A 71158-nucleotide genomic window follows, 5' to 3' on the forward strand; every position below is an offset into this window, starting at 1 on the left:
TGAAAAATCACTGTAATACAAGATTCGAAATTTCATTCTCCCCCACCCCTTTTTTTTCCAGGGTGGTCGCCTTGTATTCCAGGGAACTAAAATCCAAATTCAAGTCTACGATTATGATTTGAAATGAAAAGCTAAATTGGAAAGAACACCCTGGGAGATGATTTACACCTTTATCATCCATCACCGTTTTCAGTTCCAACACAATGTCGCAATGTCTCCAAGGTGACCCAAAAAGTTATAGAAGAATGACGATTCAGGGGATCATCAATGATGCCTAATTAACTCCTATCGCTATCACAAAGAGTGACATTCCTCTCATTTCTTTTTGTTCGCCAATCGTCGTTCTCCTTTCGTCATTTTCTAGGAAGTCTACTGCCCTTCGGATTCGACCGATAACAGTCCATAAAGTCGAATTAAAAAATGCGACTGCTGCGTAAAATGAAAAATGAAATCGAAGAGAACACTTTTAAACGAAATTTACAATTTTATCCTCAATCGTTTTCGATTCCGAGGCAATCGCAATATCTGCCGGGGGCCCGCTAATTAATACGCCCTGAAATAAAAAAAAAAGAAAATTGAAAAGGACATTTCTAGGAGGAATTTAAATATATGTATCTACTATTGACACTTTCCTATATTTCGTCGATCTCGCAGCCTGGTGTGATTGCTTATCGTAAGTCAAATATGTGTGTATGCCTCGAAGCTGGAGTATACGAATAAGAGCCAATTGCTCGATTCTGTGGTCCAAGACTAACAAGGAAGGTATCCCAGGTCGATCTCTCCGATTTGATTTCTTTTATAATATGTTACAGTAGACTAAAAACTAAGCGACAGGTATTTTTTTTATCTGCCATTAAACACTTTAAAGGGGTGAAACCACCATCCAAAGTAAGGCCTGTGAGGGGTGGCTTACCCCTTAATATTTTTTTTTAATTGAGAAATTTATATTTTTCATTTCTCGTTATGAGAAAGCTTTTCCCGGTGGATTGGTTAAAAAATATTATGTTCTTGTGGGTGAAACTGCCAAATCACCCTTTGACATGCCTTACTTTGGATAATGGTTTCACCTCCTTAAAGTGTTTAATGGCACATAAAAAAAGTACGTGTCGCTTAGTTTTTAGTCTACAATCCTTCCTTGTAAGTGCCCTTTCTGTCCCTTCCTCATAAGGACAGCCTTAATTCAGCCTTATCGGTTGTTTAGGCAACAATGACATCTTCTCGCCCGTGATCCCTGGATCCATGGATCCATTTTGCCTTTGACCCAGTGTGAATATTCCCTTCGAATCTTCCTATGAAATTTCGATTTCTTAGATCGAACAAAACCAAAGTTAAATACTTATGTTGTCGGTCACGTCCACGCGCTTCGAAAGTCCGCCGCCACTCCGAGGAGAAGCGTGGTTTACTATGAAATTTCGATTTTTTAGATCGAACAAAATAAAAGTTAAATAATTATGCTGTCGGTCGCGTCCACGCGCTTCGAAAGTCCGCCGCCACTCCGAGGAGGAGCGTGATTTACTATGAAATTTCGATTTCTTAGATCGAACAAAACCAAAATTAAATAATTATGCTGTCGGTCGCGTCCACGCGCTTCGAAAGTCCGCCGCCACTCCGAAGAGGAGCGTGGCGAGTGTCTCCCTCTCGGAGCGAAGTGGCGTCGGCAGCGAGCGAAGACTCCGCGAGCGGAGCGCGGCTTCCCTCGTGGGCATCGCGCGGGAATTCCGCGCGAGCCAGTCGCCGAGACCGCGGCGAGCCGACACGAGCACTCGCCGCTCAGAAATCGGCGCGGACGCGAGGCGTCCCGGCGCTGCCCACCGCGCTTTGGGCTCCCTGGAGTTTCCCACGCGCGAGGACGTCGACGGATCCCGGAGACGGTGAGTCCTCAAATCCTGGTCGGTCTATTTGGGAATCCCCTGCAAGGGAATCTCTAACAGGGAATCCCCCAGCTAGGGAATATCTAACAGGGGATCCTCCTGCAGGTGAATCCCCAACGGAATTTTTAACTGCAAGAGAACCCCCGACAGACGATTCTCTTGCAAGGAATCCCCAAAAGGGAATCCACAACGAGGAGTTCTTTTGCAAGAAAATTCTCCTGCGATGGAATTCCCGACAAGGAACTTTTTTTCTATGGGAATCCCCGACAGAAAATTCTCCTGCGAAGGAATCGTCGACAAGGTTTTTTTCTGCAAGGGAATTTCTGATATGGAATTTTTCTGTAAGGGAGTTCCCGGCAGAGAATTTTCCTGCAAAGGAATCCTCGACAAAGTTTTTTTTTTCTTCGAGGGAATTCCCGACAAGGTTTTTTTCTGTATGGAAATTCTCGACAGAGAATTCTCCTGCGAAGGAATCCTCAACAAGGCAATCCCCCTGCAAGGGAATCTTTATCAGGGAATTCCCGACAGAGAAACCTCAACAAGGAATCCTCGTCAGAGAATCCTTAATAGGGAATTCCTCTGCAAGGGAATCTTGAACAAAGAATTCCCGACAGAGAATCGTCAACAAGAAATCCCCCTGCATGGGATCCCTTACTCACCCAGTCTGAGCTCGACCTTCTATCTTTAAGGTTGCTCTTTCCTAGTTTTCGACAAAGTCACTTCTCTAATCCTGATTAATTGCGATTTGGGAGGTGGGAGGCGACATCATAGATGAGCAAACTAGCGATCAAGCGATACTAGGTGTGTCTTTGAACGCATTTCCTGCAGACATCCGCGCCGTTTAAACAGGGATTCTGAGAAGAAAGATGCTCACCGCCCACGCAGCATCTTTCGTCTTGGAGCATCCTAGAAGGGAAAGGAATTTACTCAGGGTGTCGTGATGAAATATGTCCGGGGAAGGGAATCGAAGATATAAAATGAGAGATAAATTGGCGACACTCGTGGCGAGGCCGTCGGTCTGGGAACTATAAATTATTGTTATTCCGCTCTTTGGCCTTGGGTATTGTTCCCTTTAAGCCCCGGTTTAGCTACGTTAAATATTTTGATTAATTGTTAATCACCTCATAGCGTATTTAACGGAGTTTATTCACGAGAATTTCACATTTCCGCCGCTATATGTCGAAGTCCGTGGTCTCTCTTGCAAATCCAAATTAAAAATGGAGGAAAATTCAGAAATGCCGGGATTACTTGGAGGTTTTGTCATGTTCGATATTTTGATCAATTATTAATTAAATGATATCTTATTTAACGAAGTTTATTCACGAGAATTTCACATTTCCGCCGCTATATGTCGAAGTCCGAGGTCTCTCTTGCAAATCAAAATTAAAAATCGAGGAAAATTCGGAAATGCCGGGATTACTTGGAGGTTTTGTCATGTTCGATATTTTGATCAATTATTAATTAAATGATATCTAATTTAACGCAGTTTATTCACGAGAATTTCACATTTCCGCCGCTATATGTCGAAGTCCGTGGTCGCTCCCGTAAATCTAAATTAAAAATGGAGGAAAATTCGGAAATGCCGGGATTACTCGGAGGTTTCAAAGCACCTAGTCTAATCGTTTCATTCGAACCGCCGCTGGCACGGTAAGTGGCGAAATTACAGACGGTGACGAAATTACCTACACCTACCTTAGGTCGAGGCGGATGAGTTCATTAAACGGAGCGTGCAGAGGATCGCAGAAAGCGAATCAAGAGCTCGTACCCATTTCGCGTCAGCGTTATTCGCGAGGTAATCGACACTAGAAATTTCACCTTATAAACAATCCCCAACGAAGCTGGACAAGCATTTCACCTGTCGTCATTCATCCCGTTGTTCTGTTCGCGCTCAACTTACTCGAAAACCTTAAATTGTTCATTAATGCTTTCGCCGGGGAAGTTGAGTACATTTGTGGAGGGCCATTTTTGCAGGGCACTCTCCATTGACAAAATCGATTTTGCATATTTTGCCATCCGTACTAAATGACTTTCAAATATCAAATTTATAATTTTTCTCCGCAATTTCACAAAATTACAACACGGTATCATAAAATTGTAAATTTATTTAGAATTTTGTAATAAATATATACTAATTCACTACGTTAAGACATCAGATTAAAAATTTTACTGCAACCTTTTGTACTAAAAGTGCATGAATTTTATGCATTTTTTTAACAGTTTACATTACGTGTTGAAAACGCCATTACTTATGCATCAACCCAATAGATCCTCCCGTTAAGGCGATATCGCACCGTTGTCTCTTCGGCTTCAAGTCAATCGCGGGATCGTCGTTAATATTGAAGGAGAACGATCGGCTACACCTGTCCGAGCAGACATTTTTGAAAAATTCACCGGGAAAATGTTTTCCGCCGACGCTGGACAAACATGACGTCCGCCGTTCTGTTTGCACTCAACTTCCGCTTCTTAAAAATACCTCCGCTTTTTATTCATTCTTTTGCCGGGAATGGCGACTACATTTGCGGAGGAGCATTTTTGCAGGACACTTTCTATCGATAAAATCGACTTTGTAGAATCTCCCGGTAAGCCGATAACAAGACGTTGCCTCTTCGGCTTCAAGTCTGTCACGGATCGTTGTTCATATTGAAGGAGAGCGATCGGCTACTCCTGTTCGACCCAACATTTCAGAAAAATTACTGCATGAACGTTTTCCATGAAGCTAGACAAACATGTTATCTATTCCACCGTGTTCGCGCTCGATTTCCGATTCTTGAAGACCGGCAAACTTTTTTTATTCATACTTTCGCTGAGAAAGTCAACTACCCTGGAGTACAGTTTTTGCAGGATACTTTCATCGACCTGACAGTATAGCCCCTCGGGGATTCTCCTCGAGAAAAAATTGTGTTAAACATTCTACGAACTGTAAAATAGGCACCAACCAATTTATAAAGATATTTATAAAAACATATAATATAATTATTTATAAAAATATTTGTAGTTATTCTTTCTTTCTGGAGTTGAATATCATATATCTCGTTGTGTCTCTTGCGCAACTCGTTGTAGTAATGCTTAACGCTATTTTTTATTAATGCTCATGGATCCTTTCGGTAAGGGGATGTGAAAGTGCCATCTGAGGAGTTAATCATCCATGAAAATTTTCTCTGAACTGGGTATACGGAATCGTTTCAGATTTCACGACATGAATATGGAGATCCTAATGTAGGTCCCGTAACTCATGAAATTCCATTTTTTATCAAACATTGTTAAAATATCCATAAACAAATTTTCTTCAAATTGAAATTTCATGGGTGTGAAGACCTTCTTTATAGCCTCCATATTCACATGGTAAAGTTTGAAATGACTCGATACTCCCAATTCGGAGAAAAGTTTCATAAACGAGACCTCTTTCATATCACCTTAAATCGACGACGTACCGTTTTCGGAAATTTCACTGCACAAACGATCCTCAACTAGCCAAAGAAATTTCTTTACAAAAGTCAAATACACTCGTGGATCATTTTTTTATCGCAAAATCAACCTCTCGGTGGTATGCTTGAGGATCCTCGTGGATCCTCATGGATCCTTCCGTTAAGCCGACGTCGCCTCTTCTACATAAATGATCCCCAACGAAGCCAAAGAAATTGCGTTAGAAAAGTCGAATACCCTCGTGGATCATTTTTTCAACGGTAAAATCGACCTCTCGATGGGATGCTTGGGGATCCTCCTACATCCTCATGGATCCTTCCCTTAAGCCGACGTCGCCTCGTCGGCTTCTCCGGCCGTCACGGGGCCGTCGTTAATATTGAAGGAGGAGAACGATCGGTAATTCTTGTCCGACCTGGAGCCCCAGGACCTGGTCCAGGGCACGTGGAAACGATCTCCTATCGACAGCCGGCATTACGGTGACGCGCGATGCCGTCGCGTGTTAATAGAGCGCGTTAAGCCGGTCTCGTTTTCACGTCGAAAACATCATTACCGTAGCGCCACTTCGCCGATATCGGGTCGTGATCGATAATTCATTTGTCGCGCGTCCATCGCGGCCGGATAATCCGCACTTCCGACCAGCCTTACACTTTTTCGGGGTTTTCGCGAGGAAGGAAGCGTTTTCGAGCGACCTCGTCGCCGAGCAGCTGATCGATCTATCGAAACCTCATCAGATGCCCTTCATAGACGCTCCTTCGATTCCTGCCCCTTTTGGTCGCCTCGACCGAGACATTTTAGTCGTCGCCGGACGTTATCACGATAAGAAGGCTTATCACGGAAGACGCGATATCGTGGAATAACTTCGCTCCGAGATATCCGCTGCTATCAGTCCCATTTCGGTGGATCGGTGCTCGATCCTTTATCGATTTACCTATTTCCTAACGCGGATTACTTATTTCCATGTCTCTTGAAATAGGGTCTGGAGGAAATTCTGTCTCAGGGGGCATTTTTCGGCGCACGTTGCATGGAAGTTTTTAAAGACCGGTCGCCGATCCCTCGAGGAAGAAGCCGATCGATCTCGTTCGCATAGTCACGGTCGGCTTGCGACAATAATTCAAGCTTTCCAGCCGGAAACAGCGGATCCCACTTACAATGCCGACGCGGCCGAAGGCTCGCCCGCTAATGGATATCCACGGCAAAGCGCTTTCGAGACTCTTTTCCTTCAAAGTCGTAAACCCGGGAGCATTTACCGCGAAACTCGTGCTGGGAACCGAAGACCACGGAAAAATATTCGATCCCAGGATCGCGATCGAGAGGCTTTCCGCCAAGAATTCGCCCGTCTTCGCGATTTCCCGCCGCGCTCTTCGCGAAAATTCTCACCGACTTGCGGCTTATCCAATCGAGATAAGTCGTTCTCTTCTGCGTACATCTAAGTACCCTATTAATATACATTCCGTGCAGGTTTACGTATATTAACGCGTTCGCTCTCGGCGTCACATATGCGTGACGACGCGATTTTCCGTGAGAACTCGGCGTCGCATAATTGTAAATGTTTTGACCGTTTAAGGCGATATGAAAGTACTCCGAGGGATCGCATTTATGAAACCTTTCTCTGAACCGAGTGTACCGAATCGCTTGAATTTTACCATGCGAAGGTCGAGACCTTAAGAAAGGTCCCGAGAAATTATATGTCTTGTAGAAATTAACAAAACGGGTATATAAATGAATTTTTTATGGCCTCCATATTCGCAGGGAAAAATTGCTAACGATTCGATACACTTGGTTCGACGGAAAATTTCATAAACGAGACGCCCTCAGATGACGCTTTCATATCGCCTTAAGGTTTGGAATTTTACCACTTGCACTGAGATGAACGTTTCATTGAACCAAAGAAATATTTCTCTGAGTGGTATCAAAGAAATAGTTCGTTAATTCAAGGAATAATCATTTCACTTAAGTAAGCTCGAATTATGACAATTTATTAGAGTAAAATAATCATACTTGGAATTAAATAAATATTTCTGAGGTTCGATGAAATTTTTTTCTCGCCGTGAATATGGAGGCCCTAAGGACGTTCCTGGCACCCATGAAATTTCATACTTTCATATTTCTTCCTAAACACCGTTCTCTCTTTTCATAAGAATTTAAATTTCCTGGTTGAAACCTTCCTTAGAACCTCCATATTTACGTGGGAGAATTTCAAACGATTCGGTACACCTTAGCTCTGGGAAAAGTTTTATAAAAAATTACCCACTCAACTACCGCTTTCCTCAGACTTTAAACAAAAACTTTTCCAATTAGATCGCGGTAGCGAACGTGTTAATTTATGTTCATAGATTTTTCCGGCAATAGCGATTCGCTCGTTCTTTGCGCGCATCGAAGTCTCCGCGCTCGGGTCGCTCGCGATTCGTAGTCGCGGAGACAAAATTGGGGAAATTTGGGAATCTGGGAACTAAAAGGTTCTCCGGTTGCGGATTCTCAAGTGACGATCGGTATAATTTACCTTTTACACGCCTACGGTCACTCGCAGTCAACGGCGAGATACTATTATGCTACTCGCTCGCGATTCGCAGCTGCAGAAACAAAATTGGGCAAATCTGGAAATCTAGGATTCAAAAGGATCTCCGGTTGCGAATTCTCAGGTGACAATGAGCATTATTTACCTTTTACGCGCTTGTGATCACTCGCGATCAACGGTGGTATACTGTTGCGACACTCGCTCGCGATTCGCAGCTGCGGAAACAAAATTGGGCGAATCTGGGAATCAAAAGGATCTCCGGTTGCAGATTCTCAGGTGGCGATCAGCATTATTTACCTTTTACACGCCTACGGTCACTCGCAGTCAACGGCGAGATACTATTATGCCACTCGCTCGCGATTCGCAGCTGCAGAAACAAAATAGGGCAAATCTGAAAATTTAGGAATCAAAAGGATCTCCGGTTGCGAATTCTCAGGTGACGATGGGCATTATTTACCTTCCACGCGCTTGTGATCACTCGCGGTCAACGGTGGGATACTGTTGCGACACTCGCTCGCGATTCGCAGTCGCGGAAACAAAATTGGGCGAATCTGGGAATCTGGGAATCAAAAGGATCTCTGGTTGCAGATTCTCAGGTGGCAATCGGCATTATTTACCTTTTACGCGCCTACGGTCACTCGCGGTCAACGGCGGGATACCGTTGCGCCGCTCGCTCGCGCGAGTGCCCGAGCGTGTAGCCGCGCGAGTGCGCGCGCATACCGCTCACCACGGCGATGCACCGTTCGCGTAATCGGCCGCAAGCGAGGAATGCCGAGCCGAGTCGAGGACTCGCATTCCGGATCCTCGAAAGGAAAGGGGACTGCCGGAAATCGGCGCCATAGAGTCGCCGGAGAAAATCGGAGATCAAAGTTCGTCGAGGACGGTCGCTGGAATAAAACGCGACAGACGTGAGAAAAATCGGCGAGTAGAATTCGTCGAAGACAATCGTCGGAATAAAACGCGAAAAACGGAGGAAAATGTATAAAAACGACGCCAGCAAGAATCGAGCGATTTTTCGTTCAGCATTCGATTTTGCGTTTCAGCATTCACACGGTTTGCATAAACACTTTCGTTACCGTTAGCTCTTTATTACCTCAGCAAATTATTGACATTTAAAGTGAGATGCAAATAGTGCGATTATGAAATAGAAGTAACTACGCCGGAACAACCGGTAGAACACGTAAGAGCTGTGGTAGGAGGTATTTGAAATACACATGTCTACTATTGACAATTTTCCTACATTTCGTATATCTCGCATCCTGGTATCATGGCTTATTATATGTGCCCATAATTATGAAAGTGGTCTAAGTCATATATTTATGGTTTCAAAATTACATTGAATTAATTTCGTTTGAAATAATATGGCGTGAAATAACTGATAAACTCATTTTTTTTTTTTTAATTTTGACTTAGACCACTTTTATAATTATGGGCACATATGACAAATATGCGCGTATGCCTCAAAACTAGAGTATTCCGAATAAGAGCCAATTGCTCGATTCTGTGGTCCAAGACTGAGGGTTCTTTCTGTCCACCGTTCCTAGGGACAGTCTTGGTTTAGCCATATCAGTTGTTTAGGCAATAATCACGTTTTCTAGGCAATGTTACGTCTTCTCGCCCACGATCTCTGAAACAGGGCCGCCCATGGACCTCCTATGATTTTGCCTTTGTCCCTTTCTGAATATTTCCTTCGGAGCATTCCACGAATGATTAAGGATGATTAAGGATGTCTAGTTAAACGTGTTCGAGTTAAACGTTTCGGTTCCATCGCTCACGGCAAGCACGTATCGAATTTTTCTTTCAAATCGCGTCCTTTCGCCCGGATATGGCGAAACGCAAAATGGCCGCCCACTCCGGCGCGATTTCCGATCGGGCCGTTTGGAATCCGCGACCGCGGGCCGATATCGATGCCGAGTACCGAGGAATCAAGGTTTACGGTTCTTACTCGGCGAAGTGCTCTCCGACTCTCGGCGCCGCTCGGTCGGAAAGAGCGGAGGAGTTTCTTCTCAGAGCTGCCGGTCCAGAGAGAGGAGGCTGCGGCGATATTGGCTTTACTTTTGGGACGCGGGCCACGTCGGCAAGAACGCGCCTTCTCGTTATACCGAGTCGGGCTGGGCTTTCTCCGGCTTTGTCGTCCGTGTAACGGAGGGGCCCGTTAAGACGAGGGAAGACTCCTCGAAAGGTGTCACGACGCGCCCACATTCCTACGACTGAAGGCACTTTAAGGTGATATGAAAGTGCGATATATACGTACCAAATAGTCCAAATATTTGTCAAACTTTTCCCCAAACTGTGGAGGGTATATTCACAAAGGGACAAAGCCAAAATGATCGGAGGTCCATGGATGGCCCTATTCCAGGGATCACGGGCGAGAAGACATGAGCACTGTTTATAAGACGTGATCATTGTCTGAACCATTGATAAGCCATCATCCCAGACTGCGAGATATACGAAATATAGGCAAATTGTCAGTAGTAGACCCGTGTATTTCAAATACCTCCTGCAACTGGATGCACGACATTGTCTAAAACTTTGCCACGTGATTTTGGAGGCTCTAAGGAAGAACGCGCGGCCCGTGAAATTTCATTTTTCGAAAAAAAAATATCTTCTTTGGTCTTCTTCGAGATAAGTACAAAATTTTGGTCGAAAAAAGAAATTTCATGAGCAGCGCGTTATTCCTTAGGGCCTCCACAATCACGTATTAAAGCTTCAGATAATTCGGTGCAGTTTGGAGATAAGTTTTATAAATATTTTGACTTTTTGTTACGTATACATCACACTTTCATGTCACCTTAAGGAGGTCTCGGCGCCTCTCAAAAACGCCGGCCATTGTACATCGAAGGTTCTTCCCTTGGCCGCAAAATGGATTTTCACGTCCGCCTCGGCGGAAACTCGGGAAATAACCTACGGTTACTTTTTTGCGTCTCTTGTATAAGGCCGCACTTGTGAAAGTCGGGGCGAAGGCCCTTTAAGGCGGCCTTGAGGAATATAATTTACTGCCGCTCGAATATTTTGGGACACTGTCTTTTGCACAAGATGGCGATGACGCGTAATATGCCTGTTTTTAATTAGATGTTTATGCATTAGCTTGTATGCTAGGCAATAAACCTCGGTGGCAATGATTTACGCTATTTATCAATGCTATGATTACGGTACAATTTCGCATTAACAATTTCTTTTGGTCCCTTGTATAAGGCCGCACTTGTGAAAGTCGATGCGAAGGCCCCTTAAGGCGGCCTTGAGGAATATAATTTACTGTCGCTCGTATATTTTGGGACGATACCTCTTGAATGCACAAAATGGCGACGACACGTTCTATCATTGTTTTTAATTAGATATTTATGCATTAGCTCGAATGCTAGGCAATAAATCTCCGTGACAATAATTTACGCTATTTATCAATTCCATGATTGCGGCATAATTTCGTATTAACAATTTTTTTTTCGCCTATTTCGGGATTAAAGAAATGTTCATAGAACATTGTTATTACCCGCTCAACATTCGGTTGACGTGGCAAAATTTCTCGATAAATAATTTGGGATCGATTACGTCAAATATCGTTATAAATCACTTCAAGTATTATTTAGGTGCGTTTAACCAAGATATTTAAATGATTGACTATTTCTAAGGTGAGAAAAAACACTTAACTAAACACTGCAGTTGAGCGAAGGAAACATGATTGGTCAGGTGAACTAAAATTCGGTTCGCCTGACTTATAAAACTTTTCTGAAATTAACGAATGTAGACGATCATGGATTTTGTTCGATGAACAAATTTTTGTATTATACATAAAGGAGCTGGGCATATTTTTTTGCAATCGGTAATTGTACTTCGATCATCCCCGAGGGGGTATTCATTCAGGAGATGATGGATTTTAACGCTTAAAATCATGTGGAAATCAGCTGGAAACCCTAACCAGAAATCATTAGAAATCGTTGGAAATCATTGAACACTGTCACAACTTAAAGGTCGAAATTGGTACCACTGTTGTTCATCGTATGGAATTGAAGGCAATCGGCTCTCAATGAAAGAAATCGTTTCCACTGATTTCCGTGTGAATAGCTTTAAATCCGATTTAAGCCATCAAAGTGAATAACGCGGCCAGGACATTTGTCATTAAAAATGCGACACAGTGTCTCGTTAAAATGCCGAGGACGTTCCAGAGATCGGAATTGCGATCTCTCTCGTCCTTCTACACCCTGCCGACGAGGTCCGAGGAATAATCGAGTTACATTACGTCCCGCGTCGCGGCTCGCCGTTTCGTTAAACGATTCGATCCGGCCGAAATTAATTGAATAAATTAAATCGATGCGATCCTCCCCAATCGCGCGAGCGCCGATCGCATTATGTCATTAAACGCTCGCGATTATCACTCCTCGCGGTGCAGTTTACCTCTCGTACTCTTCCCGTTTAGTTTTATCACACGTCGCCTCTCCTCTTTCCGAGATAAACAAGGGTGTCGAAATCCTCGCGCACGACTGCAGGGTTTCGAGCATCTCTTTTCTCTCTTTTCTCGATTTTTCCAAAACTCCCTCGTGATCCTCAAATCCCGCCTCGAAATCGCACTCGGGATCCCTCGAAATTCGGATTTCCGGGATTTGTCGTATCAGGGGGATAACGCGTCCTTAGAGACGGAAGGGGTGGAGAGATAACTCTGTTACGATGGACTTAGGGTGATGATAATTAATAACATGTAATTATGGATGCAGGACATATGAACCCCGTAAATGTGATTACGGAGATAACAGAATCGAAGGGGAGAGGATCGAGGGGTCGTATTTCGCTTTTTTCTCTCCTTTTACGGGAAAAGGTACAGAGTTTTGAAATTGTGCAGCGCAAAATGGCGACGGTGTATCTGAAAGAGAGAGATATAGAAAAACAGCCCCTGTGTTGGATTTCTCTCCTTCTCCCTACCCTCTCAAATGTACCCCACTTAAAACAATATCGCAACTTTATAATGTCATATTTACATATTTAATGAACATATCATATAAAGTACATCAATTTCCCTTCAGAGTTTCACGAAATCACAGCGTGACGTTATGAAATTATTAAAGAATGTACCAATTACTTGTGTACAACCTGACATGCTAAAGTATGAATTTTATGAATAATTTTAATAGTGCCTCAAGGAAACGGTCATGTTTGCTGGATCCATGCTAATTGTCAAAACGCAAAGATAAGTCGCTCGAGGGGAAAAGAAAACGTATGCGGTTACATATTTTCCGGAGGCATTTTAAAAAAGAGACAATCGGACAATCTCGGCAGTTTAAAAAAAAGCGGCCTCTGATTTCTTTGCAAGAATGATTTACGTTTACCGATCGGTTCGATTTCTTTCTGTGTCAATGCATTCCGGAGAAAGTCGGCGATCACGATCCGACACACGTTTCTCACGGAGTTCGAGCACGTCCGTGTCCTCGGTGTGCTCACGCGTGCCTGGCCATATTTACGAACACGCTTGCGATCGGCCATCGGGCCTTTGAGGAGAAACAAATTAATTTCGATAACCCGATTCCCGAGGAGCTTAATTACGAAACGGTGATTCGTTACTCGACACCAGAGCGAGCGGCCAATTTCGGCGGGCTTCGAAATCGCCCGATTTTCGCAATTTTACGCCCCGGGTCTCGACTGCAATACGCATCTGGGAGCTGCATCGTCCAATTATTTCGAATATGTTTTGGTTATTGTAACACCTGCCATCCGGGCTCGATAATGATCCTCGTTTCGTTTTATCAAATTCGGGAATGCAAATTCGCCAGGTTTTTTCGCCGGGAATTCCTGCATACCGGATTTTTGCGGTCCTTGCGAATAGGTCTCCTTCCTAAGCATTCCTGGGGCACGTTACGCACCCGAACGATCGTTGCCCTGACATAGTTTGCGGCTCTGAGGTAATAACGCTAATAAATCCTGCGTGTATTCGTGGTATGCGTGAGACCGGCTCTGGCCACTACAGGGAAATAATTCGCAGTTGTAGGGAAAAATTTCACTTGCTTTGCGAATGGAAATGGAGATGGACTAATCAAATTAGTTTGAGGAAATGTTTTTGTTGTGGCTGTGGAAAAATGGTACTATGTTGGGGCAAGACAAATTATATCCCTGGTTCATATTCGCTCATTTTACGAGAGTTTTGTCTAATGGAACTTCTGTGATTTGATAGAATTGTAAATACTTTATTCTGTTAGTGCATTTAAGTAATAACGCTAATAAATCCTGTATATATTCGTGGTATGCGTGAGACCGGTTCTGGCCATTACAGGGAAATAATTCCCAGTGTAGGGAAAAATTTCACTTGCCTTTGCGAATGGAAATGGAGGTGCACTAACCAAATTAGTTTGAAGAAATGTTTTTGTTGTGGCTGTGGAAAAATGGTATTTTGTTGGGACAAGACAAATTATATCCCTGGTTCAAATGAACTTTACTAGCGAGGACAAATTGTATATCGTTCGTTTCATCGAGTAGTGACATTATTTAGCCGCTGTTATTAATTTATTCGCTCATTTTACGAGAGTTTTGTCTAATGGACCTTCTGTGGTTTGATCGAATTTTTAGGTTTGATTGGATTGTAAATATTTTTTCTCCATTTCACGTTCCTCGATTTTCCCTGAACGTTTATAATGAACATTTCTCGACTATACTTCACTGATTGGTCAATGAAAAAATGAAAAAAAAAAAATGTCCTTTCGAGTCTACGGATTTTTCTTTTTGCCAGATTTCTTCGCTGTATTCGCAGCCCCGAACTTTTGCCTTTGTAAATTGCATGGCAGGTTTTCTTCGCTCGCATTCCAGGTGCACATTACGCACCTGAAGGATCATTGCCCTGACACAGTTTCTAACCGTGAGGTAATAACGCCAATAAATTCTGCGTGTATTTATGGAATGCGTGAGACCTGCTGCGGCGCTTTTGATTGGACGTTTTCAGGGAAACGTGTTGACCATATCCCAATATTTGGTCAACGATAAAACGAGCATTCGCCGTTTCGAGGAAAGAAAGACCAGTCGAGGGGTTCGGCCTTTTGATCTTTTCGCTATATTTCTTGTCCATTTCTCTCCCGACCGAACGCCTCCGCTTACGTAAATCGGATTTCAAGTTGCCAATGTCACGATTTCTTGCAGAATCCGGTGACAGTGAAAGTGACAGTCGATCGATAGAGTCGGTACGACGTGACAGACATCGGCGACATTTTCCTAATGGCAGAACTCGAAATCGAAATTCTGCGAAACTCGCAAGCTCGATTTTCGATATCGGGATCCAGCCTCTGTCGCGGTTCCCCAATTTTCTCCGTTTTACTTTTTCCCCCCGTGATTGGAAATAGAAAAAAAGAAAAAGAAGAAAATCAATCCGTCCTTAATAAAAGCGCCGCCGTGGAAATAAAATAAAAATTGGCAAACAAACAAACGTACAGTCGAAAAAACCGCGGATCGGCCACGCCAAACTGATTTCCATTTTCCCTCAACGTTTCATTAAACGTATCAAAAGCCCTTTCGCGGGATCGCGATGGTCTCGACATGATTATTTTCGCCAGAAAGCCTCCCCGGGGGTTACCGCGTTTCGAAAATATCGCAAATTCAAAGCTTCATTGAAATATCCGTCACGGGATACCGCTCGCCAGCCCGGATGAACAATCCGCATGTCGAATCGAAGTCGTTCCAACAATTCGATTAGTGCAACGCACGCAGTCCACTTTTTCCCATCCCTGAAATGTTTTCCACCCGCCACGGTTCCCATACGTCAAATATATTTTCCGACTTGTCAGAACGCCGGCGAGAAGAATCGCCGATTTTCCGGGAGTTTTCCTCGCAGCCGATTTAAAGCCGAATTTTATCGGATCAATTTCACGGAGAGCTTAAAAGCGTCTTCTAACCTAGAGGTATGGAGAAATTAGTTTTTACTGTACTCTCTGATAGTTTCATTTTCCAGAAATTTACCTGCAATGGGATTTACTTAAACTCCACGTCATATCGGAAGAAATTAACCCAACATTTTCGTCTACCTTCAGAAAATGTACATCTCCAGCAGATATAAGAACCGAGTCGAAATATTTTGTTATTAAATTTCTGCGACCGTTTGAATGCTAATAAAGACGAAAAATCGAAAGGAAAATTTCATAAGTCTCGTCATTTCGTAAGTTTCCATTTTTATAAAGTAATCTCCTATCTGCTATAGTCACTTGTATCCTCCATCATTGTCATTATTCCAAGCTGCACATCTTTTTGGAGGATATCAAATCATTAAAAAATATGTATACGAATCATGTCGAGGGTGAAAAAAAAGGTTGCATTTTTTTGTTGCAATTTTCCTCTAAAATGGAGCGGAAAAATAGCCCATCACACTTGGAGTCCCCGTTAAAGTCCGATCGGGCCCAGTCGGCATCTCGGAATTCTGGTTTAGAAAGGCAAGTGATCCTTTTTTCGGTCCCGTTTATGGGGATAAAAAAAGGAAACCTCCATCTGGCCCAAGCCGTTCACTTTTCACGAGAAAACGCATTCTTCCTTCCTTTCTTGGCTCTGAATGTGTGCGAAGAAATGGCCGGCGGTCTCGGGAGAGGCCACGAGTGGCCATTAAGAGTTTCACGATAATTATATGTTCCCGTTCTATGCACAACCGCTTAGGAAGGTCTTGTGGAAATCAAATAAGTGGAAACGGCGTTACGTCCCGAGGATATACGGCGGAGGATCGTTAAAATTCATTATCCGCGACTGCGGCCGTAATTGCGCTTTGCATCCGGCCTGAAATTCACTTGCTCTATCCGGAACGTCTTCGAGGAGGGATTTATTCGCGATTTCGGACAATTAAAAAATTACCCCGAGTCGAATCCCCTCGATAATTCCACACTTTGCAAAAACGGTATTTTATCCGCTATTAAGAATATCTACTCGAAACATAATACATACACGGTCGGAATTTTCCCAAGATGCAATGTTTCGAAATTTCATATATGTACATATTTCGTGATTCTTCGAGAGTTTAGTACAAATATACGAATTTCAGATGGTACACGAGGATACTAAATCTCGAAATCTTTTGTCCACGTGTACATAATTACACGGGTTTTAATAAAATCACGTTGCAGCACATTAATTAACACGTGTACCGATTTCTTTTCCCCTCTCCCAGTATCGATGAAAATTTGAAATACCTTTTCGAGAATTCTCGCAAAGAAATGGCGTCCTTCAAAATGCGGCACTCATTTGTGCGATCTTCATTTCCCGTGTCGCAATTTCTTTTTTCTTTTTCCAGTGGACATTTGTATTCGAAAGTGTTCGAGATATCGAATGCTTGTAACGACCGTTCCTTTGGAAACGAGGCCGTTAGAAATTCAGTGCACATTTGTTGGGTTTTCATTTTTAGTACCGCCGTTTCTTGTGTCGGTAGGGACCTGTGGTCGAAAGAGTTCGAAATATGGAAGCACTTTTAACAGTGCAGCTCATTCATCAGAGAATCGAGGTCGACCTCGTTCCCTTGAACGTTTATTACCGCGACAAGTGCGGGACCACCTACGGATTTATCGTGCGATTCCTTGAGCCTTCGTCCAGAGGTACACCTTGAAGAGGCATTCCTTCCCGGCGTTCAAGTCCCATTAAAATGATTTCCTTGAACCGCGTGTGCTGACGCATCCGGCGCGGCAGAGGAGAAGGAATACCGCACCGTTAAAATTAGCCATCAATCTCGCGCACCGCGTTATTAGTGGCCGCTCGACCAGGTAAAACGAGTGCGAGGGTCTCAAAAAGTCTTCATTCCCCCTAACGGGACCGGCCATTACCGTCGGAGGTTAATAGAAGTCGCGAGGAACAGGAATCGAGGAGAAAGAGAGAAAAGGAGAAAAAGAAACGTATGCAATTTTGTCCGGTTCCTTGCAGAAGTCGGCGTTTCGAAGAAATGGACGCGGAGACAGGGGCCGTCCTGGCCCTGCAGATCATGGCCCTGTGCTCCATCGTCGGGGCACTCCTGGCATACCTGGTGAAACAGTCGAGAAACTCCACGGAGGAGTTCGAGATGCGAGGGAGGCGGCACGTCCTGGTGACAAGTTGCGAAACCAGCATAGGAATGCAGATTGCACTTGCACTTTCGGAAGCGGGATACAAGGTGAGTTGAAACGCCGCTTTTCCTTTTCCCCAGGAACTCCCGTTTCCCCTGGACCCCGTTTAAGCGAGGTGTATAGCAACCTTGAAGGGAAATCCCCGAGTCTAATTGGATTTAAGAGCGCGGATCTTCGCCTTCCGAAAACAATTTCCGCTCCGCCCGGGCGAAGTTTTGTAGCGAGCCGTTAGTAGCAATTGTTCATGCAAACTATTCAAAGTCCGGGGGGGCGAATATCTCGGCGATGGGAAAATCAGTGTTGAAATCTCGCCCTTCCCCGGGCGGGGATAAACCGTCCGGGCGAATCGTAAGCGCGGTCGCTCACTGCCTCGGAATGCTCGAATTACCCCGGAAATCGCACAACGCCCGGGGCACTTTCGACTTTCGATTATTCGAAAAGGAAAGCAGCCACTCGACCTGTTTCGTTCCGGTCTGGCTACGCGAGCCTCCGGTTCCAAAACTTGGCCGGAGGAGTGAAATCCTTCCCTTGCGAGGATATCCGATGCATCGTCGTGTCGATCCATGTCGTAAAGAGACATGGAGCGCATGCAAATGCATTTGGTGCGACACTCGACCGCTCGATAAACGCGCAAAAGCGACAGTTACGTGTAGCTAGTAGGGTGGAGAAGTCCTTATTTTCGATTTTCTGCAGATCCCCGAATGGATCGATCGCGGCAATCAATAACTCTCAAATCAATTTGACTTCAAGAGTGAAACTATTCCCTTACGAGGGCATCCGATGCATCGCCGTGTCGATCCATGTCGTAAAGAGACATGGGGTGCATGCAAATGCATTTGGCGCGGCACTCGACTGCCCGATAAACGCGTAAAAGCGACAGTTCCTTATTTATCGAGTAACGTGGAGAAGTCCTTGTTTTCGATTTTTTGAAGGTTCCAGGATAGATCAATCACGACAACCAATAACTCTGCAGTAAATTCGACTCGAGGAGTGAAATTCTTCCCTTACGAGGGCATGTGATCCATCACCGTGTTCATCTATGTCATAAAGAAACTGTGCTCACATGCAAATGCGTGTGGCGCGACACTTGACCGCCCGATAAACACGCGAAAGCGACAGTTCCTTATTTATCGAGTAACGTGGAAAGTCCTTATTTCAGATTTCTTGAGGCTACCAGGATGGAATCCTTGGCCGGGATCGGTTTCAGGGCCATGTTGTAGATGCATCGCGGCAATCAATAACCCTCCAATAAATTTGACTCGAGAAGTGAAATTCTTCCCTTACGAGGGCATCCGATCCATCGCCGTGTCCATCCATGACGTAAAGAACTCGGAGCGCATGCAAATGCGTTTGGTGCGACTCTCGACCACCCGATAAACGCGCGAAAGCGACAATTCCTTGTTTTTCGAGTAACGCGGAAAGTCCTTATTTCAGATTTTCTGAGGGTACCAGGATGGAATCCTTGGCCGGGATCGCTTTCAGGGCCATGTTGTAGATGCATCGCGGCAATCAATAACCCTCCAATAAATTTGACTCGAGAAGTGAAATTCCTCCCTTACGAGGGCATCCGATCCAACACCGTGTCCATCCATGACGTAAAGAACTCGGAGTGCATGCAAATGCGTTTGTTGCGACCCTCAACCACCCGATAAACGCGCGAAAGCGACAATTCCTTATTTATCGAGTAACGTGGAAAAGTCCTTATTTCAGATTTCTTGAGGGTACCAGGAACGGAATCCTTGGTCGGGATCGGTTTCGGGGTCACGTTGGGGTCCACCGCGGTAACCAATATCCCTCCAATAACCGAGCAATAACCGAGCAATATCGTCCTCTAGGTGTTTGCCGGACTGCTGGACCCCAGTGGAAATTCTGCATCGGCCAGGATCTTACGAGCCATGCAGCTCCGCCGCGAGCGGGAAAAAGACGTCGTTCCCCTGGAGGGGCAGGATGCACAGGAAGGACGTGCTCCAGGACAAATCGTGCCACTGGAGCTGGACGCGACTCGCGAGGACAGTTTGCACGCCTGTTTGGATGCAGTTAGGGCCAAACTTCCGGCCGGCGAAGATGGCAAGTTTAATACCCGGTCAATCGGTCGATACCAATGTGGGAAACTCCTCGGTCGGTGGAACTGACCTACACTAACTTGACCTATCCCATGCCAACCTGACCTACCGGATGCGTCGACTCGAGTCGAAATTTTGATCGCACTTGAGACATCTAATTGCAGACCTCAAATTAGTTTTGAGAGGATACAAGGAAGGGATTAAAGTCTTACTTTAGACCTTAAAAGAGTAGATATACCTAAAAGAGCTGGTGGGCCTAGAGTAGCATTTAATTCGTATCAAGTAAAACGTACAAGGTGGAGAATTGGATATAAAAAGTGAAATAAGGCTAAAGGCCAAAAGTTTGATTACCCGAGTTAAATGGAAGTTTTCAATTTTTATTAGAGCACTGTTTATCCGTTTTTTGCTCTAATACCGAGTCGAAATGTTGATCGTACTTGATACCTTTATTTGTAGGTCTTAAATGGATTTTGAAGTAATGTAGAAAAGCGGAAAGTTTTGTTCAGTTGAGGTTCTAGTTTAGACATTAAAGGAATTTATATTTCCATTTCTTCTACTTGTAGACCTAAAGTAGGACTTCATTTATATTGAATACAATGATCTAAAGTAGGGCTGAAAGAGGGAAAAAGGGTCTAAAATTTCAACTCTCGAGCGATCTCTCCAATAGCTTCGAGGAATATCTATCCTCGTTTCTTTAATCGAGATCGGCGAAAGATCTCGTTTGATCCCATTCTCTGATACGACGAATGGGAAAACGAGCCGGCAAAGTTTCCGCGATTCGGCAAAATTGTCGAAATCAGTTCACACTTCCATCGTCTTCGAATGTAATCGAGGATCGCCCTGGAGGTGGAATTGCGCGATTCATTGTCAATCATTTTCTTCCTAACACCGGGAATTGCGAAAGTAGATGTCGGGAGCCGAAGAGCCACTTTCGACTGAGGAACTTGTTCGTAAAAATTGTTTACACCGTTGCATCCGTCCATAGCGATGGAAAGTGAATATACATAATAAATTCGGTTTACGTCCCGACGTCGATGATTCCGTGCAGTCGGGATTAGGTAATCGGGGATTCATTACGCCGTGAAAGCTTCCCCAACCTCACTTTAGGGGAAATCTCGCCGATAAATTGAAATTCTTATTAGGGAAATATGTCTAACAAGTCGACACGATTTACTCGATACTCTTCACATACTGCGACGTTGAGACCCCTGGGAAAATGGATTACTCGAAGTGACGTAATCACTTGACAGCAAGCCTATAGATAGCCGTGACTAAATATACGTTCACTAGACAAGTCGGGAGTAATTATCCGATACAAGAATAAGGCGTGGAACCTCCGTGACGAAGATGTAATTAAAATTAATACTCGGATTAAGGTTATATCAAAACGGTCTGGAAGGTCTCGTTTATAAAGCATTCCTCTATATGGGCGGATCGAATCGATGGAATTATTCCACGCGAATATGAAGGTCCTAAGGAAAGTCCTGACACCCGTGAAATTTCATATTCAACATTTGTTTACATTTTCTAATTTTTTTATGGGACATTTCATGGGTTATAGGACCTTCCTTGGGGCGTCCATATTCACTCCCAGTTCGCAGAAATGTTTTATAAACGGTTGATCCGGAAGATGCCACTTTTGTGTCACTTTCATAAGGACTTCTAGGAATTTTTTTAAAATTGTTAATAGGTATTGTTTTCATTTTAGGACTTTGGGCAGTGGTCCACACCGGAGGCTTGGCTTTGCCGGGCATAATCGAGCGACAATCCAGCTCGGCATGGGAATCGATGTTGCGACACAATCTGGTTGCACCTTTGCGAACAGCCAGGGTCTTCATGCCTCTATTACGCTCGAAGAAAGGTACCATAGAAATTTCCCTGGGTTTCCTCTCACGGGCCTAGGAACGCTCTTTCCATCGGGCAAGACAGAAAAGATGTGTCGAAATGTATTCCAGTGATGTAACTTCGCAACGGAGCGTCGAAAGAATCCGCGTCGAAAGAATCCGCGTCAAAAAGAGCGGGAATGCCCGGAGAGAATTTCCTGTTCCGCTGAATTTTTCCACACGGTTTCTGGAGGAGACAGACTCGCACGAAATACTTTCCCTAACCTTTCTTATGATATATTTCGGAATACATAGGATGGTAATGATAAAATATGTTGATTACGATCAGAAACAAAATCTGTCCACACATTGTCTGCAGTGTGAATAATTGCAAAGAATGAACAATAGCATTAGAGGTAGTCTCGCGATAGAAGCAATATGAAAAGGAACTAGAACTCCGGGGGAGAATCCCTCATTCCTCAGAATTTTTTCTTCCCAGTTTGAGGAAACAATATTGAAATCTATACAATGAATGGCAACGATGAAATGCGTCGCTAATTACATTCACAGGCGAAATTCGTCCACCCTGTTACTGAAACTTGTGTAATTGCGAAGAATTAATGTGAACGTTTTCTCGCGACGGGACCTATCAACTAAAGTGACATCAAAAGGAAATAGAACTCCGGGAGAGAATTCCTTGTTTCACAGGAATTTTTCCAGGCAATTCCGGGGGCGACAAGAAAATTTTTCTTAATCAGTGACGTTTAAATAATCGAGGAATAAATAGGACGAGAACGATAAAACGCGTTCATGACTACAATCAGCCGCCTCGGACCAGCCGCACTCTGACCGAAGTTTTTGATCGGCTCGATAATTGCAAAAGGTTAATGGAATTGCTCGCAATTCTCCCGGGGCATGTGTCCAACCCTCGAAAGCGTCCTGCGTTGCATCGATTCTCGAATCGACCAGTCAAAGGGGACAACGATGATTCACGGGAAAAAATTCTCGTTTGCCCCGAATCCGCAAGGTCCTCCGCAGCATCCCCGATCCTCGAGAGATCCACTCGGGTAATCTCGTTATCGGATTTTCTCCGTTGAAAAGCTCGCGAAGAAGCGCAACGACAAATCGCCTACGGGTCGGCCGATTATCCGATCAAATCGCGGCCGGAAGTACGAAACGTTTTTCCCGACCCCGCGGATCCTTTGTGACGTTTTCCCCCCTGAAGAAGGGAATCTCGGATTTCATCGCGATTAAGGCTGATCGCGACCTTTGACAGGGCCCGATTAGGCGGTACAAAACAATTTCAGGGATAATTGTTAACCGGCTTTCGGGAATAACCGGTAACTGGCTTTGAGGAATAATTGTCAACCGCTCGAGACGACGTTACAGCTGTACTTTGAACCAGCGTGACCTAAATTAGCCATTTTTACCTCCGATTTCCCTAATTTCGATCTCAAACGTCCCTCTTAATACGAATTAAGTGGTACCCATTTTTAATTAACAAGTAGAAGGAAGAGACACATTTTATACTTTTAAGGTCTAAAATAGGACTTAAACTGCATAAAAGTTACCCGAGTTGACAATTTTATCCCACTTAAAACTTCGAAATGTAAAACTTAAATGGATTTCAAGGCAGGGTAAAGAAGGGTAATTTTTATGCAATTAAGGTCCTACTTCGGACCTTAAAAGTGGCAGATATTTCCATTTTTCTACTTGGAGGCTCGAAGGAGGAATTAATTCGTTTTAAATGGAACAATATTGAAAATGGGATATGAAGAGCAAAACGGAATACCAAAGAAGGACTTACTTAGGTAACGCAGGTTCAAAGTAAGGCTAAGAATTTCGGGACTCCGTCCTTCTTTATATCACCTAAAAACCCACAAAGGATCAACAATTCGACTGGGATGTCCTCGAATAAAGGAAAGAGGGAAACTCTCGGCGGATTTCGACGTTTCCGGGGCGATTCTTGTCGCGGCGACTTCGCCAAGTGGCGGAGACACTTCCGGCGATTCCGGACGCCTTCGGATTCTATTTCGGTAATCTCGTTACGGAGTTTTTCCTCGGGAACTCGCCGGGGGGGAAGAACAACAACGAACTGTCCTTAAGAGAGTCCGATTACTCGAACAAATCGCGGACGTCGGAGGAAGTCGACGCTCCCTTTCCCGAGCAATCCTGGGAAACTTTTTTAACGAGTGAACCTCGTTACGAAATTCCTCCCTGGTGTACAAGCAAGGACGAGTCCGCCCTGCCGTATTGAATTTCTGGGAGATATTCCAAAATTCTCACCTTCAGGAAACCAGAGACCCACCTAACTGCCCTGAAGAGCACGTAAAGTCTTTCGGGGGTAACTATACAATGTGGGGAAGCACGCATGGTATTTCTATAATCAAGGAAAACGAACGGAGAAGGAATATTTATTTATTCCTCGAAGTACACGTCTAAGTCTAACAAGCAGAGTCGGTTAAACAAAATCGTTTACTTAACCACATTCGATTAATTCCAGAAAAGATTTCAACTGAATAAAAGCGAATTTCAGTTCCCTCGAACAAGATTCTTTGCTTCGACGTGTTTCGATTAAATCGTTAATAACGTTAATAAAGATAATAAGTCCGGTTAAATATGTCAGATTACTTCAGTAAGGGTGACTTGCCACGATTTTTGCTGTAATCTATCGTAAGATATTTACCAAAAAATGGCATATTAAATGGTTACCATATTCTGTATGGTCGAACCAGATATTGCCTATGGTTGAACCACGAAAAATGTTGTATCAAATATTTTGTATTGACCGAACAAAAGCGAATTTCAGTTCCGTCGACCAAGATCATTTGCTTCGACTACAGTGTTTTGATTAAATCGTTAATAAAGATAATAAGTCCGGTTAAATATGCCAGATTACTTTAGTTAGCGTGATTTTCCACGATTTTTGTTGTATTTCATCGAATGTTATTTACCAGAAAATGACATATCGATCAAATATTTACCATATTCTGCATAGTCAAACCTAATATTCTCTAACCAAATTTCTTCCTAGAAAATTTTGTTTTAAATATTTTGCCTGGACCTTCCCACCTGGATTCATGGCGGTAGGTGCTAATGTTCTTCTCTCCTTTTTTACAGGTCGCATCGTCCTTCTCGGAGATTCGGAAACCAGCTTCGCCACGAAAGCTGGAATGGGATTGGTCGGCTACGGAGCTTCCCGAAGAGCAGTCGAAGGTGCTGCAGAGGCATTAAGAAGCGAGCTTCTCTCTTCAGGGGTCGACGTTGTGCTGTTGAAGCCGCCCCCTGTAAACCCCGTCGTTCTCTATGCTCCGCCTGTTCTAAAAACGTAATACCACGTGATGACTTTAAATTTGAAAATCAACCAGACGCTTCCAAAAATGTTTTCCCATCCTTCGAGTGCTCCGCCAATTCCAGATGTCGAACATCAATCAATTTAATTTAAATTTTGATAACGCTGAGAGATGTATCCGTGTCAAAATTTCAATCCCACTTAGAACCTCTAATTGCAGGCGTTAAATTGATTTTGGGATAACATGACCATTGGTCATTTCTATAGGGAAAAGTTATCAAATGCGTACTAGTTACTTAAATCGTACCCCGGGGATGTTTTTGTTGTTATTTCATGACAACGAGGAAATACACGGAGGACGATCGAGTACCCATGTCGCACATGTTAATAAAAATTGAGATACTACTTTAGACCGTAAGACCGTAAGAGTGTCCTCTTGTTCTATTTGTAGATCTAAAGTAGGACTTAGTCCATATTAATTGGGATATACAAGGTTGAAAGTAGGAATTAATTCCTGTTAAGTGAAACGTATAAGGCTGAAAGTAGAAATTAGAAAAAGAGGTAGGACCAAAAACGGAGCTTCAAAGAAGGGCTAAAATTTCAGCTCGGGTATGTGCACTTTGAGTTAGTGTATTTTGTGTCCTTTTTTAGGGCGGAAGCGGGATCGAGCTCACCACCAAAGGAAGGCACTTGGACGGCTCCATTGACAACACAAGCTGTCCAGAATTCGTTGATACCGGCGTTGACAACGTCGAGTCCTTTGGCCGCGTACAACATGGCCACGAAACCAAGGATTTTCTGTCGATAAAATTCGAGGCTCCGAAAAGGACACCGGAAGACGTCGAACGGCGTCCCATCAGAGCTCAAAGAATTGTATTATATGTAATTAAGCGCATCCGTAGTATAGTGTAAAATATTTAACGTAAGACTCGTCGCACATTCGACGACAGACTTCAGAAACCGTGCCAAAATTTCCTGCGAGTACTCTCAGCCCCGAGCTGCTTGATTTAGGGGAAAATTGTTGAAAGACGTCGATTAGGATTTAATTTTTGGGCTTTCTCGAAGGCGCCACGCCAAATCTAGGCTAGGGCTTAATTCCAGTGTAAACGAGTTAACGAATTAATTTATCAAACCGTCTGTTGCCCTCTTTTCGTACCGGTGACGATTAAATCTCGATCAAATTCTCGAAAGTCCTAGTTGGAAGTAAATGTTCGAAAGCTCCAAAAGTGTCCAGGTCTCTTCGCGAGCTTTTCGTTTCAGATTGAGATTCGCCGAAGTTTTCGTCCTTTCGAGAGGCGGGCTCGAAACTTACGTTTCAGGTTAATCGGAGGGTGCACCGGCACTTTCCTCCACTTTTATAATCCACCCCAGTTAATAATGCAAGCTTCTTGGTGGGCTGTCCAAGAATTGGCGATACACCGCGAAATTGAAATTCGATCGCCGATAGCCATCGGTCGATAAACGCGAGCTTTCGGGATTGTCGCAATTCAGGGCACTTCACAAGTTCGAGGGAGACTGAAGAATCTCTCCAAACTTCACCGGCCACCTCTTGTCGTCCTCTTGGACCTTTAATTATATTTCCTCGGACTGCTCAATAAAATTCGACTCTGACTTCAGCCGGGAAATGTATATCGACACTCGGACCCCGTTCTCCTCGATTTATCGGTCATTCTCTTTTCTTTCTCCGTTCGTATATATTAATCCTCGATAGCATTTTATTTATAATAGTGTCGAAATTTTAACCCTACTCTAAATCTGCGGAGCAAGTAAGCCTTCCTTTGATATCCCATTTCACTCAAGTCCTATTTTCGACCTGATACGTCCTACTTAATATAAATTTAAAAAATGATATAATGCGAAATTTGCAAACGTCAACCTTCTGGGATAAATTGGCAATTAATATACAATTTGTAAATTAATTTCGCGAAGGTGTGGTGCAAGAAAAAGGTGCTACGTTAAGTTTTGCCGGAAGAATGAAATGTGGTGTAGAAAAAGAGTTAAGGTGATTAAAAGTCGCATCTGTGTGGTCACTTGTTTATAAAACTCCTCTGTAAACTTGGTGTACCGAATTATTTAACATTTTACCATGTGAGTATGGTGGTCCTAAGAAAGGTTCCGGCACTCAGGAAATTTCATTTTCTCTTCAAAATTACCAAAATGTTTATAGACAAATTTAAAAAATGAAATTTCATGGGTATCAGGACTTGCCTTAGAGATTTGATGTTCATGTGGTAAAATCTCTAATTATTCGGTACACTCAGTTGGGGAAAACTTAAAAGCGAGATCCTTCACTTTCGTATCACCTTAAGACTTAAATGGGGACCTCGATTGTATCGAAGTTATCCTTCTTAAAATTATCTCAAAACCCATTTAAGATCTACAATTACTCATTCCAATAATCAAAATTTCGAGCCAGGCACCTCCTACGTGTACGTACGATAGAGCAAAATAAATTCGTCGGTTTTTCAGTCTGGTATTTGTGAGTCCTTTCACCTGCCGTAACTCCTTTAAAGTTCGTTTCGAATTTTCGTAAAAAAAAAGCCGCGCTTCCGGAATCGTAGTCCAGAAAACCCGGCAGCAAAAAATCCTCCGTTGATTAACTTTTTCGCGGATGTGGCAGGGGAACGCGTCGCTATAAAGTCCAGCGAAATGATATGGGGTGGCCAAAGTTCCCCGGCCTCTTACTTTCTCCAAGGCCCGCAAGAAATTCGACAAAACTGGGCGTCGTCGACGCAATTTCGTTGCGTCACTTGTAGGCCGTGCACCATTGCCTTAATCGCTGCTAGCTGAGTTACTTAATGAGCAATAATCCTGCGAATTGCCGACGAGTTTGCACAAATACATCCCGAGGGAAGAGAAAAAAACCGGCGTCAACGCACCGCGAATAAGAACTCCGACAGACACTCCTGGTTGCCGAACGATTCCTGGAAATCAAACCGCGGGAACGAAGGGAATGACTCATTTCGCCGATTATGAAAATTAAGATAGAAAAAAGGAAAGAAGGGAGTTCCACATTTTTCCCCCGAGAATTTGGGGAGCCCGGAATTAAACGGCGATATCGCCCGGGATATTTGGAAATCCATCGGAATGCAGGTGTTTTATACAGCCATGAGCAACGTTTACGACACTCGCAGGTGGAAGTTGAGGCACGTAAGTATCGCTTTTAGTTGGCCAAGATTGCGAAAATGGGCCGCCAGGTCGGAAACGCCTCGTGGAAAGTTATCCAGACATTCGATTATCAATATTATGGTGGGGATAAAATTGGAGAAATGTTGGGTCTATTTTTAATTAATATAAATCGGTAGAAATTGCTGGGTCGGAATCGTTCTTTGAATTGAGAGGTCCTGTCGAACGATAACATTAAAAGACTCCTATCAGCCGTTTATAGACTACCGATAAAAGACGTATTTAATAATACACCGTTAAAAATATGTGTTAAAAATATAATATACATGTTACAGAAATTGTTTCCAGATGCAACATTTTGAAATCTAGTAATCTAATAATCAGTCTGGGATTTTAGTATCCAAGTATTGTATCCGAACATCAAATGGCATCTATTCTACGTTTCAAAATCATTTTGTCCCTAGTTTTCGCGCGAGGCATCTATTAACACATATACCGTTTTCTTCCCTCATATGCCGTCTTGTTCAAAATTTGGACTACCTTGTACGAACTCTACATACAAATGGTATTCATCGAAACGCAGTACACAATTGTCCCGATTTCATTTCGACTGCCGCAATTTCTGGTTTTACGTTTCTTGAGCCTTTATATTCGAAAGTATTTGAAATATCTAAACATGTTTAAAGAGTAAAAGTGAGGTAGAAATACGAGCGCAATGCTTGAGACAATTGATGATTGTGAAATTTCCATACCGGATGACGAATCCGTGGGGAAAGTAAAGGACGAGGTGGATCCTCGCGCGGGACCAAAATGGCCGCCAAGTGGAGAACACGCCGCGAAATCCCTCCAGTTCCGTAAGCTCCCATCGGAGCTTCCTAAGTGATCGATAAGTACGGTCCTTCGGCGGAATCGGGTCCTCGGAGGCTGACGGATGAAACCTCGAGATCGAACGGATGCCGGGTCGATCCTGCTTGTTCCGGGAAATCGAATCGGCCGTCCTCGGGCCGGGATCCAGGACTCGGTTAATACGCCCCGAAGACGTATGGCCGGGAGGTCTTGCAGAGGTAGCGGCGGCGCTTTCCTGCAAGAGTGCACTTTGAACGGTCCCCAGAGTCAATATCCCATTAGATCTTTCTTCTCCCGACTAAACCGAGTTTCTTGCAGTTTTCCTTTCCTCGGCGGACACCGGCCGAGAGCCCGACCGCCGAGAGAGCGTCTTACGCGTGAATTATTCTTCAAGGTGAATCCGGGCTCGTCAATTGCCGGCCAGGGAATCGAGGAACGACTTTTCCGGCCTATTCGACCAGCTCGAGGGGACGAGACCTAGTTGTTACAAGGAGTAAGATGTTGCAGGGAGTCGTCGAAAGCTGGATGCAGAACTTCCACCTCGACCCCGCGTGACCCGGTCTACAAATGTCCACCGCGTGTAATTTCGTCGAGGATGGTTTTATGGATTTTCTTTGTAACATTTTTTGAATAAACATTTTTCAAAGTGAGATCGAGTGGTAGGAACTACGGGGATCGATGGAACGCTCTAACCAATTTGCCAATATTCCCCTCTTATCTAGCTAAAAATAATAATAAGTAACAATAAGACAAGGATTTATACTTGATCGAGTTTCCAGGTTTGGGATGAAGCGGGTAAAAGTTAATAATCTTAAAATGCAACAATCTGGTCCCGCTCTGCTTTAATTCAACCCATTCGGCCCATTTCTTGTGGGTCCCAAAGGAGTTTGGTGCCTCTTGATCATTCTTTGGTCCCTCTTTGGTCCCTCTTTGGTCCTTCTTTGGTCATTCTTTGGTTCCCCTTTGATTCCACATTGGTACCTCTTTGGTACCTCTTTGGTCCCTCTTCGGTCCCACTCCGAAGAACGGGGAAACGACTGCTGGTCGATTCCCCAGCAATTTGCGTAAACGGGCGCGAACTGCGTTGACTAATAACACAGCCAGAGTTATTATCACCCGATACCAGCCCGTGTCTGGTGACTTGGCGATGTCGAAGTCGCCGGCCGTAACTTTACGTTGGACCTTTAAGCGGAACTTGAGGCCATTATGTAGCCGCGATTCGGCTAGAAGGTCCAGCTTTCCGCAGCTACGGAATCCGCCACGGAGGGTAATTAAATCACCGGCGAATGAGGAATGTTAGCAATAAAATATCAGGACCGAACAGTTAGGGTTGGAAAAGAGGTATAAAATGGACCGATTTCGTCAAACGAACCAACAGTGTTCTACAGTGATTCGACCCGGTCCGACCATGCTTGTTTTTAAGGTAGTCTGAACGGAGGATTCGGAAATGCCGCCATTTTTTCGCGCCTTTCCTATACGAATTATTAAATTCGCGACTGCTCCGATCGCCATTAATTCCCGGGGGGTATCGATTCAATGACGAATGTGCGGTTCCGGTAAAGGAAAAAAAAAAAAAGACGAAGTGGCGAGAAATATGCGCGGAATGCATCGACTGTGTATCGAATTACTCATCTGATTTAACTTTATTTTACGCGCGGTTATTGATCAAACAATGAACACGCAGATAATTCAATCCATGCCTCGCTGTTATTCCGAAAATATTATTAATTTCTGCGGATATCTACTGGAAACTGAATACACTCCGCACAAAGCGCGAACCGCCGTGGCATTGTGTGTCAGTTTTTAATAATTCCCGCAAATAGAGTCATTAAATTCTTCGCGGATTACCTAATTGGATCGTTACCGGGGGAGCCGTGATCATGTGGAGGGATTAATAATCTACCTGTCAGAGAGGGCAATCAGGATAGCCCAAAGGCCGGCAGGTGGAGAGGTTGGAGAGGTCAGGGTTCTTCGTTAGCAGAGACCTCGAACCTTGATTCCTTCCTTTCTCGGAGGAAAAAACCTCCTCGGCTAGTCCGATTCATTTCCCCGTGATTAAAGTCAAATCCCTCACCTTAAAAAAAAATCTCAAAATTATATTAAAGGTCCAAACTACGTGAAACAATTTCTCACGCGTCGAATACCTTACGCGGATTAATCATTTTCGGTGGAACATTTCTGTAAGCCATCTGAACTTCCACAGGCGACGGTTTTGTACACCATCCTCCTGGGAGCCGTTGTTCTCGGCCAGTCTGCAGAACATCAAGGTACATTAATCGTAATTCCGCGGTGGGAAATAATAACGGGCCGCTCTGCAATTAAATTCTCTAATTTCACTCGGAGAAAAATGGAAAATATCCCAAGGAAGGTCCGCATTAGGGTCCGTTGACAAAGCGCGTTTTCGAAAGAGCATCGGTCACCTAATATTCATATAAGAATGTGCATTTTCTTGTGAATGCAATTTAATCGTACCATTACATTAAGATGATGTGAAAGTGGAGTCAAAGAGTTCTCGTTCATGAAACTTTCCTTCAAACGGAATGCACTGAATCGATTTAAACTTTACAATATAAATGTGGAGGGTATACAACTACAACTCAAGAAATTTCAATTTGCTTTAAATTTTTTCATATATATTCTTAAAATTTGTTATAAAAAATGAAATTTCATGAGGGTCAGGATCTTTCTTACAGCCTCCGCATTCGCGTTGTGAAGTTTGAAACGATTCGGCACACCCTTTTTGGAGAAAAGTTTCATGAACGTTTCACTCTTTAGATGCCACTTTCACATCCCCTCGATACGCGTTGGAGATCGCGCAAGTGAAGGGGTCCTTAAAATGCAAGGACATGGATGTCGATTTTCGGGATTCATTCCAGATGTCGAGGCTGAGCACGACCACCATGAGCACGGGCATGCCCACTCGTTCCATCATTTCCATGGTCCCGTGGAGGGTCACCACGTGGAAGTGACGTGGAAGGACAAGCATGGTCACCACCATTACCACGACTACAAGGCTCACCCCAAATACGAGTACCACTACGGGGTGGAGGACCACCACACCAAGGATTCGCACGGGCAGAAGGAGCACAGGGACGGTAAGGACGAGGGGAACGAAAAATAAGGACACCCTAGAAGCAGTTTTCCAGGCGACGTAGGAACGCCCCGAGCCATGGAAACTGGTCGACCGTGGTGATGAGCAAAATCGGTCTTTGTCTTGCAGTCTTGATCTTGCAATCTTGATCTTGCAGTCTTGATCTAAGGTTTGCAAAAAGTGCAAAAGTGGAAGATCGGAGCCAAGACTCGAGTACGTAACACCAAGACCAAGACCATGGAGATCCTGGTCTTACATCTGCCCATCACCAAGTCGCTCAGCAGACCACCATTTGATGGTCGCAGCCACAAATCCGCAAGGACACGAAGTCCTTAGGACACGTCGACGGTAGTGAACATCGATCTGGCACTCGTGCTGACTCGATATCACACTTAGTATCAGGGACTAATTGGAAACTCGACCTTGCTCTTAATTGGGGGCCAGGAAGAGCCCAGTCTACTCGGCCAGCGATACGACTCGTGTTCAAAACTAGACTATATCTCTGCCCCCAGTCGAGTTTTCCCCTTAAAGCTCGCGTTTACCTGTCTATATTAATTCGTATTAATTTATACCCATTTGCAGGAAAAGACGTCTCCGGGGAGTACCACATCCACGAGCCCGGCGGTAACGTCAGGACCGTCAAGTACCATTCCGATCCTCATGGTGGGTTCTTCGCAGAGGTGCACAACCATGGTGGTAACGACCATTCCGGAGGAACCTATGGCGGACACAAGCACTGATTGTCCACTAGGAAGTACTCCAGAAAAAAAGTCCTGTAAAATGCAGCAAAAAAAGAAACATTACGAATACTCAATATATGCGGACTTACGATAGAGGTTAGATGTCAGAGGTAATTCCGCGACGCTGGGTCGCAAAAAGCGTTAAATGTGATAAGCTAAGTAAACGGTATTAATAAAGAAAAGGTGGTAACGTGGGTTTACCTGCTCGTCTTTCATTCTTACTCGTTACCCTGTGACGGATCTCCCTGTCAACTCGGAATTCCGCCGATTCCGAATTTTCCTGGCGGTTAATAATATTCCGCCGCACGCGATGCACTATGCGGAAACCCTCCGGCATTACTAAACAAATTAAAACCCAAACATGCATGGATGATAACGAAGAAGCATGTTTACTGCGCCGGGTTTACTCAACGTTTCGACCAGCCGATTTCACGACCTAAAAACTCGGCTTACTGTACAAATATTACACCGGCTGAACAATGACTAAAATAAGCATTAGCGTAAATTGTTTCCGGACTGCAAACAGTACCTCGCTTTGTTTTCATGCTCGAGGAACTACTGCACCTTCAGACGCGAGATTGCCTGCTGATCTTTATTTCATTATTTATTACTTAATATTTTTTCCCTTGCCAATTGGCATTATTTTTTTATAAAAAGCTCGGCGAGACGTGGACTGCAAATATTCGTAAAATTATATGCGGAGACTCAGAAATCATCAGGTTCTTTTTACGTTGTTTAAAATGTTCCCATATTTCGAACGGTTTCATATGAAAGTGTATACTAAAAACCAGAAACAAGGCATTCGAAATTGAATCCGGGCAAATGAATACTACATTTCGAAGAATACCATTTCCATATGAGAATTCCTGACAAAGTATTGAAAATAATTAAGAAAACAGGAGATGAGAAAAAAACGTCACAAAAGTGTTAATAACTGAAGTGAAACGCGCCTTTCTCAAAATATGTACGTTTGTGTATATTTACGCGGTCGAACATCGGTATATAGTACAATTGTAAATGAAAAATCGAAACATTGCACTTTAAGACATCATCGACTTCATGTATACTACATTTTTAACAGATTTTTCTAACAGCGTAGCCTCTTAGCATTTTTCTTATTTTTCAAGGAAAACGCACAGCCACGGTATTTAGATCCACGTGACTATTTTCTATCCCCTTCGGATTATTTAAAAAAAATAAATAATCGGAGCAAGCGGCGCAGCCTCCCTATCTGGTCCAGCTCTTCAACGACGAGCCGGCTAATTGAAGGAAATTAAATCCCAGCGAGAGATTTCGTAACCTTCTCCGCCTCGTTTGTGTCAATGCAGATTTCCCTCCTCTCGTTGAACCAAGAAGCGCGAATTCCCGGGAATTTCATCGTTAAATAAAAAAAAAAAGGGAAATTGCGATACCGGAGGAAGGACACCGATTTGCTCGGAATTACGCCGGCAGATCTTGTTAACACGTCGCGGGATGTCAAGTGACAAGTGACACAGATGTGTTAAATCTCCCCGAACATCTTGCATCGGTGTTACGGCGTCTTACGCGCTATGAGCAGTAATCGAATCGAATTCTGAAGTTTCGACGTAGCGGTTTCGAAAGCGGCTGCTGCCAATCTCGGAGGATTTGCATCCTCGGCAAGAAAATGGAAACGTCGATTCGCATTGACTCCAGACAGGAAATTGTAGTCGAAGTTCAATCTGAGATACTCATACCTCGCTTGGAGAATAAATACCCCTGGAGAATGTCGAGAAGAATATGCCTCAGTTTTTTAAATTATTTCTCACTGGTCCGACATTTTTTGCTACGAGAAGAAATAGTCTATTTTCTGATTTTGCTCGCAAAATGGAGAATAACGATCGACGATTTTGTCACAGCAAACGTGCCCTATGCCGTTGAAATGATGGAAGGGAAATCCATATTTTGAAAATCCGATACGAGACCGATAAGTCGACTTTTACGATATTTATTAACGGTTCCCTAACTTTTTTTTCCGAATACTCGATACCGGATTCATCATTCTGTGAATATGGGCTTTCAGCTTTTACTGAGATGGATAACCAGACTTGATATCAATCGAATGCATCTATATCGTCCAGAATTTCCTATTGACTTCCGTTTCCCACCGCTGAGGTTTACTTGTGAAAATTCAACGGAATTTCCGCAATTTTCAGGGAACTTTCACACACATGGCCTTCGATTTCGAGAGCAATGAGAAATGTATTAAAATCAGCTGAAGCGATTGTTTGGAAACATCAGAGAGAGCGTATGAAAGTTATCCTTGAATATTGAGTAAGATCAGTGATTGGGCAAGGGGACGCAATTTCAAGGTACCCTGGGTCAGATCTAATTATTCCTCCTTTTCCGTATTTATTTTCCAAATTTCCAGGTATCAAGTAGCAATTATACTCGACGAAGAAGTCGTTTCCAGATTTTGTGGAGACTTCTTGAAGAGAACCGCAAAAATGTCTCTTATCCAAGAAAGACCTAGAATTTCGTAGTACCTACTTTGCACTAAACATGCTTACTTTTTCTTTCCCATTTCATTATTTTTTTTTAATTTCCAGATATTTATGTACAAATATTATCGCTAAAGTTCGTTTCCCAGTTTTGTGGAGACTTGAAGAGAACCAAAAAAAAATGTCACTTATCCGACAAAGACAGAATACATTTCCTTTCTTCGTAACGCATTAACCTAAAATGTAATCATTCCTATTTCTCAACTTTATCTCCATTTTTTTTGTCAGAATTCTCAAGCATTTAAGCACAAGAATTAACGATACGAAGGACGTGTTGCAATTTTGTGGACTTCTTCAGGAAACACGAATACTACCAGAGACCGAACAAGAGCGAGCCAATTTCGTAGTACCTACTTTGTACTGAAATTTGCTTACTCTTTCTTCTACATTTCCTTGCATTTTTTTTTCTTCAGAATTGCCAGGTATTTAGGCAGAGATATCATCGCCGGAGGTCGTTTCCCAGTTTCGCGGACCCTCGAGGAAAGTCGGAAAATGCCTTACCTCGTCAAGGAAACTGCTCGGTCCCTTCCAAGTGATTTCTACTCCAGTTACGACGCTCGTAAGCTGCTGTGGTCTCAAACAGGAAGCTCCGACGACTACAAGGAACATCCGTACACAAGAACAAAGCTCCTCTCGAGCCGGGATCGATAGCTTCTTCGCGAAGGCAAAAACCAGCCCCGGCGGCGCTCTTCGGGGTGGGTTTACTCAGGGTGTCTTGCCGCGTTCCCGGAGTCTCGATGCATTAATTGCGATCGAAATTCCCCGACCTAGCGAGGTCCATTTTGACAAGCAAATTGGTCGCGACGTATCTCGAGGGCGATTAAAAAATTAATTCGATACCGATGATCGACGATCCTCAGTGAGATTCTTCATAGTAGTCGCAAACAGCGCTTCTGTCCAAGTTATTCCGAAAATACAATTTACCCCTTGCCATGCTTTGAGAATTGAGTACATGAATATCACGAGTCAGACTGATCACCATTTCGGATGTCTACAAAAAGCGCAAAACGTCGTGCCGTTGTGCCGATGTTCAATTTTTATTCATTTCCGTTCCGTTTTTATTCGTTTCCGCAAATAAAGTGATTAAATTCTTCACGGATTACCTAAATGGATCGTTAATAGCGTGTCATGATCATGACCAATTAATAATCCACCTGCCAGAGCGAGCGATTAAAAAATCAATTCGATCCCGATGATCGACGACCTTCCGCAAATTTCTTCGCGGTGGTCTCGATCGTCATTTTCGTTTCCGAATCCTCGTTCTTTTCAGACGATTTCGTAAAATCCAATCCATAAGTCATCGCCATTCCGAAAATATTAATTTCGGCGAATATCTGCTGGAAACTAAAAATCCTCCCTAAAAAGCGCGAACAGTCGTGCCATTATGCCGCTGTTCGATTTTTATTCATTTCCGTTCCGTTTTTATTCGCTTCCGCAAATAAAGTGATTAAATTCTTCACGGATTACCTAAATGGATCGTTGATAGCGTGTCACAATCATGACCAATTAATAATCCATCTGTCAGAGCGAGCGATTAAAAAATTAATTCGATCCCGATGATCGACGACCTTCCGCAAATTTCTTCGCGGTGGTCTCGATCGTCGTTTCCGTTCTCGAAGCCGCGCTTTTGCCAGGCGGTCTCGTAAGAAGGCTTTTTTTGAGAACAGTCCTGAAAGAGGTTTTTTACCCAGGAGGTTTTCAAGCTCGCCATTGTGCGTGGGCCCGATTATTTATCCCTGTTACGTGATCCCCACCCGACGGAATGCGACACTTATGTGCATAGGAAAGCGATCGGCCCGCCGACCTTTTTGCCATCCCGAATATAGTTATACTATCTACATGGTGTTAAATAACGACGTAATGGCGACACTCGGACAAAACACAATGTCGCCACTTGGTATAAAACGCTACGGCGAAACGCCTGGTGTATCACTCACGTTTTCGAGAGCTCGACCTGCAGGAACCATGATCTTCAAGGTTCGTACAGATCCAGGGATTTCTATCCATAGACCCATAGATCGCTAACTACGGTCCAGAAGTGAAGCTTAGGAAGAGAGAACTCCGCCATTTTACCTCGCAAATCGTCGCTGTTTTGACAATTTCAGTAATTTCTGAATATAATTGTTTTGCAAGTGTTGTTATGCCATAAAAGACGTCACATTGTTGCCGTACACCTCTGCAAATATTTTAGACAAGAGGGAATACATCTATTCGAGTAAATAAATTAAGGTTGAGAAATTAGAGTATCAGGATTTTTACTGTTTCTTTACCGATACTCATTAAAAGACAAACCATTTTTTAAAGCAGTGGGTTGAGTTCATCGACGGGACGAAATTTAAACCTTAAAAGTATTCGACATAATTATGGTGTACATGATCGCGTCGTTCCAATGTCGTGGTTATTACGTACATACATTTTAATTTATTAAAGATGGCGGATCGAAAACTGGAAATTCGCATTTGACTTCACTTTTTTATGAGTTGAAAGACGTCAGCGGTTGAATTCGCGGACAAATCTCGAAGACGGGTCTATTTCCTTTTCCATTTCCGAGATTTTTGAGATCGTTATTTACCCCGCGTTTAATTTTGGGTTATTTCGAGTAATTTAATGTGATTTGTACCATTTTTGCTCCTCAGTTAGGAACTATTGTGCTCGTGGTTGCGGTGGCGTCCTTCGAGGCTGCTTCGGCAGGACATGCCCACAGCTTCGCCCATTTCCATGGACCGGTGGAGGGTCCTGGCCACGAGGTAAAAATCCACGACCACCATGGTCACCACGTGGACTACGTGGCCCATCCGAAGTATGAGTTCTCGTACGGCGTGGAGGATCACCACACCGGGGATTATCATGGTCAAAAGGAGCACCGAGACGGTAAATAATGATCACCTCCACCTCCAATCTTACCAAGTCACTCACATACTCTCAGAAATGTCTAAATCCTCAATTAGTTTGAAGCGAAACTTATTTCACTGCAATACACCTGCACGCGACAAGAAATGAGAGCGAAACGAAAAGTGAAACACTCATTTGGCTTGATTTCTTTTACAGTTAATTACCATTTTTGATCATTGTGGGTAGTATCGAGACAGTAAACGTTATCGTAAATGCCGATGCGTTATTTTCTCAGTGAATCATCTTACGTTTAAAATGAATTAAAAGTAGAAGTAGTAGTTTCACTTCTAAGGCGCATGAAAGGATTGCATCCTCAATTACTTTGAAGCGAAACTTATTCCACGACAGGGTAACAGCGCGTCAAGAAACAAGAGCGAAACTAAAAGTGAAACACTCATTTAGCTTGATTTCTTTTACAGTTAATTACCATTTTTTATCATTGTGGGTAGTATCGAGACAGTAAACGTTATCGTAAATGCCGATGCGTTATTTCCTCAGTGAATCATCTTACGTTTAAAATGATATAAAAGTAAAAGTAGTAGTTTCACTTCCAAGCCGCTCGAAGGAGATTGTACCCATACTTTTCTTTCTTCAGGTAAAAACGTGGCCGGCGAGTACACCTTGAAGGAGCCTGGAGGAAACGTGAGGACCGTGAAGTACCACGCGGATCCCCACGGCGGATTTTTCGCGTTCGTCCATAACTCCGGCGGGAACGACCATTCCGGAGGAACTTACGGTGGCCAGGGTCACCATGGACAAGGCCATGGTCACGAACATGGATACGGACCCTACTAAGGCGAACGACCAGAGTAATGCTGCCGGCGCAACACCGATCTCGTTACACCGCGACCCCCGCACGTTTGTATTATATTTGTTAAATACATCTCGTTAAAACCAGCCCGTTTCGCAATTATCTCGCCCTAGATTGAATTCCATTGTCGAGAGTGTCTCCGTTAATGCAATATTTCGCGCCTCGCAATACACCGAAGGACGGCGAACTGTTACGGGCCAGAAACAATTCATTATCAGGCCGAACCTAAAATTCGATACAGCGTTATAGCATATCTGCGCCAGACGCGCATATGAGTGGTAGTTTCTGGCGTAGAGGTCCGCGTAATTGGTCGCTCCAATGGAAATGACCGGTTAAATGGATCCAGCGGAAAATTTCGGCCCTGATTCCCGCCGTTTTCCTCGATTCCGAGCTCTCGATTTTTGCCCCGTGACAAGGGACGCCCCCGAAATTGTCGCGGTTTAATCAGGCCAGACTTTATACGCACCAATTGCTCGCTTCGAACTATTTTCGAGCCCATTGATCTTTTGATATACCGTAACGCGGTGCTTTATGCCCCCTTAAACCTGATACGAGGAGAAAATACCCCCCCGTAAAATTTTCGCCCCATTTTCGAGGGAATCGCCAATCTTTTCTACCTCTTCGCGGTTCTCTAAAACAAATGGCGGCAAGCGCTATTGTTCTTTCCTTTTAATTCTCGTCTCGGCTTGTCTTTCCTTTCGCGGCGTCGAGCGACGAACCACGACGTTTCGTCAAAGCACTTCTGCCCGGTCCAAGCAAACACGGGTCTAGAACTCGATTCGCGCCAGTTTTCCTCAAACGCTATTTGATCTCGAGTTTGCTCCCGGAGGACACGCGCTAGCGAGCCGGAAGGAAAGGGATGTGATAAATAAAGGTCTGTTTACGGAAGGACGTGTATGCACTTCCGGTTTCTACGTGGTCGTTCGTTCCTCGGAGATGCGTGGGACACCGCGGTAGAGGAAGCGGATGCAACTCTGGACTAATTGCAAATTTCAATCGTCAACGTGATAATTATAAAATTTTCCATATTTATTGATCACAGAAACAACCCGTAAGTCACGGTGAAATTTTCCGAAGGATCCGAGTTGAAATTTTTATCCTTCTTGGAACCTCTAATTACATTCTTTAAGGAAATGTGATAGTGCAATCGTTCATAAAACATTTCTGCAAACTAGGCATGCCGAATTGTTTTAAACGTAACAACGTGAACATGAAGGCTATAAGGAAAGCTCTGACCTGTGACCCCCCATAAAATGTCATGCCTTGTAAAAAATGTTTAAAATATCTATAAGCAAATTTTAAAAAAATTCTAATTTCATGGATGTCAGGACTTTCCTTGTGGCTTCCGTATTTTCGTTGTTAAGTTTGAAACAATTCGGTTCACCCAGTTGGGAAAAAAGTGTCACGAACGATTGACCCCCCAGATACCATTTTCAAGTCCCCTTAAAGAGTAAAATAGGATCAAATGAGGGCGTACTTAGGCTACAGGTTCAAAGTAGAGCTCAAATTTCGATTCTGAAAGAAAAGGGGATCAAAAGAGGAAGTAGATGTCTTGGAGTCGAGGAGTTCGAAAGTTCGGCAAGGCGAGTCCTGGTGAACCCGGTGACCCGAGGAACCACTCGCTTTTCACTTTTCCCGAAGTCGCGCCACCGCCGATTCAATCCGAGGGATCGATTAAGACTCGAAGGCGTAAATATTTATGCAGCCGGAAGTGCGGCTCGGAAAGAAGGCGAGCCATTTCACGGGGTGGAGGAGTTCCCATCCTGACCGAAAGCCTCAATTACAGTGACGTAATTAAAGCGTCGACCTTTGAGGTAACGAGTCCTTTCCTTTGGGTGGTTTTCTCCTCTCTCGGGCTCTCCTGGCCTCCGTCTCCTCCGGTGTCCCCTTCGAGTGTGTGGCCCTGAGTATCGACGAGTTAACGAGGACCCCCTAAATTGAACACTGGAGAAGGTAGAGATAACACCGAGAGAGGAGGATAACCAGGCCACGTAAAGTGGCAATTTGGGAATCACTCTATTTGTCCTGAAACTGGAAGATGGACTGGAGAGGCAACAACGTTGCGAGGTTTTCAATCCTCGAATTCGAGGTTCCAAAATTCGTCATATTTGTAACGAAGATTAAGGAATATAAGGGTACTCAGTACTCCACAGGGTAAAAATAATCTAACAGATAATGTGGCAATTTGGAAATCGCTCTACTTCTTCAGTAACTGGTGGATGGACCGAAGAAGCTGCAACGTCTCGAGAAGATTCTTCAATTCGAGATTCCAGAATTGATTGAGGTTCTCCTCAGGGAAGTTCTTGCATTGAACACCCCAGAGAATTAGAATAGCCTGACGAGGAAAGTGACATTTTGGAAATCATTTTATTCGTTCATAAACTGGAGAATGGACCAGAGAGTCCGCGACGTCGCGAAAAGATCCATATTTAAATTCGAGGTTCGAGAATTGGATAAGGTTCTTATTGATAAGTCCTTGTACTAAACACCTCAGAGGGTTAGGGCAACCTGACGAGTAAAGTGACAATTTAGAAATCACTCCATTTATCCAGAAACTATCTAGAGGATGGACCAAAGAGGCTGCAGCGTTGCGAACAGATCCATCCATGAATTCGAGGTTGAAGAATTTAATAAGGTTCTTATTTAGAAATCCCTGTATCGAACATCCCACAGGGTTCCGATAACCTGACAAGAAAAGTGGCAACTTAGAACTCACTTTATTCGACCGGAAACTATCTAGAGGATGGACCAAAGAGGCTGCGACGTCGCGAAGAGATCCATCCATGAATACGAGGTTCAAGAATCGGATAAAGTTCTTATTGAGAAGTCCTCGTATCGAATATCCCAGAGAGTTCCGATAACCTGACAAGTAAAGTGGCAATTTGGGAATCACTCCATTTGCCCAGAAACTGTGGGATGGACCAGAGAGGCTGCAGTGTCCCGAAGAGATCACTCCCAGAAGTCGAGGTCCCAGAGTTGGTCAACTCAGGTGCTGCACGAATACTGCAGAGTTCGACAAATTGGACACTTCACGAATCGACGACAGTTCCACCGGATGGAGTATTAATTTCCGAACTACCCTACTTATCCCTCGAACGAGTCGATCAGCGTCGATGGGCGGCATTAAAAGAACCGCTTCCTCGAGAAAGCCCGTTCTCCACCGGCCGGTTTTCTCGCGGAAGAAAATTGCGGATATAATAAGCCTAATGGAAGATTGATCGGTGCAATCTGTGGAGCTGATGCACCTCCACTTCCCGGGTTCTTTCTCCGTTTCTTTTTCCTTTCGCGGGCCATTTTGTATCCACGGTGGAAAGTGAATTACGAGTCGCCCGGCCTTGCCCGCGGATGTGGATTTTTAGAAGGGAAATCGAGTAAAAAGATGTCGGGGATCTTTCTTTATGGGTTTCGGAGGGTCCCCTTGTCCGTGGTCTTACTTCTGGCCCGAAGTCGTCCCTCGGTGCACGCGAGTTCAGTTTGACAGTCCCACTTACTTACGGTCGATGTCGCAGGAGGCCTCCGGGGCTCGGTGGATAATTAAAGTCTGAGGTGTTCCGAATTCACGGAGGAGGTGGCTGCCTCGGAGGGCTCGGGCATTAATGGAATTTATAAAGGACTTCTTCCTGGAGCCTTTTGAAGTCGCTAACCGTAAAGCTTCCCTTGGAGTCCCCGCACGGTGCCCCCTGCGGAACGCCAAGAGACCCCGAACATCCACCCCGAACGAGATCCTGTCTTCCTGGAGAGGAAGACAAACCGGCCCACCCCCTCAAAGGCTGACGAACCGACATTTCGACCCCGAGCTCTAGATGAAAACCCTTACCCTAGAAATTAACTGCAATGCCAAATATCAAGGGAAGTGGATTCGGGAGAAGTAAGAGAACGACCTCTCCGGTGTTACTCGTTTACTCAAGGTAGAAAAAAAAAAGAACCGATAATAGTCACACTTCCGCGAGAGAAGGTCGAAAGTCCGTCGGATTCACGCGAGAGTCTGGAAGAAACTATTTTCGATTTGCTAGAACGTGGAGGAGCTCTTCTTCAGGATCGACCACCCGGACAACACCAGAAGGAACCACGACCAGAACCCGAAGACCGCATTGGCGTCGCCTGTTTGCATCGCTTCCGGTTGCTCGCCTGGAACAAACGCGATGAAAAGGACCTGTTCCGAAGATCCTACCTCGGGAATATCCTCCACATGTCAAGTAGTCAGGGAATCCTTCGAAAACCGAAATTTTGTTGCTCAGTGAAGCTCACCGTTCAGAACGTGCACGCGAACGGTGGCACCTTCGGCATCGCTGGGCTTGCAGGTGAACTCTCCTGAATCCTGTCTCCTTGCAGGTCTTATCACTAGGATCGAGATAGTCGTGTCGTTTGTGATTTGCGCCTCGATCGATTTGCCGCTGTGCCCGTTGTACTTCAGCTTCAATTCCTGCGGTCGAAAGAGTCCTTTTAAAGTCTCCTAGCTGCGGAATTCCCGTCAAACGTTGAAGGAACGAGTCTATTATAGTCATCGATAACGAGATTCACGAGAATTGATAATCGAATTCCTATCATCGTCGGATCTCTTCTTCAGCATCCTCAATGGTGAAGAGGACGTTCTCCAATTCATCACCGACGAGAACTACATCCAAGGTTCTCTGTTACCCGACACCAAATCCGTCGATTAGATTCCGTTTATTCTTAAACCCATTTTCGGAATCTTGAAGTAAAGAAAATTAATTCTAACGTCACTCTTCCTAGTCGATAAAACTTTTCTGCTGAATAAATTTAAGCAGTCACGATGGAAATCAACGTAAAAAATCAGGGCTCAAATTTTCACCTGTACCGCAATAGTACATAGAACACGTCTCTCGACGAATGATTTTGTTATACCGAAACGTGGAACTGAAAATTAGGATGTCGACCACAAGGAAGATCAGGCTGAAGTTTCAAATGCCATTTTGTCACTTTTGAAAACTCGTGGAAATCTTTTTCGACGGACACTCTTCTTCTTCCAGGAGGCTGGAAAGGCAATCGGGTCCATTTCTGGATCTTTGCGAGAGACATACATATTCTACATTGTCCAAATTTGCAAATTTGGAGTCCGATGACGGAAAGGAACCCATCAGACCCTCCGTCATGGTCGAAACGAAGGCCGGCTAAGTAGTCGGAAAAAAGCCAAAGTTTACGAGACTCGACAGGACTCATTAGGGGTTTTCGTCACGTCGGGATCGCCTTAGAAGGGGGTCGAGTTTTCGTTGCGACTCGACAGGACGAATACGAAGTAACGAGGCCATCCCTTCGCCAGGAACTCGTCCTGCCGAGGCTCGTCGAGGCAACTTGTTCATCCCGCGGGGCCACAATGGCGGATAAACCCCTCCGACAAGTTGCTCGCTAACTTCTTCCGGCGTTTTCTCACCTGCCCGTTGTAGTACCAGGAGATGCGCACCGGCGGCTCGCTGATGAAGCCGATGACGCAGGTCAGGTTGACCGGACTCCCCGCGTCCACGTAGAGGTCCGGTCCGTTCAAGATCCGAGCCGTGGGGACTTGAACGAGCGAAAGAATGATTAAAGCCAATAAAACTACCCCTAATCCTATTAACATCGAAACACGTCAACATGAAATATGTAACGCGATATCAAAATGAACGTTTGACGTTTCGATATATAAAATAACCCTTTCATATCACTTTAAATATCTTGAGAGTACTACATTAATTGCCTCTAATCGCGTAATTGGTACCAACCGATTGTAAATATTTCGACGTTCTGATATATAAAATGGCCCATTTATATCACCTTAAATATCTTGAGAGTACTGCATTAATTGTCTCTAATCACGTAATTGGTACCAACCGATGACGGTCAACCGGAAGGTGTGAGATCGCACCGGGATGGTCGAGATTTGGCACTCGTAGATCCCGGAGTCCCTTCGCTGCACCCATTTGACACACAAAGTCCATTCGGACCATTCCTGGGAGACCCGATGCAGCGATTGGAACCTCTGGTCGCTGGTGTAGGTGTAGGCCCCAACGGTCAGGATGTGCACGTCCCTGTGCCTCATCCAGGACACCTGAGAAATGTAGATTCCACTACTCCCCGCACTCGAGACGCCCCAGGAAATTAGAGGAAAAGCGACCTGCCCCCAACTTTTCGAGATTTCACCCCCAGAAGACTCGCCTCCACCCTCAAGAGCTCCCCATCCGCCCTGGATGTCTTCGCCCTGCAGACCTCCACGTGGACTTCGGTATGAGAAAAGTTTCTGACAAGGACTCGGGAAGAATCGAAAAAAGAAATCATCCTACGAAGAAACGAACCCTCCCCCCTCCCATTTTGTCATTTTCCGATCAATTGATTCCTCACGGTACTCGAAGACGACCCTGAGGTTTCATCGGTACAGGCGATTTTTGGAGTTCCACAAAGATATTGCTGTTTTTGATGTAAAAAATTGCACGCTTTTTTTTTCAAATAAAGTTGTTTCATTTCTACGTCCATATGTTATACAGCATTTTAAGCGCACTCTTTACGTAGTGATAACAATAATTGTGTTTTTAACATTAATTTTCTCTATTCGTTGGGATAATGACTACAGGTCGTTCAGAACTATTTTGATCTTCGAAGCTCTCATCTCCGTTGCGTATCTTTTGAAGCTACCATTACACTGTCCATACTTGAGCGATTTATGGGCCGAATACATCATTGATAATGCGCGCCAGTATTGCTTTCTTACGGTCCATTACATATACGTATATATATATACGTACATATACATATGTATATACATACAAGAAAATCTGCCGAACTTGCTTCTCTTCTACCCTTAATGAAGTCGAAATAAACCAGGAGTGAATACTTAAAACACTGTTCGTATTATCGGCACTTCAAACAAAAATCGCGCTCTAAAATGGTACATATTGTCACACATGAAAGCCACCTACAATTTGAAAACAAAGCAGCGAAACTCAAGCGGCACAAATCGCAATAACATTTTAGACAATCTAATAACCCGACATGAAGGGAGCTCCCGCGTAAACGGTTCGCGATTTACGGGGGATTTTTCAGTAAATCGGTGCCTGCTCGGTAATTTACGATAGAAATATGGTAAAACCTCGCATTCCCTCTCGACGCGTACAAATAGACGCGGAGTCTCGGTGACGCGACACGTATCTGTCTGGCGCCGTCCTCGGGGGCACTAAATCCTGGAATAACGATAATTCCGCGATATTCGGGACCCCCCGCGAGCCTTTTCCCCAGCCCACCCCGTCGCCCCTGGAGTTTGGCTTGCCCCTGATTCCAACGTTCCCGGATAACATTAGAGCTTTGGTATGCTGCCAAGATACATCTGCCAGCACTCAGGTGGATAATATATACGGCGTCGAGTCATCCTAGGGCTGACTCGGGGGCGAGTTCACCCCCGGATTTTGTCTTGAAAAGTTCCTAGGGGTGAGTCGAGCCCTCCCCTAAGAGATACGTCTTTTCGACGATTCCGTTCTTCCTCGATGATCCGCCCTCGCCGAGGCACCCCCTGGGGTGACCTCGTTAACCGGGACCCCAGAAAAATTAAATTCATCCTTTAATCCAGGTTTCAGGCGGCCTTGCTCGAGTTATCGGGACGTGGGGGGAAGAACCCCTTAAAGCCAGGGCACAAAAAGCCTCCCTTTCGGTCCCCGATGTGGACTCTTTGGGATCGATGGTCCCCAGCTTTGGATCCGACGTCGTACATATGTCAGGACACCCTCGACCCCCGCGTATCGTCCTGGGGTGTAATTTACGGCGACACCCCTTGATGTGGCCCCGCCACCTCGGACCCCGTTGAAATTAAATTCCCATGCTTCGCGTGCCACTTTGGTGCCCCGACGAGCTTCGGCCCCAGGACATTCCCCGAATTATTCCCGCGCATGCCTGGCACTTCGATTCAGGCCTGCCCCGGACCTGCCCGAACGTCCCCCTGAAAATCCCGGAAATCCCGCAGGGTGCCCGATATGGCCCCTTTTCGCACCCCATATGGAATTTTGCCACCTCGAGGAATTGCTTGATTCGTCAATAATGTGTTATTTGATCCCTGGTGATGCCATTTGGCTCCATTCGTATCTGGTTCCAGGGGAATTACCTTCTTCCAGATATTGATGAGGGACTTCCTTTTATGGGGGTTAATTGGAAAATGCGCTTCAATCGATGTGAGTTTAAGAGGGAATGAAATGATTTAGAAAATATACGTTGGCCTCCGAGGACGGTTTAGGGAGGATTTTTTAGTGTTTCGGGGGGAAATTTAAGGTGAAGGAGATTATACTCTTTTCAAAATGGCGGACTTGTGAGGGATAGAAATTTCTGATTTTCCGCCACAATGCACATAACTTCAGAGTATATCCGGAATAAGAGAGTTAATGTGGCTTCAGGAGCTTGAATAGGTCATTTAAGAACCGACAACATGGTTTTTTTAATAAGAAAATTCAGATTACAATACAAAATAAAGCCATTAAAAATCACTTGTTCGCTGCTCTTTATACTCCGTTCATATCTTTCGATAAAACATTTTTGTCAAAGATACGTGCCATAGGTTCCTAAATAATTCTTCCCAGTTTCAGAATCCACGTAAACATTCTGTTTCAACCCTACCGTTTTCCTAGAATCATGTACCCAGTTAAAAGGAAGTCAGAAACTTCCGAGTCTTCCTCAACTCGCCATTTTGCAATAATTTAAATCTCCTCTAACTTAAATTCCCGATAAAACGTCAAGTCAGGAAATGCTTTCTATGTTAATTCCCATTTAAACCCACCTCGATTAAAATTCGTTCCCCTTAAAGGGGTGATAATTTTCGAGAAACACCCCTCGGTGAGATTTCATTAATAAAGAGATGAGAGAAGGAGAGGAAGGGTAGTTTCCTCCCTCGCTCTTTCCGGGCATTTCTGGCGAGTTCAATGATTATTTAAGGTCTGCGGGCAGAAAGTACTTCCCTCCCTCTTTCTTGGTGCGCAATCCTGGCGAACGGTGGAAAACCTCCCTAATCAGGGGCGGCTTCTCCCCTCTTTGTCTCGCGGCCGTAGCCGGAGGGTCGGCAAAAAACGCGCCCTCTTTCCTCGGCATTCATCTGCCTCCCACCCTTTCGGACTTAGCCGCGGAAGGAGAAGCCGGTAGCGAGAGCGAAAAGTGAATACGGGAGGGTAAATGTGATTCGGCTCTGGGCCGACGAGCTGCAGGGGTTGCATTACCATTTTGGCTCGGGGCCAACCGGGGGCCGAACTCCGGGAATCTCCGATAGGAGATAAGGCGCCCGCGGGGGGCAACCTCCCTCGACTGGGGCGCATCCCGTAGATAAACACCCCGCGAGCAGCCCTCGCGAACCACCCCCGTGCCTCCAGGATTTCCGAAGGATTTACAAGCCGAAATTTCCTTATCGGGATCTGCGTATTTTCCGGCGATAGCTACCTTTCCGGGGGGCGGCACCGACACCTCGGGATGCCATTACCTAAATTAACCGCGTGGTCTAGCGGCTTTCTCCAACCCAGGAAATATCACCCGTTATCGTCCTTTATCATTCCCCTGTATATAAATGAAAAAGATGTACAAACGTATATACTTTATCGTGAAACTGAGCAATTCGCACCTGTCCCTCGCAATTTCTGGAGGGTGGCCATGGTTCGATCGTTATCATCCCTTATCACCCCCCTTTACCTTAAAGATCCATGTATGTGAATACACATTTCTATTTGAAATTCCAAAATTTACCCCTGCATATACATCTCGGGGAATTTCTTAAGTTCAAGAGTTCTTTGTTCCTTAATTGTCATCCCTTATCATTTCCCTTTGTATAAAAGATACATATATAAATTCTATTTTCACATTCTATGGAATTTATGTCGGTGGCTTGCGCTTCGATTCTTATCCTATTTCATTATTCCATTTTGTATTAAAAATACGTGTATACGAACTCTCACTGAAATTCAACAATTTTCTCCTGTACGTACGTCCAAGCAATTTCTTAGGTAAGAGGTCTCTTGGTTCGTTCAATTTCGAAGTGACCTCGTGACTCCTCGAGCGCGTTTGCTTTGTATCCCCTCGAAATCGACGAGTCGAAAGGGTCGAAAGGGTCGAAGGGGTGGAGAGGATTCCCCCGAGGTCGTGCCACCCTTAGCAGGTCGAATCGGAAATGCAGACCGCGAGAAGAGGTGACGAGAGGACGCCGAAGGTGTCCCAACTCGACGCTTCGGCCATGAATATTCAACGAAGGCTAATGTCTGGTCACCGTGAAAATGGCTTTATTCGCGCGTCTCGATGGGTCCTCTTGGCGAATCCGAGCCCGGATAAACCGAAGGCGAAGACGGACGCAGTGGGAGGTTTTGTCGAGGTGTTAGCAAGGGTTATCTGAGGGTGATTATTTCCCCGGGAGATCCGGAGGCTGCGCTATCGAACACGGAGGCAGGCCTCTCCTCTGCTCGCATTTCACCGGGAGAACCGATGCCCCGAAGAAGACCCTTCGGTATATATCTAGACCTGTTTTCAGGGCTCCATCTCTCCTCCTCGATTTTTCCGATTATTCGCGCGTTCTCCAGGGACCCGATTCTCGAGTTCATCCGATCAACTTTTGCATGCGAAATTGACTGTTTTGGAAATGACTTTCAATTGTTCATCAATGACGCGTCTTCGCAACAGTGCCAAATTTTTCATGCGAATCTATTCGCATGTGGAAAAAATACGTATGAACTCAGGAACCGAGACCCAGGTACCCGATTATCGAGTTCATCCGACCAACTTTTGCATGCGAAATTAACTGTTTTGGAAATGACTTTCAATTTTTCATCAATGACGCGTCTTCGCAACAGTGCCAAATTTTTCATGCGAATCTATTCGCATGTGGAAAAAATACGTATGAACTCAGGAACCGAGACCCAGGTACCCGATTATCGAGTTCATCCGATCAACTTTTGCATGCGAAATTGACTGTTTTGGAAACGACTTTCAAATGTTCATCAATGACGCGTCTTCGCAACAATGCCAAATTTTTACTGCGAATCTATTTATATGCGGAAAAAAATGTATACGATCTCGAGAATATGGGCGCAGGAACCCGATTCTTGAGTTCATACAATCAACTTTCGCACGCGAATTTGACAGTTTCGCATGCGACTTTCAAATGTTGACTAATAATGCGACTTCGCAACAATGGCACATTTTTCATACGAATCTATTTGCGAAAGAAATCCATAAGAAATCGAGAATCGGGACCGAAGTACCAGGAAACCCGACTGAGTTCCGCACCAAGTGCACGCGCGTTCGCATACGTGGTTTCTCATCGTCATTATAGGGACTCGAGGGGATAAAGAGGTCCTTACCGTCCTGTTGCCCAGGTTCCTGACCCTGCAGGTGAGGTAAGCCGTCCTGCCTGCCAGGAAGGTGACGTTCGTCGTCGACAAGTCGTCGAATTCGGGGCCCAGGTCCATTCCGTAGATCCTGCGGGAGTCGAGGGTCCCCCAGGGTCGGCCGTCCGCCATGTTGGCGCAGAACGTCTCTGAAAGCCGAAAAGGATATGATCCGACAGGGTTCATCGGGCGAAACGTTAAATTGTGAATTCCCCTCCCGGAAAACCCCTTTCCCTTTGGCAGGACCAACCGCTCGGAAAGTTTACGCGGCAACGTGGAAAACGCGCCCGGTTCCGCCTGGTTTCGCACATTTTCGCCCACTTCCGCCCGTTTACGCCCATTTTCGCCGGCCTCGTCGCCGGGCACTCCTCGAGATTGAAAGTCCCCTTTCTGGTGACGGCCTCGAATTTCCGACACGGCGCACCTGCGAATTTCGCACTCCGGATTTTGTTATGTCGGAAACAAGAGCTGGAAGACTCGATCCGCCCTCGTTTAGCCGTCCATTAACATTTGCTTGTGACCTCCATTATTTTTCCCCTCCTGGAACCCGCGAATGCTGACGAGGAGCGATCGTTTGCACAGAGTTCGTTCCGGGAACAAACTCCTTAACGAAGGCTCACAATCAGTTCGGAAGTCCCAATTCCCAAAGAGCCGGAGGTGGAATACAGAACAGCTACAAAAATCAGACGCGCCTCTGCTCCCCGAGGAACGAGACTTACAGGAAGCTTTCGTAAGAAAATTCCAATGACGAGGGTCTATCAAGAAATCCTGGAGAAAACTCTCCCGAAGAAGGCTACCCTGAAGGACACCAGGGATCAGGTTGATGGACCAGAAAAATTGTTAAACGGGTCAGGGTCGAGTTTCTCTCGATAGGCGGCCATGACTCCCAGCCGCGTATAGGACCAAGTGAGAAATAGAGAAAGTACTGGACCGTTCCCGTATCCTGCCGTTTTGTTAATATAATAAAAATTGGAAAATAGAAGAGTAACAAAGCAACGACACGTCGTGACCCTGGGTTGGCCAGATTTCCCGACATCCGACGAATCGGGAGATGACGAACCAGGAAGAACTCGACCGGACGTGATTACCACGGTCTCGCAATATCCGGATCCCTATCTCGGTGTCGATCCGATAAAACCGCCAGGTAGGGTTCCTGATCGATCGGCCCGAATCGATCCTGTCGCTAAGAATTACCATATCGTGGAGTACATCCGGACCACCGGACGCGTCGGGGATTTTCGATCCCACCGATCCGATCAACGAGCCGGGAAATTACGGGAAAAGAGGGGACGGAAATTTTCAGTCGCAGCCATGGGTACTCCATCTAGGAAGTACACTTTTCCCAGCCAAGCAATGGGAAATGAATTTCCTGGTGAACGATCGAGCAGGAGGGAAGATCGAGGGATCGGTCCTGCCGATCTGGCGAGTTCCTACTCGATGGAATCGATTATTGTCGGTCGAGTCGATCCTGGCCCAACTTCTTAGGTCAAAGCCATCTCCGGTAACTACGACCGCAGGAATGTTGTCTCGGTAGTTGCGGGCCCAGAGCAAACGGAGCACTCTCAGGGAGGGTAAGTAACTCTCGGATCACTTTGATTCCACGTCAAATTGAATTTCCACGTAAACGGCAAAGTCTACGCCGCGTTCCGGAGAGACGCCGCGGGGGTAGGTGCCAGGGTGGAACCGAAGACGAAGAAGATGAATTAAATCGGGACATACCATCTTCCTCCTTTTCCCTCGATAGTTGGGCAAAGTACAACCTCGGAAAACTGATAATCGAGGCGACGAGAATTTTCCCCGCGGATAATCACCATTGCCGAAAGAAATAGGACAGTCAAGACTTGTCACGCTGGTCGAAGATCTTACGTGACGACCACGTATTAGGCTGAGGAGTTAATTCCTCAACCTAATATATATGACAATGTAAGTAATTAAGATAAATAATGTAACAATAATAGTGCATGGGAAATGTACATATGACTTAAGTCGAATAACGAAAAATCGCAGAGGTAAACTTGAGAGAGGATCCAAGGTGGAGGCAAGGAAGAACGATGCTTGAAAAAAAATGAAATAGGAATGAAAATCAAACTTCGATTGCGGGATGAGCTGCAACCCTGAAGAATCGATGACCTTTCCAATAGATGGCTAAAACTTCAACGAGAAAAGTCGAAAATTTGAGCCGCGAATCTTCACGACCGTGGTCGAGAGTTCTCTCACCGATTCTAGATGTAACGTCAGGTGGATCACTTTTGGTAATGCAATTCCTGGATTCTACGTCAGATTTGAATTTCCGCGGTAACGACGAAACCTGCGCATTATTTAGGAGGACCGTCTTCCGGGTTGCAACCCTGAAGAGCCGACACCTGGGACGACCAGGACTTCGTCGGAAGAAATCGGAACGATCGCGGTCGAGAGATGTCGCACCGGCCGGAAATTTGACGGCAAACGGAGCACTTTCGGCGACGTAAGTAACTCGGGGATCGCTTTGATTCCAAGTCAAATTGAATTTCCAGGTAAACACCGGAGTCTGGAGGAATGCCAACGCAGAGAAGCCCGAGACAAAAGTGAGGAAGCGCGGAGGCAAGACCGACAGAAGCGAGGGAATCCCGCGACATCGCTTGGAGGAACGCGAGACAAATTTAATCCGCGCAGAATTCTGATTACCGGGCTCCAAGTTTGGTCGGTATACCGTGCCAATTACTCGGCATGAGCCGGCCAGTAATTGAGCCGACGTCTACTGACCGCGGTAATTTCCATCGACGTTGCTCTCCGAGGCATATTGCTCGGTGAACTGGAGCTGACGCCGCGACGGAAGGACGGATTGATTCATCCAAAACTTCGACATAATGCGTAAGAGTGGTCGCGAGTGGGCCGAAAGTTCTAAAGGAACCAGGAGGATCCTGAATCTCGATTCCCGAATTTCGCGGTAACGAGGAACCGTTCAATTCCTGGATCGATTTTTCCGATGACATCCGAATGATCGTCCTGCAGATGCTCGACGACTCCGAAGGTCCATCTTGACCCTCGACGGGTTCGACGTTCCGGGTCATCCCAACATCTCGACTTCCTGCTTCGGATTTTTCATAAGAAGGAGAACTACGCAGAGTGAGGCAGCAAGCGCTAGTTTCTAATGTTCGGTCTCCTTCCAAAGGGACAATTACATTCTGCACTGGGATCATTGCTGGTTCATGAGCAGGTCCTTTCTTCGTCTTCCGATGATCCGACATCTTCATCGTTTGGGAGCAGGAATTGTAGTTCCTAGTTTCTCATTTCCTGCTTCTGGAGGAACGGTTACTCTCTAGACTGAAATCCTTACTAGTCTAGATCTACTCTTCATCCCCTAACGTTCCGACATTTTCATTCCTTGCTTCGAGTTTTTCATGAAAACAATTCGGCGAACTCTAATTAATTCGTCGGATAGGATGGATTGATCCATCCAAAATTTCGACTTTACATCTAAAGGTGGCCTCAAATTGACCGACGACTGGAGAGCCAGGAGGGTTCAGAATTCTGCAATAACGAGGAGCCGCTGACACGAATCGTCCAATTCCTGGATCCGTCTCTCCGGCGACATCCGGAAGAACGTCCTGCAGGTGTCGACGCTTCGGTGGGTCCATCCTGATCCTCCTCTCAGTGGACTCAAAATTCGGGAATCCCCGGGGAGCTCCCGGTAACGAGGCTTGGCAATTACTCGACTTCGAGCTGGCCCCGGAATTCCGAGTGTCGCCATTGGCCGGAATCGCGTCTGGTTATTTCCGGGGATAAACGCGGACTAGCGGGGGAGCAAGGACTAGTTTCTAGTTTCTAGTCTCCTGCTTCCGGAGGGACAATTATGCGCTGTACTGGAATCGTTGCTGGACCAGGATCCAGCCTTCCTTCGTCTTCTTACACCCCGACATCTCCTAGCTTCGAACTTTCCATTAACAAATTACCTTTCCAAAATGTTGCATAAAAAAGGAGCTAGTATTCTTTCCTAGATTCGATTTCACCTTCACTACTTATCTATCCCTTAGAAGTCTCAGTAATTCCGGAACAACCGCCACTTTTAATTGGCCCAGCTCGTCGGTCATTACCATAGCCGCGGAGATTCAACGGCTGGTAATTTTCGAAAACGAGAAAAGTTCCTCTCCGTCCCTCCTCCCGGGTCCTCCGTCTTCTTTCAGTCCCTTTCACCCTCTCCGTCATGATTTCGAATGAAGATTTCCGCCCTGAATCGCGAATCTCCCACGACGAGGTCGCGCAAAAAGAGAAGCTCCAAGCAATATCCATCTCAACCCCCGGATGACCCATCTCCCTCTACTCAAAGTATGCAAAATATCTATCCAATCCCTTATTCTTTAAATATTATACCCTATATCGCGAACGCGAACTCGTTCATCTTTTAAGGTAAGTGAACACTTAAGACGCCGTTCAGATTTAGGATTAAGTAGATAAAGACCGATGTGAGGTACAGATCGAATCAACATAAAAAATAGAATTTCTAGTTTCCAAAACACATGCTATATATATATATGTAAATATTGAGTAATTTATTATTTATGCAAGACGATGGAAAAGTCGAATGCACCGAACAGCCATTATTCACGGCATGAATAATAAAAGGGAAATATTTAAGGTGGTGTTAGGGCAACTGGGACGTGTTCGACCACTGGTACACTTACCGTAAGGGTGGAGAAATTCCCCTAGGCCATTTTCTCGCCAAAGGGCATCCGTGTCGAGTGGCCATCTCGATTACGAAACAGGAGGGACATTTTTCAACAAACTTCCCTCGCCCCCTCGTATTGCTTTCTGTAAATTCCCGGCCGGTCCAAATTTCTGGCAATTCGGCGAGACAAATGTACCAGTAGCTGACCTAGTCTAGCAAACTACAGTTAGCCGGGCCAGCTTTTAGCCAATCAATGTTGCGAAAATTCGGCCAGATCGGCCGCCGACCCGCGGCCAGCTCGCATTCATCTCGGGGCCACGAACAACAACTATTAAAATGGATAAACAAATGGGACAGCGACGGAAAAAGAAACACCACAGAGAGAGAAACATTGACCTCGGATATTAAAATCACCGAATCGGGGTGGAGAGTGGAACCGAGGCTGTGGCGGCCCAGAAAGTGCATCGAATGCAATTCTCGGCCTTTGTCCGAATTTTTCAGAGGCAAAACTCGACTCGACACTTCCGGATTTCGGTTCGTCGAGCCGGAAGCCGTGCCAATTAGGATCTCCTCTAGGGGGGTTGTAAACTTCAGCCAATAAAGGGCCCTTTCTTCCCTCCGAGTCTGGAAAGGGAGGCGACGCGAACGACTCGAGGATGTGCACTTTGAAAAATGCACCGAGATCTCTTACCTAAAGATTCTGTATGTGGAGTACATGGGGGGGTGTCTATGTANTTGAGACTGATATGAGGTACAGATGACTTGAATCAACGTAAAAAACAGAATTTCTAGTTTGAAACATGCTATATATATATATGTAAATATTGAGTAATTTATTATTTATGCAAGACGATGGAAAAGTCGAATGCACCGAACAGCCATTATTCACGGCATGAATAATAAAAGGGAAATATTTAAGGTGGTGTTAGGGCAACTGGGACGTGTTCGACCACTGGTACACTTACCGTAAGGGTGGAGAAATTCCCCTAGGCCATTTTCTCGCCAAAGGGCATCCGTGTCGAGTGGCCATCTCGATTACGAAACAGGAGGGACATTTTTCAACAAACTTCCCTCGCCCCCTCGTATTGCTTTCTGTAAATTCCCGGCCGGTCCAAATTTCTGGCAATTCGGCGAGACAAATGTACCAGTAGCTGACCTAGTCTAGCAAACTACAGTTAGCCGGGCCAGCTTTTAGCCAATCAATGTTGCGAAAATTCGGCCAGATCGGCCGCCGACCCGCGGCCAGCTCGCATTCATCTCGGGGCCACGAACAACAACTATTAAAATGGATAAACAAATGGGACAGCGACGGAAAAAGAAACACCACAGAGAGAGAAACATTGACCTCGGATATTAAAATCACCGAATCGGGGTGGAGAGTGGAACCGAGGCTGTGGCGGCCCAGAAAGTGCATCGAATGCAATTCTCGGCCTTTGTCCGAATTTTTCAGAGGCAAAACTCGACTCGACACTTCCGGATTTCGGTTCGTCGAGCCGGAAGCCGTGCCAATTAGGATCTCCTCTAGGGGGGTTGTAAACTTCAGCCAATAAAGGGCCCTTTCTTCCCTCCGAGTCTGGAAAGGGAGGCGACGCGAACGACTCGAGGATGTGCACTTTGAAAAATGCACCGAGATCTCTTACCTAAAGATTCTGTATGTGGAGTACATGGGGGGGTGTCTATGTACTCCAAGCTCGCTGTCGACTTTCCGCGCCAAGTAAATGCGCGACCCGCAAAACTTTCAACTTTGGAAAGTTACCAAGCGCGAGGACGGCCCACCCCTACCTGATCCAACCCCTGTTATACCTTACGAACTTGGCGGATACGGCTTTTAAGCATTTTCGGGGACACCGTCTTCCAGGATTGCCGGCAGCGAGTTAGGAACCCGAAGAAGTGCTCCGCGATTGCGGGGGAGAAGTGCCCCAGAATTTCGGGACGCCTCCAACCCTCCGGAAATGATTCCCATCGGTCCAGGTGTGGCAAAAAACACCCCCGGTAATGAAAAAAAGTAATCGGCGCATCTATGAAAATGAAACTGGTCGAAGTGAAATTGTTTAATTAAACGGAATTACTAGATATTACTATAATAAATATTCTTAATTATTCTGTCATGAATTGCCCTCGCGGATTATTCCGGGCATGCTCATTTAAATATCACATTTGTACTCTATTTCACTTTAAATTTCAATAATTATCCGTGGGTGTTTTCATTAGCATCACTGCTAATTGCAATGTTACAACAACGATGAATAGCAATCAATTGAAGAATAATAATTGGGTCGAGATCGAAATAACGAAGAGCGGTGATTTTAATGACAATGCACGAACATAGCCATTGATTAAGCATTTAAATGGCATATTGAAATTAATATACCACTAATAGAAACATTAGTTAAGTTAGTAGATTACGTACAAAAACGTAGCACGCGAACTTAGGCGTGCTGTTATGCCGCGAGAGATTACGCCGAAAAATCAGGAACTTTCCGACTGTGTCGGAGAAGTTTCCGGAAAACGTCCGTTCCACTTTAGAGGGGTAACACCAAATGCAGATTTCCGTTGATCGGCAGCAACCACCTTGTCGATGCCCTCGTTAATCCACCCCAGTACCGAGTGGAGGTAACCTGCTCCTTTCTAGCCACTTTCTGAAACCCGCTCCCCGTAAGCCGGTATCTCAGGCGATCTCGAGGAGGCGCATCCCTAACCCGCCTGATCCTCCCCTGTAATCCGCTCTGGGCAATCTGGAGCTTGCAAGCCCTTTCCTCGAGACCGCCGAGAGGAGCGCAAAGACAGAGAGCCAAAGCGTGCCCGACGTCATAAAGATCCTTGAAAAAAATGACTCGACACCCCAGACAGGCTTTTCCCAGGGGGCAGGAAAAAAGAACTCACGAGAAGTAACGAAAATCCCAAGGGGGGTCGATTTTCCAGGGATTTAACGACCGCGAGAAATCCATTTCCTCGGGATCGGACGAGGGCGGTTTCCGCGCTCGAGGATCCTCTGGGGGAGGTCAAGAACGGCCGAGGGCGCGAAAAGGCAGGCTCGACAGGACCGAGGCGCAATTTCTGGAGGAAAATCGAGGGAAGTCCATTTCCCGGGAGGCGGAAATGAGCGAGGTCGCCGGTAACTGCGGGAAGGAGGCGCGAGGCCGAGAAAACAGCAGTTAATTCCAACAGGTAGCAGGGGTTCCTGGCTGGCCCTGGGCGGGGGACGGGTAGTGGGCCTCCGATTGCAGTTTAAGAGCAATTTTCTTGTCATTCGCCGTCGCATTCTTTCCCGGCCTCCTCGGGAAAGCGGCCGGCCTTTTGTGGTGGCGGCGATGGTGATCGATTCGGTACACTTAGCGGAAGTCGACGAGGAAAGAGGCTCCCCTCCGCTTCCTTTTTGCCCCGTCGCACATCCCTCGAATCGGGCCAATCGAACCAAGGCCGTAAAAAGGAAACACCCGAAGAAGCGCCGCCTGGGCGGGGAAGATAGAAACGAAGAAAATTACGGAAGCTGAATAATTCATGCCAGGAGCTCGCGAGCCCGGCTAATCCGAATTCATGCTTATGGCCCACATTTGTTACCGCTTTACCATGTAAACAGCCCAGAGCTCTCGATCGAACATCAGGCCAATTTCCAGGAGTACTTTCGGACCACCCACCGGAGGCTGCGCGCCGAGGTCCAAGTATTGTCCCGGCGCGCGCAGGACGGTCTCTCCCGACCACCACGTCCTAAAAGGCACTTTCCTTATTTCTAAGGATTTTCTCCTTGTCCTTTTTTCTTTAATAAAACGGAACCGAGCTCGCTCGTTCTCGGAACCGGGTTTTGATCCCGACGACGAGGATCGCCGTTGGCAATGACAGGGTTTGTAAAAGAAAATAGAGTTCCGGCAAGGCGGGCTGCCTTTTTCCCCGGCCCGGCGAATGTCGAATTCATAGTCTTGATGGGCTTGAATTTTTAGCTTTGTCCCGGCACAAAGGGGATCGAACTTTCCCTGTAAACGGTGCTTTCCGGTCGAGCCCGGAGCCAATTTGGGCGAGCACTCTGCCCCTCGGGGTAGCCGGGATAAATGCCCGATTCGCTGGTTCCCCTGGTTCCCCTGGCGAATCCTGTTACGCGATTGGTCGGTTCCGTTGGCGGATATCGCTGGTACTATTTGCCCTTCGGAATTTTGCGAAAAGCCCTTGCGACTCGACTCGTATCTGGGAGGGGAGGCTTATAACTCGCGAACACCCCTTTGGATTAATGGCGGGAAAAAAAAAGAAGGTGAAAATATAAATATTTGTAAGGGGTCTCCTCTCGGTTTTGGCGCTCTCGCGATTCCTGTCGTTCCTGGCTTCCCCTCTGAACGGGTCGAGCTTTCTACAAAACGGGGCTTTCGATCGAACCCAGAGGCAATTTGTACGGCACTCCGCCTCCGAGGCAACCCCCGTCAATGCGGGGATAAATACCCCATTCGTTCGATCTTCTGTTCCCGGAAGGCGCACCGGCGAATCGCTCGTTAAGCGATCGGCCAGATTCAACGAGTGCCTGGAAACTGCAGCCAGGCTATTCCCAGAATGGTTTTTCACTCCATTTTTCACTAGCCGCTCCCCGAAAATATTTTGCGCCAAATATTAAGTGCCTGGCATAGCGAACGTGGGACAAGGTCTCGATGCTACGAGGACATACGGGACGAAAAGACCCCGGGTAAACTTTTTCCCGGGGAAACCACTCCACCCTGTTCGGCAGCTCCTTTCGTCGGAGTTTTCGGTTTTGCTCAGAAATAAACGGCACCGAGGTAAACGGAACTTTTCCATCGCCCCCGCTGCCAATTTTCGAGACTACTCCACGGGCATCTCTCTATGGAGACACCACCTACTTGAAAAGGTACACGTCGACCGTGTTCTTCCGAAGAAATTACGTAAAGTGAATTTTGCAACTGCGTTCGTAAAGATACCCGGCATGTCAAGACGCACTTGACGCAAGACTCGGTCGACTTCCGCAGGAACGTCGCGAGGTTTCAGCGACATTTTTGCGAAAGTATTTAATACCTCGGCGCGTATTGTTATATATACAAAAATACGTATCACCTTCCAAACAAATGACGCAGAGTAAATTTAGCAATCGCGTCCGTAAAGAGACCCAGCGAGTCAAAACGCAAACCATGCGGAATGTACATACAAAAATACGTATCACCTTGCAAACAAATGACGCGGAGTAAATTTAGCAATCGCGTCCGTAAAGAGACCCAGCGAGTCAAAACGCAAACCACGCGGGAACTTGGCGAGTGACTCGGTCGAGTTCCGCAGCAACGTCGCGAGGTTTCAGCAAAATTTCTGCGAGAATATCTAATACCTCGGCGCGTATTGTTGTACATCACCTTGCAAACAAATGACGCGGAGTAAATTTAGCAACCGCGTCCGTAAAGAGACCCAGCGAGTCAAAACGCAAACCACGCGGGAACTTGGCGCGTGACTCGGTCGAGTTCCGCAGGAACGTCGCAAGGTTCCAGCGAAATTTCCGCGAGAGTATGTAGTACCTCGGCGCGTATTGCTCGGCGGTGGAACGGCTCGTTGTAATTTCCAGCCTTGTCTCGGCATAAACGGCTGCAAGCTGTCTCCCAGGAGCGGAGCTTTCCGATCGAGCCCTGGGCCAATTTGTACGAGCACTCCGGCCCTCCGGTACCGAGTTTCCCAGCACGAGGATAAATACTCGACTCGTTCGTTCTCTCCAGCGAGAGAGAAAACGGAGCGCGAGCTTGCAAGCTCGCAGAATAAACCCGCTCGAAACTCGTTTCCATTACTTTGAGCTTCCATTGAATCCTTGCTCCTCGAGGATGCCACGACACGGGCGGAACTTTCGATCCGACGTCCCCCGGAGCTTTCGCGGAGCTTCCGGCTTTTCGGCGGACTGTTTGCCGAGTTTGTTCCGCAGCTCCCTGGAAGAAGTCCGGGACGTCTCGGGAATCGTTGCCGAAGGACCTAATGATCTCTTTGAGGCAGGAAAATAATTCGGAGATAATCCTAACCCGAAGATCCTTGCAAATGGCGGATACGGTTTTCGATCGGGACGATTTTCGAAATTATCTCAATTTTGAGGAGGGTTTGCGGGGTCGCGAATGGCGGCTCCGCGTCTCCAGGTGACTGTAATATTGCGGGCATTTCGCAGGAACTTACTTCGAAGGAACAAGTTTGGAACCCGTGTACTAAAGGAGCCCTAGTCCCGCGACTCGCGCGGAAGTCGTGCCACTGCAACCGGCGCTCAAGCTGCACTTTGGGAAACTTTAACCCGAATAAAGATATATCCCCGGGAGTTGCGCTTTGACTGCTTATGTCGTTAAGCGAGTAGTTTGAACCTGCCATTACTTTAATACGGTTCGCGCGGCGCGGCCTCGCGGGAAAATGCCATAGAATTTCTAAATTAACCTGTCGAAATGTTCGCCGTTCACTTTGACCGTCCATGGGCCGCAAGCTCGGAAAGCTCGGCTCCGAGCTCCCACCCTTGTAAGTTTATTATGCCGCCGATGTTGTTCACCCCCCGACTATTTATTGACAAAACCGGTGTTGCTTCGGAATATTTGGTGCACGTGTTAGCGCCTCCACCGTTTCCCTCTCCGCCCGGCAATTACCACGGAAATTCGCAAAACCCACGGAGGAACGTAATTCCCGCGATTGAGATCCAATTTTTCATTATCTTTCTTAGCCTAGGTTTAATTTAAGGGCTCCAGGAATTCCTGGAAATTAAGTTAGAAGGAGAAAAATCCCTCCAAGCTCGGGAATAACGAGTGTATTTTGGTCATGCCTGATACAAAAGGGGACACTTGTACTTTCCCGGTCTCAAAAAGAGCCTCGGGGATCTGACCCCTCCTTCAGCCAGGTCAAGAGACTTCAGTCTTGCTTTAAGTTTTCATGAATGGTACAATTTTTCTACCAGGTTTCGTTCCCTTCCGTTTTCCTCGACACCTCCAGCCCTGCGGACGTGCGCCCTGTGTCCAACAGAAATGGCACTACGCTCCCGAAACAAGTTCTTGAAAAGCAAGCAACTGGAGCGGTTTAAGGAATCCAGCTTTAAAGCCCGAGACGAGCTCTCCGACTCGCAGGAATTTCCTCGCCCCGAGATATACGCGCTTTTCAAAATCTCACCCGCGTCCTTCGTCTTCGGAAAGTGGCCTAAAATCCCCTCGACATTCGAGTTTCCAAATCAAACCCAATTCCGTCTACACCCCGGAGTCACTTTATCGCTTTATCCGCCGCGGTTCCGCGCAATTACCTTGCGGATTTACGACGTCCCTGGGCTCAAGTTTGAGGGTCCAAATTAAACGTCTCACCCCGAAAAGCAAAACCCCAACCCTTCCGCGGAAATAAATACTCGGGGAATTATTTCCCGATGCGGAAAATCCTAAACTGTAGTCTGACTGTCCTGACACTTTCGTTTCCCGTATCAAAGCTTTCGCGAATTGTATATCTGTATATATGTACATGGGAACGCGACGGCATTTTGAACCTGGTCTAAACTAATTGAAAAGTCATACTTTTCAATTTAAAAAAAAAAACGCATTGGAAAGTCAAACTTTTCAACTTAAGTATCGCTTTTAAGGTGCTCTCGATTCACGTTGTGATGTTTCAGATAGTTCGACGCAACACCCTTCATAAAAAGTGTTCTGCATCATCAGCATCATAAAAAGTCAACTTCCTGAAACACTCGCGGGACAAAGTTTGGGAAAAATACTCGTTGTATCTGGCCATTGACTTTCGACGTTTCGAATTCGCAATGTATTCCGTAAATCGGCTCGGCAGGGAACTAATTTCCCCCCAAGTTTTCCGGGAGGTGATTTGCGGCCGGCAAGTTACACCGTCGTTCCCATTAGTTTAATCTTCCATTCAATTTCCACTGGATAATGGCGGGTAGTTATCGAGGCGACTTTGCTGGAAGGCTTTCCGAAGTTTCCGCTCTTAAATGCTGTCCTGCGAGGCTAGGAAAAATATTGGACAAGGAAAAGGATTAGTCCTCGACGAGGCTATATATCGGCGAATCCAAGACCTCCACCCTCGCAAAGTATTACCCAAGTTCCTCGCTTCCCAAAATGTCGAACGTCTAAAACAGGGTTTTTACCTTTCAGGCAATACTTAAAAAATACTCATCGGTGGTCCAGGATCGTGAAAAAAAAAAGAAATCTGCGCAAATACGCTTTCGAAGTCCGCGCACGCTGGGGGGCTCTCACCCTCTGGTAATATTGACGTCATTTCCAACATGCATGACGTGCAAGTTTAATAACTGGTAATATTGATAGAGTTAATGTATCATTAAACGCGTTCGACGGATATATAATTTGTCGATCAGCCGGTACTCACAACTAGCGAATTTATAATCGATGTCAACCATTTTCAGCGCGTCGAGAGCCCCTGCCTCGCGTTGGCAGGATTTTATCCTGTGACATTTATTACCCCCGGATAATTTCCGGCCGAAATCGAGGCAACTTTGTGCCCGAAATTTTCGTCCTGGTCGTTTTGAATAAACATAACAATGGCGCTGCAGTTTTAATAAATTAAATAATGTCCCTCGTCGAGGTACAATCCGCTGTACGATCTCGGGTACGGGTTCGAGCGTACAAGCTTTTCGCATTTTGCCGACAGGACGAGAGCTTTATCCTCCGAGGATTACGGCATCGGTGAAATAATTCAACGAGAGGGGTAATTCCGCATTATATATGCAGGTTTACCTGAGTCCGAATAATATAAATTAGATTTAATAAGAATTGCTAGATTGAATCGCTCGGCGTACAATTTGTCACGTAATCCCTCGCGTTCAGGATTTCGCGATATCAGGACGCGCGGTCCTTATCGAGCGATATCCTGGACCGACTGTCCTCCGGTTTGGACCACAAAGGACAATTCCCAACCGGCACCGACGTCTTGGTCAAAGAAATCCTTTTTCTGGTAGCCGACACTCCTACTTCGAACACCGGTCGGCACTTCCTGCTCCTTATTATCCTTCCTGCGAATTACGGGTCTACTAGCCCGGGGGAGCTTCCTTTGCGGGGGAAAATATTATCGGGAAATATGGGACGGTCCACTTCCGGGGAAATATAACGACAGTCGCCTCGTTATCCTTGGACACCCCGAGGAAGGATAAATCTCTGGATGAGCACGCCATTGCGGGAACCCCGAGTGCGGAAGGTCCTTGCTCCGGTGGTTTATGAATTCCTTGGGTTTAATGTCTCACTCCGGGGAAGGAAATGTAATCTCTCGCCCCGAATCAATGGTACGAGAGTTAAATTAACGGGGGGATTCCACGGTGTCCTTGCGGATCCAAAATGGCGCGTGCTCCCAAGGATTTCTCGAATCGATTCTCTTCGCCCTGGTTTCATTTTCCCGTGCAGTCCTTTTTAATCATTTTCTACGGTATAATGAAATATTCCTGTAATTCCCTGTTATAAGGACGTTCCGCGGAAGAGGAGGAAAAACAGTCCCGGGAAAACTCTGATGGAAGTCGTCCCTCGAGTTTCACCGAGTTTCCCCCAGAAGCGCAGTTTAGAAGAGAGCCGAGATTATGACGACTCTTACCGACATTTCGCCGCGAAATTTCATTGTTATTCGCCGGATAATTAAATTTCCCTCGACGCTCCGCTTTCATATTCACACTCGTATGTTTCCATAATGTAATATGTTTTTACTGTTTATGCAGGCGCACTCGGGGCTCCTCTCTTCCCCTTAAACAGGGTTAACGACTCCCGCAATTCGCGCAATTGCGCCGCCCACGGTGACTATCCGAGTCCCTTTATTAAACGCGAGATGCGCACATCCCGAGGCCCGGTTTTCGCGAAAATCTTCGAAGGACTCGAGGACCCAACTAGAACTCGATTTTGCCCCGGGTATTTCGTTCCTCGCGATAACTCAGGCGAGAAAATCCAACGGAATCGAGCTATGATCCCCAGATTTAAGGTGAAATAGTGGAATTTCAGGAGAGAACCTTCTTTGACCCTCCTTTAGTTCTTCCTCGCTCGATATCTCTTCGACTTCGTGCCCCACAATTTTCCTTTAAAAAATAGAAAAAATGTTTTCCGGGTCACCTGACGCAGGATTTATCCGCAGATATTAAAGCGTACCCCAGCCCGCAAAATTTGTTGCCTCTTCATATGGTCCTTCTTCCGGACCATATTTCTTCCACTTCTCAGGCCACAATTTTCTTAAAGAAACAAAAAATATGGAAAAATATTTCCCAGGCCTTCAGATGATTGATATTGAAACATCCCTAGTAGCATTGAATATTTCCTAAATATTTTTTTGTAATCTTCGCTAAATATCTCCAGCGACAGATATTTTTAAAATGTCCAATAGATTTCATTTTAAGACATCTAAAATATTTATGGAAAATCTCAGACATAGTTTTAATCATTTAGAAACATGTATCGAAATTATACTTCTTAATTTATAAACATATAATAAAAATGCATCTTTTACTTTACGATTATTATCGGACACCCCATTCGGTATCAAAAACACGACAAATTCATTTTAATACAAGTATTTTTTAAATATTATCTGCCAAATACATTATAAACGTTTTAAAAATATTTGAAATCAAAATCACAAGTTTTGCTCCCATAATGAAATAGCGGAACGAAAATGTTAGAAAAATTTCTCATGTTTTTTTATACCAAATGAAGTGTCCAATAATAGCCGTGAAGTAAAAAATGTATTTTCATTATGTTAATAAGTTAAAAAATATAATTTCTCTATATGTTTATAAATTATTGAAACTAAATATGTCATTGAGAATTTCAAGATATATTTCAAATATCTTCGAATGAAATCTACAAGAAATGTAAAAAAAAATCTGTCGCTTGAGATATTTGGCAAAGATTACAAAGAATTATTTCGAAATTATTCTATGCTACTAGGGTACAATCACCCCTTGCTAGCAAGCCCCCGTATAAAGCGTCCTCCACCCGATCCTTGCACTAGCTGAGGTCGCAATCGCGAACCTCGATAATACGCGGTCCCGTTTATCGCGCTTTACTTGCGGACCCTTCGATCGCGTATTATCGAGGTTTTACCTTATTCACCGTGCCACTAATTACTCCCCGTGTTCCGCAACAAAGGAAACGTTTCCAGGCACATCTTTTATAATTTCTTCCCCATCCGCGGTTTATTGCTCGCAAGCAACATCGGATACCCGAGGGTTAATACCCGTTCCATTAAGCTCCATTGCGCGGCAGCTCAATCCCTCCCTTAAATAATGGATCCCCTCTAAAATCCTGCTCGACGTTGATGTCGCAATTTTCCAGCACTCCCTTGAAAAAGAAAGAGGAAGAAATTCACCAATCTCGAGTCTATACTCGCTGCTGCAAAACCTATTTTATGCACTTCCCGCCAAACACGGTTACGTAACAATAATATAACCATTACATAACGTTTGAAATCTGTAATGTAATGTACATATAACATATAAGTAAGATGTAATGTAACGTATACATAACATATCGGTAATGAGAGTTCTTTTTAATAAAGGAGACTCCGACAACGTACCTATATATTTTCAAGATTTCTGCACGAGTCTCAGGCAATGAATTTTTTTTTTCTTTGGGTGGATTTCCTTCTTTTTCAATTTCCGGCGATTTCAGGGAGAAGTCTCGCCTCTCGCCCCTCCTGGTCGGCTATCCTCGCGCAACCCCCAGGTACGGCAGGCCCGTGATAACTCACTTGGCAGAATCCAATAGAATCGCGGTATGATCCCCGGATTTAAGTCGGAATACCGGAAATGAAGGTGGACTCTTCGGCCGCGATAAATCACACACTCGATTACGCCGGGCCAAGTCGGCCAATCGAGATTTCCATACGGAGGCTCGCGTAATCCCCGCTTTAAGGTCGCGAATCGGCGCGGGAGGGAGGTAACGTCCGGCGGAATTTATCGTTCCTTAAACTCCCGGTAACTTTCCCGATATTTCGAGGAAGATCCGAATTTATCCCTTCCCTGGCAAGGAATAGATTCCGAGACAGGCCGGAAGTCGGCACTTGGGAAGTTTACGCCCTCGTTCGTCGCTTCGTCGTCTCGAGGCCCTCCATGCACCCTCGAGATGATCCCCCGAGAGGGATGAATCAAGAAATCCTGGAGAAAAAAATACTCCTCCCTGTGTGAAGAGGGATTTCCGCTCGGGAGAAGATCTTCATGAGAGGGGTGACCCTCCAGGGGGAGGGGGCCCAATTTATCAGCGAGTTATCAGACTCGGACTAGTCTAGGAACGCACCCCATCTGCAGCGCTGCAAGTCAGGTCGACGAGAATCCTCCTTCGTAAACTTGCCCGTTTGCGCGAAACTTGGCGAGCCTATTTCGGAATTTCGGGAAGCCCGGGATAGCTGGTTCCGGATTCCCGGTTAATACGAGAATCCGCATCTCGATTAATCCCAGACCCGAGGAGGAAGTTTGCCACCCCCTACGAATCCAGGTTACTACACAGGTATTCGGTCATTAAGGCTTGAGCTATGCGAGTGTCGTTTTAACGTCCGTCATATGAATATATTATGTCATATTGTGGAAGAAATACGAGTGATTTGGGGCGTTTTTGATAAAACACAACGTCCGTCGTAACGCGCGTCGGTTCCGACGCTCCTGTGAAAATTTCGTTACCGAAATGACATATGGAACGCTTCATTTCGTATAATTCTCAACATAGAGAAGACATTTCTCAGCGCCTTTCAAATCATCTTAAAGGGATATGAAAGTGGCACATGGGCAGTCAATTGTTTACGAAACTTTTCTCCAATCAGGATGTATCGAATGGTTTAAAATTTCACCACGTGAATATTTAGATCCCGAGGAAATCCTGACACCCGTGAAATATAATACTCATTAAAAAATTAAAAACGGTTTATAAACTGATTAAAAAAATAGTAAAACTGCATGGGTGTCGGAGCGTTCCCTAAGGACTGCATAATCAGTTGCCAAAGTTTCATACAATTCGGAACACCCGATTCGAAGAAAAGTGACAAACGAGACCCTCGGACGCCACTTTCATACCCCCTTAACGATTACCAGATCTCCAATCGAGAACCGCTAAATGCTTAGCCGCAAAACTTCCACGCGCTGGTTCCGCAGGAAGTCAGCGGTCAAAGTGATAAATGTAACGGTGGAAAGAAAGGGAATCGAAACCACAAAAAGGTGGTCGAAAAATCCGGATCGGGCGGAAGTTCGGCCTTGATCGATTAATTATGAGGCCATTGTTGCCGGGGACACTCGGGTGCAAATGGCCCCTTCCCCTTGGTGCGGAAACTCCCCGCAAGGAATCCTTGCGCGAAGAGTCGTCGGCCACCCCCCGGGTAATCGATACCAGGGTGTCGGAAAAAAGCCGAGGGTAGAAACGAAGTCGGGCCGCGAAATCGCGAATAAGCGGGCGGAAAATCCGGGGGGTGGACGGCGAGTTCTCCTGGGGATAATTTGGGGAGGGCCTATCGGTACGCCCTGGCACGTACCGGGTGTTGCGTTTCCATTAGCATCGGTTAAAAGTGCTTTCCATTAGCGCTAACGCGCGGGCGAACAAAGGGGGGCCGCGAGTACCGCGGAGGAACGCCATAATGGCGGGCCTGGTGCTCTTCCTAAGAAGGAACTCCGCGAAATAATGCCAGGACCCGCCTCATCGATCACCGCCGTTATGGAAACCTGCCCTCGCCTTCTCAATGGGGTAACTAACCGACTAGGGAAACGCCACCCGCGAGCGACGTTATCCTCCCAGGGGGTGGCCGCATCCCCCCTACGAGCGACCCCTGGAGTGATAACGAGCCCGGAAGATCGACTCCATTTTTTACCGGCTTATCCCGACCCCTGCAAAGGAGTCAAAAGCACCCTGATACCGTGACAAGGTGTCCAGAGACAAACCCAAAGGCTGGGAGTAGAACTTCACCCCTTCTGGTCGACACCTTGTTGCACGTTGCACAGAGAACGGCGCGGCGTTTCCCTCGTCGCCGAATATTCCCCTACGATTAGGATCATAACTGGTGCAGAATGCTGGAGGGACGTCCACGGGCCACTGGCCAGGACGCCAAATATTTGAGGTCCTCGAGAAATGAGCTTTGAGCCGTAATTGTACACACGGAACTCGGGCTCCGCAAGCTCGGCCTCGCTCTCGAAATCCTTGCATGAAAAGCCTCAACCTTAAGAGGATATGAAAGGCGCTAAGATGTTTAATCGACGTCGATAAAGTAAAATTCATCTATACCCTTTTTGGTGTTAACGCCATTTTGAACACTCAAGTGGGAACATAAGCTGGCGCGTACCATTACCGACATTAATATTTATGTTGAAGTCGTTTACAGTCTACGTTGAGAATGATACAAAGTGAAGGGTTCTACATATCATTTCGGCAAAGTGATGATAAAAAGATCGATGCGAAACTGCCGAAATCCCATGAATTCATGACTCTTTATATTTTGACGAACGAACATTGTCATCTGTGACGTTTAGCTGCAACCAAATATTTGTTCTAAAAAGACGCGTTAGCCACAAGACAAGTCAGCATTCTCTTGCAATCGTTTGTGAAATTTTTTACCACATTTTCCCATCGGACTCTGTAATATTCCATTTCTACGGTATTCTACATTGTTCGAGCTAGGTCCTGAAACTCTCCATTTTCTATTCTAAGCCTCCAAGAGGCGTAAAACATCGAAAACGTGCTTGGACTACGCCATGTTGGTTCTGGTCCATGATAAGTAAGTAAATTTTTGATGACAAATGAAATTTCATGAATTTCAGGACCTACTTTAGGGCCTCCATATTCCCGTGGTAAGATTTGAAACGAATCGGTACACCCAATTCGGAGAATACTTTTCCTAACGATTTGGTTTCTCAAATATATTCATATCCTCTTAAAATGACGTGTAAGTGGCCTCAAAGAGGTTCGTTTATGAAACTTATCTCCGAACTAGGGATACCGAATCGTTTTAAATCCTACAATGTGAATAAAGAGGCCATAAGAAAAGTCCTGACGCCGATGAAATCTCGATTTTAAGATAATTTGTTTATAGGTATTTTAAAAATTGTTTATATGAATTGAAATATCGCGAAAAATTGAATGTTTAGGACCTACCTTAGAGTCTCCTTATTCGTGTGGTAAACATTGAAACCAATTGGTACACCCGATTCGGAGGACACTTTCACGAACGATTGACCCCTTGAATGCCACTTTCACATCCCCTTAAGAGCGTTAAACAAAATCGCCTTTCTTGGATGGTTTACAAAAGCATTGCGAGTGTGTTGGGTGGGCTCCTTTCTAAAGAGAGAGACGAGTGATCTAGGGGTTTTATATAAAGTCTAACGCGAAGCTCTCGCAAGCTCGACGCGGGGAGCCTCTTAGAGCGACCGGAAGCGAAGAGGAGGTTAAGCAAGGTTTAAGGTCTGGAATAAAGAGTCTCGGTGGCCGCGTAAAGACCCGTTTCCCGGATTACCCTTACACTGATTTATACGCGAACGCTCGGGCTACATCCCGGATTCGGGGGTGTAAACACTGGAGGGGACCCCGGTCCCTGGGGAACTCCCTAGATTCCCAGAAAGGGTCTAATTCGATTTCTAAATATCGCGATCGGATAGTGGAGCTCGCTACGTGACCGGAAATTCATTTCCAAATCTGCCAAACGAGGAAACCTCCACCCAGGAACGCCAGAAATAACCGACGAGGTGCCGGAAGTCGAGTTTCCGGGGCACTGGATTCGAAATTTGAGAAAAAAGGTGAAAAGGTTAGGGACCCACGAGTCCAGGCCCCCTCGGGGGACCGTATAGGTGAAGTCTTCTCGGATGGCCTTAACCGCAAGCCCGGACGTCGCATTTTTCCGAATTTAATATCTCGAGGAATTCACTTTCCCGGCACGCCTGCGCCTGGGAAATAATATTTGCGTATGCATAACCAAGCCCGATCGTATATTCCCCGCGGAGGCACGAACTTTGGGGTATGGCGTATGCCAGCGCCACTGCGGTGCACGAATCGCATTACGTCCGTCGCAATTGCTCGTTACGGTCCCTCGTCAAGTCCTGGACGGCCGCTTTTGTTGCGTCGGAAAGTCAAAGGAAGTCGGCCGGGAGTCAAAGGAAGTCAGGTTAGGTTCGGTCGAGAAGAATCGAGAGAGGCGGTCGGGGCGTCTCGCAGGGCAGGCCGCGCCCGAAGGGAAATCGGTTTCCCTTGGAGCTGC

General features: G+C 45.6%; 4 protein-coding genes across 5 annotated transcripts; 3 read left to right on the forward strand and 1 right to left on the reverse strand.

Moving 5' to 3' along the window:
* Positions 1-1730: 1730 nt before the first annotated feature.
* On the forward strand, positions 1731-27498 carry LOC105698680 (D-beta-hydroxybutyrate dehydrogenase, mitochondrial). Of its 2 annotated transcripts, XM_012423144.1 has the most exons (6): positions 1731-1871; positions 17668-17893; positions 19682-19913; positions 21618-21770; positions 24853-25060; positions 25676-25832. In XM_012423144.1, the coding sequence occupies exons 2-6, from the start codon at positions 17687-17689 to the stop codon at positions 25830-25832; spliced, it is 957 nt and encodes a 318-aa protein (XP_012278567.1). In that variant the 5' UTR covers positions 1731-1871; positions 17668-17686. The 2 variants fall into 2 exon arrangements, with proteins under 2 accessions (XP_012278567.1, XP_012278568.1); XM_012423145.1 differs by lacking the exon at positions 1731-1871 and having other exon boundaries at positions 17687-17893; positions 25676-27498.
* Positions 27499-28132: 634 nt separating this feature from the next.
* LOC105698606 (histidine-rich glycoprotein) lies at positions 28133-32827 on the forward strand. Its single transcript, XM_012422985.1, has 4 exons — positions 28133-28174; positions 31200-31263; positions 31873-32091; positions 32670-32827. Exons 1-4 carry the CDS (start codon positions 28133-28135, stop codon positions 32825-32827), a joined length of 483 nt encoding a protein of 160 aa, XP_012278408.1.
* Positions 32828-37311: 4484 nt separating this feature from the next.
* Positions 37312-39033, forward strand: LOC105703387 (cuticle protein 19-like). The gene is made up of 3 exons (XM_023433257.1): positions 37312-37323; positions 37983-38217; positions 38834-39033. Exons 1-3 carry the CDS (start codon positions 37312-37314, stop codon positions 39031-39033), a joined length of 447 nt encoding a protein of 148 aa, XP_023289025.1.
* Positions 39034-43058: 4025 nt separating this feature from the next.
* Positions 43059-53612, reverse strand: LOC105698607 (junctional adhesion molecule A). The gene is made up of 6 exons (XM_012422986.1): positions 53318-53612; positions 50353-50528; positions 44879-45095; positions 44442-44569; positions 43298-43472; positions 43059-43177 (listed from the first exon to the last, which is right to left on the reverse strand). Exons 1-6 carry the CDS (start codon positions 53610-53612, stop codon positions 43059-43061), a joined length of 1110 nt encoding a protein of 369 aa, XP_012278409.1.
* Positions 53613-71158: the final 17546 nt, after the last annotated feature.

Source organism: Orussus abietinus, unplaced genomic scaffold, assembly GCF_000612105.2.
Source record: "Orussus abietinus isolate OABI.00-Male unplaced genomic scaffold, Oabi_2.0 scaffold31, whole genome shotgun sequence".
In the NCBI taxonomy this organism is placed as follows: domain Eukaryota; kingdom Metazoa; phylum Arthropoda; class Insecta; order Hymenoptera; family Orussidae; genus Orussus; species Orussus abietinus.

What these genes read in the sequence shown, in the direction of transcription:
- LOC105703387 (XM_023433257.1), top strand. An exon ending in TCAAAAGGAGCACCGAGACG is followed by an intron (nt 38,218 to 38,833) that starts GTAAATAATGAT and finishes TTCTTTCTTCAG; the next exon opens with GTAAAAACGTGGCCGGCGAG.
- LOC105698607 (XM_012422986.1), bottom strand. Translation starts at nt 53,612, where the DNA reads ATGAAGATGTCGGATCATCGGAAGACGAAGAAAGGACCTGCTCATGAA. An exon ending in CTTCCGGTTGACCGTCATCG is followed by an intron (nt 44,570 to 44,878) that starts GTTGGTACCAAT and finishes CGCTCGTTCAAG; the next exon opens with TCCCCACGGCTCGGATCTTG. An exon ending in CCTGGTACTACAACGGGCAG is followed by an intron (nt 43,473 to 44,441) that starts GTGAGAAAACGC and finishes TTTCGACCGCAG; the next exon opens with GAATTGAAGCTGAAGTACAA.
- LOC105698680 (XM_012423144.1), top strand. Translation starts at nt 17,687, where the DNA reads ATGGACGCGGAGACAGGGGCCGTCCTGGCCCTGCAGATCATGGCCCTG. An exon ending in TTTCGGAAGCGGGATACAAG is followed by an intron (nt 17,894 to 19,681) that starts GTGAGTTGAAAC and finishes ATCGTCCTCTAG; the next exon opens with GTGTTTGCCGGACTGCTGGA. An exon ending in TCTATTACGCTCGAAGAAAG is followed by an intron (nt 21,771 to 24,852) that starts GTACCATAGAAA and finishes CCTTTTTTACAG; the next exon opens with GTCGCATCGTCCTTCTCGGA.
- LOC105698606 (XM_012422985.1), top strand. Translation starts at nt 28,133, where the DNA reads ATGAGCAACGTTTACGACACTCGCAGGTGGAAGTTGAGGCAC. An exon ending in GCAGGTGGAAGTTGAGGCAC is followed by an intron (nt 28,175 to 31,199) that starts GTAAGTATCGCT and finishes GAACTTCCACAG; the next exon opens with GCGACGGTTTTGTACACCAT. An exon ending in CCAGTCTGCAGAACATCAAG is followed by an intron (nt 31,264 to 31,872) that starts GTACATTAATCG and finishes GATTCATTCCAG; the next exon opens with ATGTCGAGGCTGAGCACGAC.